The sequence below is a fragment of the Ictidomys tridecemlineatus genome, chromosome 8, assembly GCF_052094955.1.
Source record: "Ictidomys tridecemlineatus isolate mIctTri1 chromosome 8, mIctTri1.hap1, whole genome shotgun sequence".
Taxonomy (NCBI): domain Eukaryota; kingdom Metazoa; phylum Chordata; class Mammalia; order Rodentia; family Sciuridae; genus Ictidomys; species Ictidomys tridecemlineatus.
In genome coordinates, this window is record NC_135484.1 from 117,076,182 (window position 1) to 117,142,480 (window position 66,299).

The window sequence follows — 66,299 nt, forward strand, 5'->3', positions numbered from 1 at the left end:
TCCAGTGATGGGGGGAGGAGAACTTTCAGAGTTTTTAATTCCTCCACTTTGCTTGATTTCAAAGTTGTCCTCATTCTATAGTCAAGAGAGTGAGGCTTGAGACTGGTTTAACAGCTCGCTGGAGGGCTCACCAGTACATTTTCCCTCACTAGGGATTAAACCCAGAGGAGTTCTACCACTGAGCTATCCCCAACCACCCCCTCAACTGCCACCATTTTTTAACTTTTTATTTTGAGACAGAGTCTCACTAAGTTGTGCAGAAGTTGCCCTGGCTGGGTGGCTTCGAAACTTCTTAACTCACCTTCCATAGTCGCTGGGATTATAGGCGTGACCACTGTGTCAGGATCCACCACTACTATATTTTTTTTTCCCACACACTAGGCAAGTGCTCTACCACTGAGCTATATATATCCTCAGTCACCCCTCCCCACTACTTTTTTTTTTTTTAAGTACCAGAGATTGAACTCAGGGGTGCTTAAAATGGGACTGGGGCACTAGCATACCCCCAACCCCTTTTTAATATTTTAAATTGAGACAGTTTTCATTGAGTTGCTTAGGGCCTCATTAAGTTGCTGAGGCAGGCTTTGAACTCTTGACCCTCCTGCCTCAGCCTCCGGAGCTGCTGGGATTATAGGCGAGCCCCGCCACACGCAGCCCTTTACTACTACTTTAAACCTGGTTATTTAGCCCTGGTTTTCTGTTTCTGAATCCTGTGTTCTTGCCACATTTCTTCCATGCTGCCCTCTGAAGCCGAAAGGGCACCAAAACGTTAAAGGAGTTGAGGGACTCAGGTAAGGTAGGAGGTCTGGGAGGAAGGCGGGGCTGTGAAGCCAGATAATGACAGGAAATATGGAGAAAGTAATGGTGTCAAGGAAATGGCCCGTGGGACTCCTGAGCTGCAGCTCCTGGAGCGGGTATCGGTGACCTCCATCTATCCCCTCTGAAGTCCTTAACTATCTAGTCCTCTGCCCGCAGTGTTTGGGAATGTCCAGTGCTAGGTCTAGGGAAGGGAAGAGTGAGCATGCGCAGTCCTACCCCTGCCCTCAGGGAGCTTACATTCTATGGGTAGAAAAACAACAATCAAATATTAGCCTACTAATGTAGAACTGCAGCTGTACCATAGGCCTCCAAGGAAAGGTACACCTTGGTGTGAGAGTTCTTAAGAGGGGAACTTGACCCTGAAAGAGAGGGCAGGTGGAGTGGGGTGGGGGCGGGGTAGAGGCCAAGGGGTGGTGACAATGGAGGGGTGGGTCCATACCTCCCACGGCCTTAGAGGCCAGGTTAAGGACCTGGGTCTTTAGCCTAAGATCAAAGGAAAACCATTGAATGTGTTAAAGGAAAGCGACTAAAACAATCCGATTTGTATTTTGAAAGCTCTCTCTTCCTCGTGTGCTGCTGCATGTATCAGGGACGGCCATTCCCAGCCTCTGTGGCTATTGCATGATGCAGAAGAGAGCCAAATGGTCCAGATGGTGGCTGGGTAAGGGAGGCAGAGGGATGGGGGGTGGACAGACTTGACATATATAATAGCACATAAAATTGGTAGGACCAGATGCTAGGCTCAATATGGAGATGCTTACACCAGACACCCCTACGTGCAAGCTTTGAAAGGCAGGGGTCACATCTATGTCTGTTTGCAATATGCATGTTCCAGTACAGTCTTTGACATGTGGTAGACACACTTCCTGGAACAGTGAAACTGATTAGTGGTCTTTCAAGTGATCTTTTTTTTTTTTTTTTAATCTCTAAGTAAAAAGTAATAGTGTAGATTCTTTTTTGCATTTTTCAATTATCAACCTCTCTGATAAGAAGAAATCTTGCCAAGTTCTAGAGTACATTTGGGGGCAAGTTAATACAAGAATTAAGGTTTCACTTATCCTATAACAGGAACAGTAACAATAAACTTGCTGCAAATGTTGTCCAAGCCAAGTAACTCTGCTAAAAGAACTTTTTACAAGGGTCAATGATGATAGTTCTTTCTTCAGTGCCAGGCTGAGTTGATGGGGGCTAATGTGGAGGGGACACTCCTGGGAATTACTGGCTGAGTCTTTGTCCAAAGCAGTTTCCCACAATGTGAAGAGGACATCAAATAAACAGTGTTGTGCCAGGCACAGTGGCACACAACTGTAATTCCAGTGACTCAGGAAGCTGAGACAGGAGGATCACAAGTTTGAGGTCAGCCTTAGCAAGACCCTGTGTAGAAAAGAAAAACTAATAAAAGGGGGATGCTGGGAATGTGGCTCAGTGGTAGAAAGCCCCTGGGTTTAATCCCCAGGAACGAACATACACACATACACACACACACACACACACACACACACACACACACACACACATCAAAAACAAGCAAATGGAAGGACATGTAGTGCTTGTGGAGGCAACTTAGTACCTTAGTAGCAGTAGGAAAGGACATAAATTGAAGAAGAAAAAAGTGCCACCCCACCCCAGGGACGGTCCTCTCCATTTTTTTTTCTTTTGTTCTTAAAATTTTTTTTTTGTACCAGATATTGGAACCAAGGGCACTTAACCACTGAGCCACATTCCCATATTCCCTTTTTATTTTGAGACAGGGTCTCATTAAGTTGCTTAGCTGGCCTCAAACTTGTGATCCTCCTGCTTCAGACTCCAGAATTGCTGAGATTATAGGTGTGCATCACAATACCCAGCATCTCTCTGTTTCTTTCTTGTTTTAAAATTTAATTTTTAGGGGTTGGGGATGTGGCTCAAGTGGTAGCGTGCTCGCCTGGCATGCGTGCGGCCCAGGTTCGATCCTCAGCACCACATACCAACACAGATGTTGTGTCTGCCGAGAACTAAAAAATAAATATTAAAAATTCTCTCTCTCTCTCTCTCTCCTCTCTCACTCTATCTTTAAAAAAATTAATTTTTAGTTGTAGATAGACACAATACCTTCATTTTATTTATTTTTATGTGGTGCTAAGGATCAAACCCAGTGCCTCATACATGCTAGGCAAGTGCTCTACCACTGAGCTACAGCCCCAGCCCACATCTCTCTGTTTCTGAGATGGATCTGTGTATTGTCTCACGTAGCCCTGACCTCTTTTCTCCACTTTCTCCACCGACTTCCCTTGGCTTCTTCATCTCTGTCTACTCCACTTTCTTGCCTTTTCCTTTACTTGATTTTTTACCTTTCATTAAGATGTCATCTGTGTAATTGGAAAGAGCAGCCTCCCCCTGGGTTTTATTCCTAGAGTTAAGTGCAACAAGTATTTTAGAAAGTTTAGGGCCTGGTGAAGCCAGGATTGGACACAGGGAGACGATATCATCAGACAGGGGTGCTGGATGTATCTTCAGCCCCTGAGGCAAGAAGGAAGCAATAGTCTCTGAGGGAAGTGATGGAATGGGGTGGGATTAATAGGGAAACTAGAATTTGGTGGTGGGGTTATCACGGAGAACTTTGGGGATGCAGTATCTCTTTAAACTGACCCTGTCAGGGAAATCTCAGGGAATCTGATCCATTCATCACAACAGCAGCAAGGGATTGGCTAAATTTCTTAGCTACAGACAGGAGATGGGAGTTTAAACTGAGAAGGACGAATTTCTAAGAAATAGGGAAAGCTCTGGCATCCCAGCTTCCAGTAGTCCCAGGGAGAGTCTCTGGCTGACCCTCTCTCCTATCATTGCTCTGAAAGTCACTCTGGCTGAGGGTAGGATACAGGGAGGGAGTCTGTCCCCAAGGTTGCTCTTCTGCCCTCCTAGAGTGCTGCAGGTTGGGTGGGGGTGTGTGGGGAAGGTCAGTACTGCCACAGGGAGTGGCCCAGAGGTTGTGCTGACAGTCTTGCCCCCAGGGCTGATGGGTGCTACACTAGCCCTGAGCTCCATCTGAAACCCTGACACAGTGATCACAGTGATGGGGCCCCTCCCCTCATGGTTCTGATGCTGGTGTTGCAGGTTGGCATTCGGCCACAGCTCCTGCCACACTGGGGCAGAGGAAAGGCATCTCATCGCATGCTGGGCTGTGCAGTAGTGGGCCACCACCAGCCCCAGGGAAAGAGCAGACCAGAATCCTAGCAGGTGTGGACTGGCAGGGACAGTAGAACTGAGTGATGGACCCTCTGGTGGACCATGAATCAAGGGTCTTAGCAGAAGCCACAGTCATAGCCACTGCCCTGGTTGAGTGTCTCCCCATGGGCATGGGTCTGGTTGGCATCTTGGTGATATAATTGCCACATTCAGAGCAGAGGAAGGGATGCTTCCTATGAAAGCCTTCCTCTGGTGGGTGAAGCTAGGTTCCACCTCACAGGTAGGACATGTGTAGGGCTGCTCACCTGTGTGTCCAGTGACGTGCTGCAATAGGATGGAGCTCAGGGGAGCAGCCCATGCCACCCTGGTTGCAGTGACAGGGGGACTCTGACAGGGTGGGAGCAGGTGTGTGCTGTGGCAGGAGCTATGGCTATACTCTCTGCAGGAGTAGGGCCTGCCACAAGTGTGGGAGTATAGGGATAGAGTCAGGGAGCTCCTTGGGTGAAGCACTTCCCACATTGGGACCGGGAAAGGGCCTCTCACCCAGGCTGTGCTGGGAGGGATGGGAGGAGGAGGCTCCACTTTCCAAGCAGGAAGGAGGCTTTGTATGGGTCAGGGGGACCCTATTAGGTAAGGTGTGAAGGGTCAGAGTGACAGCTGAGAAGGATGCTAGAGTAGGGAGCTGGGGGTCTTCCCTGCCCTCTCCTCCTCCTTTTTGTTCTTGGCCTGAGGTGACAGCAGCACTGGGAAGGGGGAAGCAGAGGAGACAGAGGTGGGAGATAAGAAGCTAAGTTTCCCCAATTAAAGGGGATTGTAGCCTGGATTCAAGCCTCAGCTGAGGGTAACTGGGGGTCCTGGGACACAGTGGTGCATGCCTGTAATCCCAGCAGCTTGGGAGGCTGAGGTAGGAAGATCTTGAGTTCAAAGCAATTTAGTGAGGCCCTAAGAAACTCAGTGAGACTGTCTCAAAATAAAATGTAAAAAAGGGCTGGAGATGTGGCTCAGTGGTTGAGTGCCCCTGGGTTCAATCGAAAGAAAGAAAAGAAAAGAAAAGAAAAAAAGAAAGAAAGAAAGAAAGAAAGAAAGAAAGAAAGAAAGAAAGAAAGAAAGAAAGGAGTAACTGGGGTGTTGGTGACCCCTCCCTTCTTCCCAAGCTATACTGCTATACTGTGGGGTTGACGAAAGAACCTGGAGCATGACTTTTCCTGTGAACAGTTTACAAAGGAGCTAAAAAGGCTGCCAGGCAAGGACAGGACTGAATAAGGCCTTCCATGGGCAGGGGTTCAGACACAGGACCCACTGCATAGGACCTGGTTTGGGGTCTGAGAAACCTGAGAGAGTAAAATGGAGGTGGGCTTAAGGGAGAGAGAAGTTCCCCACCATTTTCCCGCCCTAGGCAGGAAGTCTTCTCTTCCCCTCCAAGGCCCAGTGCCATCTCTTGATCACATACCACCCATAGCTATGCCCCTGCTCTGGAGAGAAAGGAGCTCAGCTGGGGGTGTAGCCTGGATTCAAGCCTCAGCACTGTGTGTGTGTGTGTGTGTGTGTGTGTGTGTGTGTGTGTGTGTCTGTGTGAAGGAGCCAACCTTTCACTGAGCACACTCTGCAGTGGTTCTCAGCCTGTTGTGCACATCAGAATCACAGGGGGCTTGTTAAAGCAAAACTGCTGCCCTCATTTCCAGAGATGCTTTTTTCGCTTTCTCTCTCTCTCTCTCTCTCTCTCTCTCTGTACTGGGAATTGAACACAGGAGCATTTTAATACTGAGCTACATACCCAGTGTTTTTAGTCTTTCTTTTCTTCTCTTTCTCTCTTTCTTTCCTTTCTTTCTTTCGTCTTAATAAATTTCCCAGGTGGTCTCAACCTTGCAGTCCTCCTGCCTTAGCTTGCCAGGTTGCTGGGATTATACCAGTGCACTCAGCTACTTCCAGAGTTCCCATGCAGCTGATTTGGGCCCAAGTGTTTGCATTTCTAACAAGTTCCCAGGTGCCCATGAAGCTTCTGGTCGGTCATCCACACAGGAAGGACTCGTCTGTCAGGTATGTCATTCTACTTGTATTATCTCACTAAATCCTTACAGCAACCTGTTAGTCTGCCCTATTTTGTGGGTGAGAACACTGAAGTAAGATTTAGTGGCTTGTGCAAGATGGAGTGGAGATTTGAACCCAGGATGGTCTGACAATAGAGTTCACCTTTCTCTTTACCCTGCACCTTCATTGTTAGCTTTTCTCCTAGTATGTCTTATTCCTCAACAAAATAGCAAAGTTCCATTTTGTATACTTTGTATCTTTCACCTTGCCTACCTCAGTAATGCAGAACAGACTGGGAAGGACTGAAGGATTTGGGAAGGAAATATCCCAGAAGAGCCAAGGGTGGGACAGACTTGGAGTCACCCATTACCCAGAGAAACGTTCTACTAGGTCTCCCACATGATGTCATCTAAATACATAGCCATATTTGCAAAGTTCACAGTCACACGCAGGCAGGAGAGGGTGGGAAAGCATCCTAGCAGAGGAAACATGAGACATGGTGAGAAGAGAATGAGCCAATGGTGGTGACTGGGGAGCTGAGATAGAGGGACCAAGAGGGTGACGGACTGTTCTACAGTGAAACAAGAGCGAGGGACAACAGATACAGTGGAGGAGCCTGCGGGGGACCGGTTAGGGAAAAAAGAGGAGGGGGTGGAGACACTTCCACTCCCAGCAAACCCTGGGAGCCCGGTTAGTTTGGATTCCCACCTTGGTATCTCACCAGGCTGCTTCCCACCTTGGAGCTTCTCTATCTTGGAGCTCGGAACAAGGCCCACCTGCGTATGACAACATGCCACACCCTGGACACTTGGGTCGGAGAGAAGGGGATTTCATATCAAGGGTTCCAGAGAGGCGGTGTGGAGGGGCTGCTACTAAGTGGCAGTGGGTGTTGTCCACTGGGCCGCACTGGGGCTCTAGATCTGCGGTACTTGCTGGGAGTTGGAGGGTGCCCACCTGCGTCCGTCCACCTTATTTGAAAGTGCCAAGGACAAGGGGGAACAAATGAGAACTCCCAAGGGAGAAGCAGGGTGCCCTCCGGTCAGAGCATGGCGGGGCGTGGGGCTGGGTGGCCCAGTGGGCTTTCTCTGCACAGCTGGACGCTTTGCCAGCGACACAAAACTGAGTGGGGAAACTGGGGGCAGACCGAGGCGAGGAGCACTGTAAACAGGAAGCGAGGGGCAAAGGGGCTGGGTGGAGGGTGCGGTAGTGCCTCCTGCAGAGGGAAACTCTTCCCCGGCCCCCCCCCCCCCCCCCCCCCCCCCCCGCGCTGACCTGGACTGCGCCATTTCCCCAGCCCCGGGTTTGGACTGTCCCATCCAACCCGCAGAACTCGCGGCCTGGAGGCTGCTGAGGCTTTTTTCGATGCCCCCACCGCTCTGCAACTTTGCCGCTTCAGCCCCTGCCCGGACAAGTACTGAACTACAACTCCCGGGTGCCCCTCCCGCCGCAGCCCCGCCGGCTGGCACAGGCTGTGCGCTCCTAGGAACTGTGGTCTGCAGTTCTGCCCACCCTGCCTCGGGACTCCCAGGTGGCAGGGACATCCACTATGGGTTTTTTCTTCTTTATTTTTGTACTGGGAATCGAACTCAGGGGTGCTCTATCATGAGCCACATCCCAGCCCTTAAGTTGCTTAGGGCACTGCTAAATTGCTGAGGCTGTCCTCAAGCTTCTGATCCTCCTGCCTCAGCCTTCGTAGTCCCTGGGATTACTGGCATGCACCACCATACCACGGAGTTTTCTTTTCACGGTCCTCCCATCTCCCTCCCTCTTTTTCTTCCCAGCTAAGGAAACCAGCTGGTGAGAAAGAATATCACCCTCCTGTCCTGTGGGCACCTACAAATATGCTTTACTCTAGAGCCACCTTCCTGCTTTCCCTTTGGCATGGAAACTGGGTTTCCACCTGGGTGATTCAGGTTTTAGGGAGCAAGTCTGGAATCTGACTTCACACCTCCCCACTCTTCATTGTCTCTTTTCCAGACTCACAGATGGCTCCTTCCTATTTTTATGTACATATTTTCTAATTTGGAGTTCAGAAAAATGGGACTTAAACTCTGGAGAACCATTAGATATCTCCAAGGCTGATTCTCCATGATCTCTAGGCTTCCCTCCCCAGTCTTCTTCCTTGTATACACCTGATAAACACACACACAACTGCAGGTTTCAAAGAGGAAAAAAAGCAAATTTGTTGTTGGTAGGCGAGTGTGAAGGGGAGGCCTCTTCACCTTCCCTATCATCTGGGAGAGATGGGAGGCTGGGGGCAATAGAAAAGGCAGTAAGTGGGGACGCACGCCCCACTCTGTACAATATAGAAGAATCTGATATAGATACTTTGTATAAAAGCCACTTGTCCTCATTTGTGTCCTTTTGCTGGCTGGCTGGGCTGGGGAACAATGGGAGATGAAGAAGCTGGGGTGGTAGGCCAGGACACAGGGACAGCCCATAGTCCCCATTTTCTGGCTGTCCCCTTGCGGGGTCACTTTGGATCCTTAGTGGGGGCATAGCAGAGCTCTAGTGGTCGGGACACCTTCCAGAACTTCTCATTCACCAGCTCCAGGGTCAGTGAGCCATTCAGCGTCTATGGAGGGGGTGAGAGACGGGGAGGAGAGAACAAAGTTGGGGAAGATGGCAAAGGAAATGAACGAGAGAAAAAAGCGACCAAGGGAGGAAAAAGAAAGCAGAAGCAAAGCAGGAGCACGTGGAGCAATGGGAGAGGACAGGGAGGGAGATGAAGGAGCAGGGGTGAGAAGAGGGGTCAGGCTCATGGCTGTGTGAAGGGGAGGGTTCTTCACCTTCCCTCCCATGCCCTCTATACCAGTGCTGTCAGAGGCTCTCACCGTGAATGCTCCACCTCCAGGTGCGATGTAGATGGTGTACTGCTTTTCACTGACACCCTCCAGGCTGGGCAAAGCAGGCTCCTCAGGACCATCACCTCCTCCGGTACCCCCACCTTCCCCACCACCCCCATCAGGTCCCCCAGTGTCAGAGGCACCCCCTCCAGGCCCTCCTGGCTCGCCCGCCTCTTGCTGCTGCCTCCGCTCAAGGGCAATGCGCAGGGCCAAGTACTTGGAGAGATGGTCCACTGTGGCATTCCCAGTTGTCTTCACATACCTGGGGTGGGAGAGAGGGCAGGTTCAGGGCTTAGGAGGCGGCAAATGGGGATGGGAAGGAGGGGACTTTCCCAAAGGGTCTCTGGGTTTGGGTTGCTTCAGGGATTGGGTGACCCTGCTTCTGAATGGAACTCTGTGAGCTTTGATTACACAGTGGTCTGGGGAAAGCCAGGGCTCCTCACCTAGTCTGGCAGTATTCTCCCTTCTCCACGAGCAGGGGGTGGGGCCGGAACACGAGCTCAATTTCTCCACCTGGCTCCGGGGGACTGGGGGCCCCAGGAGGGCTTGGGGGGCCCAGGGTTCCCCCTCCCAGCGTGCCTCCCCTGTCACCAGAGTCTTCTGAACCAGCACCTCCACCCACCCCCCCAGTACCCCCTCCCCCTGTCCCTACACTGCTGCCCCCTGCGCCCCCTCCACGGGGTCGCTTGGGAGCAGGGCCTGGGGCAGAGTCAGGGGCTGAATCTGAGCTCACATCTTCTCCATCCCCCTCTCCCTCCCCAGGCTCTCCTTCCCCCCCACTCATCGTTGTGGTCTGATCTGACCCAGGCATCGGTCGCCTCACACGCTGGGCCCTGTAGAAGCAAGTGGTTAAGATTAGAAAGCACCAAGGATAAGGGGCTTAGACTTTAAACTTCAGAGAATTAAGAGATCATGGAAATCCTAATGATGTACCTGATATTTATTAACACTAACAATATGCCAAGCGCCCTGAGTATTTAATCTCCATTTTATGGCTGAGGAAACAAGCTTAGAAATGTTAAGCAACTTGAGATCACAGGTCCTCACCCTCAAAATGTGGTCAAAGGACCAGCTGCACAGGCATCACCAGTGAGCTTGCAGAATGCAGATCCGATCACCTGAATCGGAGTTTGCATTTTTAACAAGACCCAAAGGTAATATGGATACACATTACAGAGAAGGAGGCGTAGGAGGTGATTTACTCCCCAGCATGAACTCAGAGCTTATGCTTGAAATCAATCTACTGTTCTAACTTCTAAAAAGTTACAGGATGAGCTATTTTCTTTCTAAGAATAGCACTGCCTGTTGTTTACTAAGGCTGTAATTTACATCCATGATTTCCAGGCCCAACAGTAAGGCTGTGGTCAGCTCTTAGGATACTGAGGCTTAGATGCTAGCAGACAGCAAAGATAGTCTAAGGACTTTAACCATGGGACCCACTCTACCACCCTGTTGTGGCCCTTCTCCTGACTCCTCACCTGTGCATGGCCTGCATGCGCAGCCCCTCCTCAATGCTGGAGCTCAGCGCCTGCTGGTTGTGCAGGCGGCTGAGGCGGATGAGCACTCGGTCTTGATGGGCCTCATATTCCTCCCGGCTGGGATAGATCTTAGAGATCAGGGCGTCAAAGTTGGGGTCTGGTCGTAGGGATCGCTTGGATACCAGCTTTTTTCTGCAGGTAGGACACTCCTTGTTCCTGGGACAGGAGAAAAGAAGCCTGAAGTCTAGGCTGAACTAGGACCAGAGAGAGGACACCAACTCGAGGCCCCTTCACCCAATCTCAGAACAAGTCCCTCCTGTTACCCGCTTCGCAGGGCTGTGACAATGCAGTCAGAGCAGAACCGATGGAGGCACTCCTTGGTTGTCATTGTATTCTTTAGCATGTCCAGGCAGATGGGGCACATGAGTTCTGAATGCAGTGACCGAGGGGAAACTGCAATCTCTGTGCCATCCATGATGGCTTCCTGGAAGCATCAGTGAATGAAGGGTGATGGTGGGTTACCAGGAAAGGGATTTTCAAAACAAGCAATCATAAGAAAGGAATGTTGAGAAATACAGTGAGATGGCAGGATCTGGTTATCATGTTGGCTACCTGAGGAAGATTGGAATTCTGAGATGGAGAAGGACTACTAATTTGGAGAGAATGGATAACGGAAAGGATTAGGGTCCATAAACTAAGAGGAGTTTTGGAATAGGAGAATCTGAGGTTTGGGGGTGAGGGTGGGGGTGGGGCCATAGATCTATGGTTTGAAGAAGACTCAGTCAACAGTTTTTTTTTTTTACAATGTGGTTCTGGTACTATCTACATCATAATTCCCTAGGGTGCCTGTTATAAATGCAGATTCTGAGGGTCCACTGCACTACTGAAACAGAATGTGGGTGGCGGGGACCTGTGAAGTTCCATTTTAAATAAACTTCCAAGGTGAGTCCTGTATACACTGATCTGACACTGAACTGGGGAACAGAGAAGGTAATTTTGGTGTCTGTTTATTATCTTTCAAATGTAGATAGTAATATTTGCTCTAACTCTCTGACAGGGCTGTTTTGAGGATTAAATTAAATGTAAAAGTGCTTTAAAAAGGTGATTCAAAGGTAGGTCCAGGGAGTCTGTGAAATCAGGCAGGGTCAGCAGAATAGGGGGAAAAATGGAAAACAAGCTGTGTGACGGGTCTGTTTATCAGGGATTTGAGGGGAAGGGGTAAACCAGGACGGGAAGAGTCCCTGTCACCTGCGGGGTCCGGTGCAGCTCATACAGACTCAGTTCCCACGTTTTGCTGGCATTCTGGGCATTCGCCGGCGTCGTCATGGTGACCGGGCACAGACCCCCCACCAGGGCTCCGCGGCCGAGAAGGCGAGGAAGGCTAGGGAGGGGGGAAGGGGAGGCGGTGTTAGGGGGGCCGACCCTCGCGCAGACCCCGCCCCTCTAGCGACTCCCCTCTGCTCCCCCGCCCCCGCGTCGGCGCTGCCCCTCACCCGACTCCACAGTCCGCGCTCCAGCCGCCGCCGCGCCTCTCCCTAGGCCCTGACTCCGGGGCCGAGTTCGCTCGTCCGCAGTCGCTGCTCAGACAGCAGCTCCCGCCGCCGCCGCCGCCATGGCCCGGGCGCTGGGGCCCTACGTCACTTCCGCCTATCCCTCCACTCCACCCCCCCGCTGGCAGACGTCACCCGCCACTCGCGGCGCGGGTGGGACGCGACGTGGACGCCGGGGTTCCCCCGCCCACGAGACGCGCCCGCCCCGCGCGAGGAGCAGGCGTCCCGGGAGTCCCGCGCCACGTGGGGACCTCTGTCTCCTCCCCTGGCCCAGCACGGTTGCGCGGCCAACCTTAGCCACTGTTCCCTACCCGGGTTTCCCCACCCGGGGCCTCTGCTCCGGAGGGCGGGGCCTGGGATCGCTGGGACCCCAGGAAGGACCGAGGGCTCGGGAAGGGGGCCACCTCCCCCACTCCGCATCCCCTTGTGGCCCTGGGGATCTCTCCCGCCCCCTGCATACAACTTCTTCGTAACCCACAGCCTGGGATCCCGGGGGCGGGGGGGGGGGAGGTGCAAAAGAGACTCTGTCGCCTTAGCCAAGTCCTGTGAATGCAACTAGGTCCCAAAGTACTCGGGATTCCCCTAAACCCTGGGGATTTGCTCCACCCTCCGCTTTGCCTCTCCCTAGACCCTCCGACCCGCTCTCCCCCTCGAGGTTTGGGGGCAGCGGCTCAGGACGTCCAGACTCAACTCTCGGCCGGAGCTATAGACTCGAGAATTGCGTTTGGACAATCAAGAGCCGCGGCCCGGGGCGGGGGAGGGAGGCGCACAGGAGGAACAGGGGAATGGAGACACCACGCGGAAGCAGGGACACACACACACACATAAGATGGGTCCCCATTGGGGAGGGGGGTGTGCGCGTGTGGGTGGGGGACACAAGGGACAGAATGTCTGGAGTGGGAAGTGGGCAGAAGCCTTTTCCAGGACTCTAAAAGAAGGGAACCGAGAGGAGAGGCAAGAGGAAAGAGCAGAGCGATCCCCATTGAGGGCAGGGAATGAGAAGGATATGGGGGAAAAAAGACCGTGACGGGTTTTTCCCCCCCCGCCAGTCTATGCAGGGGTTCCCGGACTTGGGCAGAGGCTGCCAGGGGATGGCCTGTCTCTGGGACAAGTCAGCAGTGGGTTCCCTCGACCCCCCACCCCAGTTGCCCCCTACTTCCCTGTCCTCTCCTTCAGTCCGTGGCCAGTCCTTATGTGGGCGCCAGAGTCGATTAGCGCGGACCCCCTCCCCTTCCTCCTCCTTCTCTTCCCAACCCCCTCCCTTCTGCTCTCCTCCAGCCCCTTTCATCGGCTGGTCCATTCCCCTAATCCTGGCCCCCTCCCCTAATCCCCCCCATCCGACCCCAAGCCGGCTGCAGCTATTGTAAGGTGGAGAGAAAGGGGAGGGGGGACTGAGAGAAAGGAGAGGGGTGGGGGAGGGCCACCTGTTCCAAGACCCCCTTCCAAGGCCAGACTGGACACCAGGATGGGGCCAAGAACAAATCACCCTTGGGGACCATAAGGACTCAGGGAGTTGGGGTGGGGGGAGGGGACTGGCACTGCAGAACCAGCCAAAGGGGGTAGGGCAGAAACCCCTCCCTCCAAAAAGACCCAGAGTGTCACGCATACACAGTGACATACACTCTTTCCTCTCACACCCGGCGGCGGGGGTTGCCCTGGGAGACCAGGCAGTGAAAGGGAACAATCCTTCGGGAAAGGGAAGAGGGGGAGGTGGGGAAGGGTCTGAGGGCTTGGACACAAGAAGAACCGGAGGTGGCAGGGAAGAGGATTTGGAATTTATTAGGGTCACAAGCACCCCTGCCTCCCGTATTCAGCATTCCTGGGCCATACACTGCCACCTCTTTTGTAGCCTGGGAACTTTGAGTCCTCATCAGCAGGAGACCCGGCAGAGTGGTGGGGGAGTGAGAAGAGTCCAGGGTCCTTGAGGCAGTTACATGAAAAGACCTCCTGGGAGGGGCAAAAACATTTGGACAGATGCATGGGTGGAGAGATAAATGGGCTGGGGGTACCCATTTCTGTTCTTGGCCTTGGAAGCCTCTGCCCTTCCCACAGTAGCTCCAGGCTTCCCTCATTTTCTCATATGGTTTGAGTTCCACTTCTGTGCCCTCTCTTTCCCCATGCTGGCATCATACCAGTGACTTCCACTGAGGCCCCTGTGATGTAGCCACTGTCTTCAGATGCCAAGAATGCAACCACATCTGCCACATCTATAGGAATGGTGGGGAAAGGGCACAATCCCATTCACTTCCATAGATTCAAAGTAGCCATGATCTCTAGCACCCCCTCACCCCCACCCCAACTACAAATACTGGTGAGACCCTCCCCAAAATACAAATCTTGTTTTTTTTTTTTTTTTATTCAGGTTCCCTCCTCTCCACTCAGTGCTCACCCTCAGGGTTCCCCCAGTGTCCCATTGGGATCATTCCGATCACCTGGAAGAAAACACTCATATATGGGTGGTGAAAGTTTCTTTTATGGATTTGTTTTGAAGGCCGAGTCCATGATTTTTTTCTTTTGTCTCCATCCCTCATACATTTTTTGAATACTTACTGTTTGCCAGGCACTGGGCCCAGCATTCTCTCTCTGAAACCCAGAGATGTTGGGTCTCTGACTGATTGTGTCCTCCACTGATGGCCTCCTACCTTATCCTTCACTTTCTGTGGCATTTTCTCTGTCATGGGTGTTGCAATGAACCCTGGGAGGACAGAGTTACAGCGGATCCCATGTCTGTGGAAGGGAGAGTGGCTGCTGAACTCTAGACCGATTGCTGACCCTTCCCTCACGGCACTACATGCCTCAGTGAAGTCCCCTGCACCCGAGGTGGCTGACCAACCGTCCAAGCTCTCGGGCTGCAGTCTGGGTGAGCCCAATCACTCCAGCCTTGGATGCAGCATAGTTTATCTGCCCGATGTTCCCCACCTACAGGTGAGTCAGAGATCTAAGGTGAGTAAGGAATCTCAAGGAGGGGCCCTTCTCTCTGTGCCCACTTGGCTGGCTGACCTTGTCCCAACCCAACCTGACCTTTCCAACGATGCTACTGATATTGATAATGGAGCCGTGACAACCACTGGACACCAAGGCTTGAGCTGCAGCCTGAGTAACTAGGAAAATGCCCTGGCAGAAGAGGGTAGTAAGGTGAGATCAGCTGGGGTGACAGTCCTCCTCCAATTCCCTCTCCTGGCTTGGGGGATCAGAGGTCACAGGTTCAGAGGTCACCACCTTGAGGTTGACGTCTATGACTTGGTCCCAGTCATCCTCAGACATGTGGAGCAGAAACTCATCCCGAGTGATGCCCGCACAAGACACAACGACAGATGGCGGGCGAGAAAAGCTGGCCTACAGGAGGGGGGAGGTTACACATCAAAACACCACAAAGACCCAGGGGCAGTGGGGACAATGTTAGAGCTTTAACTGTGTGCGTGCAAGGGCAAGGCTGCCTGGAGTTCACCTGCACTTTTTCCAGCAGGCGCCTGGTGGCCCTGGCCTCAGACACATCAGCCTGGAAGGCAGCGTGGTTCCCGCCCGGCGCCCCTTCCTCACTCCTCGACCCGTCTAGCAGCCGCACCGTCTCCTGAGCTGCTGTCCCGTCCACGTCGCAGGCGGCTACGGTAGCCCCCTCTCTGGCCAGGCGCGCACTAACCGCCCGGCCGATGCCGCTACCCGCACCTGAGATGGGAAAAAGTATGCGGAGAAGGGAAGGAGAGAGGAGAGGCCGGGCCAGAAGTCACAGGGCGCAAAGTTAGTAAAATTCAAACAAGGTGCCAAAGGTCACTGGGGCCGTGGGGCTTGAGAGTGCTCCCCTTAATATAACTCGGGCACCCCAACCCGCCCTAAGACCCTCTGAACCTGTGACCAAGGCCAGCGCAGAACGGAGCCGAAGCTGAGACGCCATGGCGGGCGGCGGGTGGGCGGGCACCCAAGCCACGAGCCAATCCAAGCACAGTGGGGGCGTGGTAAGGCCCCAGCGAAGCCCTACCAGCCACAGGCCATCTGCGGCCCTGAGCGCCGGCCGACCTCCCACCGCGGGGGCGTGTCCAGACGACACCGAAAGGGGGCCTGGGGAGTGGGGGAGACAAGGGGCCCCATTCCCCCCCAAAAGACAAAGACTGCATGTGGGGCGGAAGATCCAAGGTCTTTATTTCCGGTCACCACCCCTCCCCCTCGATTCAAACACAATGATATAAAATGAATAGAAACGAAACAAAAATTAGGCTATGAGATTACCAACTAATCTTCTCCCACCCCCTAATCCTCTGATCACTCCCAAATCAGAACACACGATTGATGTTTACCCCCAACTCCTCCTGTCACCCCCTCAGTCCGGGATTCAGGTCTTCCCTGAAGCCTCCACCAACAGATGAGAAAGACCTTGGAGAAATGTTTGGCAGCTTGGTCCTCAGAGAACAAGTAGGTAGGGTACACCAGGTAGGCTGCCATCCTTTTTCTTGCAGTTTTCTTCATGGCCCCATTTTTCCCTCCAAAATCTACAATATAGCTGGGCAGTGCCCAACATTTTGGTCCCTCTGGCCTCTTATTCTCACCTCTATGACCTCTGTAAGACTACCAAAACTTGAAGGTCCTAATACCAAAGTCACTGTTTTTTCTGGGCTACAAGTCCTTCCTCTGGCAGACGTCCATGGCCAGGGCCCCTAGCTACCATAGACCCCTGACTTGGAGTTAGGGGTAGACGTTTGGGGCAGGGGTGGGGGTGGTTTATCCCACCTCACTCGAGGTGGGCAATCAGCACCATCATGACAACTCCTGCCAGCAGCCCCAGCACTTCCAGGAGTGACTGTAATGGTGACGCCTCCCTCAACAGCTCTGGCAACACAGACACTGTTGCTACGTATATAAAACCACCTGCAGTGAATGGCAGAACCCAGCCAGGACCTGCACCACCTGCAACTTCACTGCCCACTACTCCTCCTTCAGTGAGAAGGGCACAGGCTGTGCCTGCCAGTGCTCCTACTGCTGTCAGTAGTTGTAGACGCATCGCCTGGTGGGCAGAAAAGAGAAAAAGGTACTCATCAATAGCTAAAGACTATCAACGATCTATTTATTTATCTATCTATCTATTTATTTATGGTGCTGGGGAGAACCAGGGCCTGTGCATGTGAGGCAAGCACTCTACCAATGAGCTATATCCCCAGCCCCAAGACTATCAGTGATTTAGATGTGATTAGTGAAGAATAGGTGTGTAGGTGTTGGGTACACGTCTTCAGAAACTAAAAAGCCAGGTTTAAAAAGATGGGAAGGTTGTTCCAGACTACATATTTTCTGAAGAAAAAAAATTGTATATATATATATATTGCAGTCCTGGAGATTGAACCAGCGGCACTCTACCACTGAGCTACATCCGTACCCAGCCCTTTTTATTTTTTATTTTGAGACAGGGTCTTGCTAAGTTGCCAAGGCTGGCCTTGAACTTTTTTTTCTTGGTACTGTGGATTGAACCCAGGGTCATTTGACAACTGAACCACATCCCCACCCCTTTTTATGTTTTACTTAAGAGACAGGGTCTCACTAAGTTGCTTAGGGCCTTGCTGAGTAGCTGAGGCTGGCTTTGAACTTGTCATCTTCCTGCCTCAGCCTCCTGAGCCTCTGGGATTATAGGCATGCACCAGCATGCTGCCCTTGGCTTCGAACTTTTGATCCTCTTGCCTCAGCCTCCCAAATTGATGGGATTATAGTATGCCATTGCACTTGATAGAAAAATTTGAGCATAGGTCCTTCCCATGGACCTTGTAGTCCAGTGTATAACATTACCCATAAAATAATCAGATCACTTATAGACTTGCAATTCAAGAAATACTGAATTAAAGGACAAAGAAAACAAAACTTCTTCATCCTCATTTCTAAATTTGTTGTCCATGTTTAGAACTAATGAGAGGCAGTCCTGGGTTTTGAGTGAGTGAGCAGGAACAAAGGGTTTGAAGTAATTATGCTTGGTGGGCATCATTACTAACCTGCTTTTTGCTGCAGCCAGACTGGACCAAGATGGCAAAGTCCCCGACCTCATGGGGCACTTCATGAAGTAGGACAGTCATTGTGGTCAGTATTCCCAGCCCTCGGCCCCCTCGAAAGGAAGCACCAATAGCTAGACCATCTGTGAAGTTGTGTGCCAAATCAGCAGCCAGATTCAGGTACCCGGACACACGCAGGTCTTGTGTAGCACAGAGAAAGAAAATGATCAGAGGCATCTATCATCCCCAGTTCCAGTCCTCGTCAGCCATTCTCATATCTCCTCTCAGAGATCATCTCACACATAATCCCTCAGTGTTTCCCAGACACATAGCAATATCCACAACATATATTCTGTGTGATTCACAATGGTGCCCCTTGCCCAAGCTTATCATCAACCCTGGCCCTTACCTGAGCCTGTTTTTTCTTCTTCAGGGTTCTGAGGTCTTACTGGCCCATCTTTGGGCCCGATGCTCCCTCCTCTCCTCTTCCGCAACCCTCTTGCTTCCTTTTCTTCTTCCTCTGAGCTGGACTTCTCCTTTGAAGGATGCTCTGAGGGAACAAAGGAGTTGGTCAGATTGAGAGCAGACATCTTCTGACACATCCTCAAAGGGAAGTCTGTTCCACCTGACAGCCACAGGATGAAGGGATTTTGAGGCACACAAGGTGGTTTTCAGCAGAGTGGTTTCTGGGCTCACCCTGTCTTCGGTGACTTCCATGTGTGGGACCATGTCCATGCCCATGACTGTGTCCATGTCCTCCTTTTACATGTCTCACAAATTTCTCCACCACAAGGAAGGCGACAATTCCACTGAGAACCCACAGCCCCACAGACAGAATGGGGCCCTGGCCTGGGAATGGAGGCATTGAGAGGTTATGGGAGATGTGGATTATAGGCTCCTCCTCAAGTGCAGGAGGTGAAGAACAGGAAGACACAGATTTTTCCCAGCATCCCAACAGCTGTACCCATATATCTCTTCCTCACCACTGTGGGAGTGTCCATGTCCAGGCTGTGCCAGAGTGTTGTGAGAATGAGGCTCTGCAGGAAGAAAGAAAAAAATGTAGATGAGGAAAACATGTCCTAAAGGACGTGTATGTGATAAATATTAGAATGTCAGGAATCACAAAGGAGAAATAACCCTTTTTTCCCTAAAGAATAAGATAGTAGTTTATACTTTGAGGCAGGATTAGATACTTACCCAGGGCATGAGGGATAAGATGCAGGAAGGCATCTCCCAGGAGCCCTCCAGAAGCAAAACTTAGCAAAATCTGGAGCAGAGAGCGGTGTCTGGGGGAGTTTGACTCCACTGGGATAAGGAAGAGGACAAAAAATGGAGCTGCAGAGATCAGCACCGTGGCTCCCAGTGCCTAGTGAGGAGAGTCAGGGGTCAAGTTTTGTGAAGTTTTCCAACAATCCAGAAATAGTCCCTCTCTACCCCATCCCCTGGGAACTCACATAAGCCCAGAGTGTGACAGTGTCCAGGTTGTGCTTGATGCTTGGAGCTCCAGACTCCCCATAGCCTCCATGATGTTCACGGTCATGTCCATGTCCTTTGTGATAAAGGCTTTCATGGGAGTGGCCATGGTGCAGATCCTCATGTGAATGTCCGTGATCATGACCATGGGTATGCCCATGCCAGATGCTCTCGTGAGTGTGGCCATGGCCATGAGCATGGCTGTGTCCATGGTGGAAATCCTCATGTGTGTGCCTGTGGCTGTGGCCATGGAAGTCCTCTTGCATGTCCTCGTGAGGGTCACCATGACCCCCGTGTACGGCAATCAGCAGCCCCAAAGACGCCCAGGTCAGCAGTCCTACGGCCACCCAGTGGGGGGCCCGCAGGCCCCTGGCCATCACGCTGACCAGAGGGACAGAGACAATGACTCTACTTGACCCTCAATTCTACACGGGGTCTGCTTTACTCAGCTTGCGCCCTCGGACCACATCCACGGGACGCTCCCCCATTTCATTCAGTCCCCTCCCACATTGTTCCTAAGACTCGTTCTCTTTATCCCGAACCCCTTCCTGGATTTAGGCCCCCCCCCAAGACACCACTCTAGCCTTTAATCAAGACACTTTACAGGCTCTCTGGTCCCTCGTCTCTATGACACACTAGATGGGAAAAGGCCTGAAAAGGACAGAAGGGAAGCAGGGAATTCTCACCGGCTCCGGGATCCTCTCCGTTCCCGTTTTGCTCGGACGTGGCAGTCACGCCTCTAGCTCCCGCGAGAACAGGAAATTTCGTTCTACCTTTTCCCTAATACCTTTACCAATATGGCGGCACTCTAGTAGCAGAGAGGCCATTCTACAGTGGCACGCATGCGCGGAAGTGGAGGTTATTTAAGGGGAGGGTGGGCGAGGCTGACTAATAGGCTGGAGGAGACCGCCTCCTTCATTTTCAACTAGGCGAGGGGGCGGGAACTAGCGACGAGACTTCCCGTCTGTACAAAGATGGCTGCCACTTAGGCGCTGTCATTTTGGTACAGAGCTGAGCGAGCCTCTTAATTCGACTCGATCCAGGCCACCGGCTTTTTCTCTGGGGCTTCCTCGTGGTCAGCTAGTCCCCCGGTCAATCCTTGGGAACCCCTGGCACCTCTTCGGTATCCCTACACTCAACCAGAAATCATGTCTTGGGCCGCCCGCCCGCCCTTCCTCCCCCAGCGGCATGCCGCAGGGCAGTGTGGGCCGGTGGGGGTGCGAAAAGAAATGCATTGTGGGGTCGCGTCCCGGTGGCGGCGGCGACGGCCCTGGCTGGATCCCGCGGCGGCGGCGGCGGCGGCAGCCGGAGAACAACAAACCCCGGAGCCGGAGCCGGGGGAGGCTGGACGGGACGGGATGGGAGACAGCGGGCGGGGTGAGTGTCCTAGCGGACGGGCTGGAGAGCAAGTGACCGCGCTATCTGCACCCCTCCCCCATGCTCTCCCCCAGCGCTCTTTCCTTGGCGCTCCCGCCCCCTTGTTTGTAAACACGCGTCTTCTACCTCCCGAGGGCCTTAGCGCCTTCCTCCCCCACCCCCCGGGGCGGGGCGGGGAGGGGGAGTTTCCGCCCTCCCTGTGGTGGCCTCTGAAATCCCTGCACCCGAGGTCCTGGGTGTGAGAATGACACGATTCCCCTTGAACTTGAGGACTCTGGACGTTTGAAGGCAGACCCTGCGTCCTGGGGGGGGGGGCTCTGGCTGCCTGGTTATAATGGAGGGGGGTTGGCTGGTCCAGCCCACGTGCTGCCCCACCCAGGGGACACCTATACTCCCGGTGACCTGGTATTCATTGAGATGCTTTGGTTGTAATTTTTTCTCACCTGAATTATCTTCCCTCTCTTTTGTCAACCCCCTCCTTTCACCATAATTAGGAGTTAAACTGTTTGACAGCAGGGTATTTCTGTACTTGGGGATGAGTGGAGTGGGGTGGGGTGGGGGCTTGGAAAATTAAAGTCTTCAGGTGGATGACTGGGAGACTCATTTTCTCTTTTTGTCTCTTCTGTCTCTGTGTGTCTCTGTGCTGTATGTACCCTTCCCCCCAGATTCCCGAAGCCCAGACAGCTCTTCTCCAAATCCTCTTGCCCAGGGGGTTCCTCCCCCTTCTCCTCCTGGGCCACCTCTTCCCCCTTCAGCAGCCCCATCCCTTGGAGGCTCTGGGGCTCCACCCCCACCTCCAATGCCACCACCCCCGCTGGGCTCCCCCTTCCCAGTCATCAGTTCTTCCATGGGGTCCCCTGGTCTGCCCCCTCCAGCTCCCCCAGGATTCTCCGGGCCTGTCAGCAGCCCCCAGGTGAGAGGTTGTGACATACTTACTGCCTCTCCACTTTCATTTCCTTGTAACCCCAGATCCTTGTTTGAACTTCCCATTATCCACTGACCTTCCAAGACCTCTAGCAGGCCTGTGGTCCTTAGCCCTTCCTGAGGCGACTGATTTCCATTGCATGTTTGATCCCTAACTCTATTAAATAAAATAGCCCTATTAAATAATCTTGATGTCCCCTTCACCTGCCAATGAGTTTCCACCCATCTTGTCCCACCTGCCATTCCAAGACACATGCCCTTCAGGGCCACTGTGTTTCACAATTTCAAGGGACAACTGTTATTCTCTTTGGGGTTGTGCTCCAGGGATGACCCTTCTCATAGACTTGAGTGTAGCTAATGCTCTCTGCGATGTGCAATGCAGGGCCCTGCCTAATGATAGGGAATGATTTCCATTACCTCCAAGAGATTCTGCTTCCCAATGAGTCTCCCTGTGACTTCCCTATTTCCCCTATCCCAGATTAATTCAACAGTGTCGCTCCCTGGGGGTGGGTCTGGCCCCCCTGAAGATGTGAAGCCACCAGTCTTAGGGGTCCGGGGCCTGCACTGTCCACCCCCTCCAGGTGGCCCTGGGGCTGGCAAACGGCTTTGTGCAATCTGCGGGGACCGCAGCTCAGGTATGGGGCTCAGAGCACAGAGGAGGAAACAATCCTGGTGCTTCTTGGGTTGGGTCAGAGCAAGTAAGCTGGAGGAGGCTGAGGAACCTGAAGCTCAGATGTGGGATGGAGTGTGTGGGGTTGGCTGAGGGAAAAGCCAGCTTTTGTAGGGCTTCTGAACAGTGAAGAGGGTGGGAATGGATTATCCCTTAACTTCCTGGTTCATCTACACTGGACAAATGTTAGGAGAACTTTGACTAAGTTTTGCTTAGGGGAAATTTGTAAGAATTAATGGTGATGAGGTCTCCATGCAGCCTTAATGTTGCTATCCCCCTCCCCTTGTAGGCAAACACTATGGAGTTTACAGCTGTGAGGGCTGCAAGGGCTTCTTCAAGCGCACCATCCGCAAGGACCTGACCTACTCATGCCGGGACAACAAAGACTGTACAGTGGACAAGCGCCAGCGGAACCGCTGTCAGTACTGTCGCTATCAGAAGTGCCTGGCCACTGGCATGAAGAGGGAAGGTAAGGAACTTCTCTACTTAAACTTTGCAGTCCACGGGTCCTTCCTTTCCCATCCTGCTGGTGGGAGAGCAGGGAGGAAGTAGAGGGAAGACTGAAGGAAACCACAGCCTGTGTATCTGTCAGGAATGTGGGACTATTCTCTCTGTCCTCCAGGGGGCGATGTTTGTCTTCCCTCTCCCTCTCATCTGCTCTTCTTGGTACTCTGTTCCATCTTAATGGTTCTGTCTGTAGTCTGCACTATGACCCCTCCCCAGCCCAGACTGGTTCTAGGGTAGGATAACCTTTCCTTACCTATCATGGTCTCCTCTGTCTCCTCTAACTTGAGCAATCACTCCTCTCTTTGATCCCAGCTCTCCTCTGGTCTCCATCTCTCTGTTCTCTGTGGTATTTTCTCCCACCACTGAGACTCTACCCTCTCAAGCTGTAGACTTTAATGAAAGGCCTTGCCTTCCCTTTTTTACGTTTCCATCTTGTCTTCTTTTTTAAAAATTTATTTATTTTATTTTTTTAAATTGTAGATGGACACAATACTTTTATTTATTTCTTTGTGGTGCTGAGAATCGAACCCAGCGCTAGGCGAGTGCTCTATCCCTGAGCCACAACCCCAGCCCCTCTATCTTGTTTTCTTAAGTCTGGTTCCTGGAATTCTGAGAGAGACTCTTCAGAAAGTTTCTTGGTCAAATCCCTTCTTTAGAAAAGACGAGCTGGGGGCCTGGCTTTCCCAAGGTCATGCAACAAAAGAGTAATAGGGCCAGGATCAGAGTGCTAATTCTGAAGATGCAGGCCAGTGCTCATTTTACTGCCTGTTAAATTGAGTCAGAGGGACACAAGATTTGTATCAGGCATGCTTGGTTTCAAGTATAGAATCTGCCATGTAGTATGTGAACATGGGCAATTTATTTAGTCTCTGTCTCTCTCTCTTTTTTTTTTTTTTTTTTTTCGTGTTACTGGGAATTGAACCCAGGGACAGTTAACCACTGAGCCATATATCCTCAGCCCTTTTTTATATTTTATGTCGAGATAGGGTCTTACTGAATTGCTTTGGACCTCGCTAAATTGCTGAGGCTGGCTTTGAACTTGGTGATCCTCTTGCCTCAGTCTCCCAAGACGCTGGGATTACAGGCGTGTGCCACCTGTCTGGCTACTATGTAGCCTCTTTAAACCCAAGTTCTTCACCTTTAAAAGTGGGAACAAGAGTCCCCAGGGTCCTTTTGATACTTGAGTGAATAGTCAATATGTTTCTTAGCACTAGTTTAGCTTAAGCTTAGCACTGTTTAAATATCAGCTTCCTTCCTAATTCCTTTACCCTCCTCTTTCTTTTTAACTTATTAATCTGCCCTTTAATTAAACTGCTGCTTTCAGAGTGTCCCAGTCTGCCTTTTCTAGTGATTTCCCCAATTGTTATAAACATTTCCCAAGAGACATTAGACTTTTTTAAAACATATTTTTAAGCTATAGATGGACATAATATTTTTTAAAGTTTTATTTGTTTATTTTTATATGGTGCTGAGGTTCGAACCCAGTGCCTCACATGTGCTAGGCAAGTGCTCTACCACTGAGCCACAACTCCAGCCTCAAGACATCAGACTTTGATAAGGTTCTAAGGATGTTTCAGGACTCCCTCTTGGCTGGCTGCTGACCTTTCACTTTTTTCTCCCCACCCCCTGCAGCTGTACAGGAGGAGCGTCAGCGGGGAAAGGACAAGGACGGGGATGGGGAAGGGGCAGGGGGAGCCCCCGAGGAGATGCCCGTGGACAGGATCCTGGAGGCAGAGCTTGCTGTGGAGCAGAAGAGTGACCAGGGCGTTGAGGGTCCTGGGGGAACCGGGGGTAGCGGCAGCAGTGTGAGTGATGGGATCAATCCCTCTCCTTTGTGATGGGGGGGGCGGTGCTGGGGAGGGAGTCTAGGTCTGTTCTTTCTGCCCTTCCCTTCCCCTCAATGTTCCTCACACTTCCTGGGACTGGGAATGCTGCCAAAACAAAGCCTCTCAAAACATTTCAGGTGGGTGTGTTAGCTCCCTCCATCTGCAGGACCACAAGCAAATAACTAATCCTTTACACGAGTGCCAGTCAAGAAGCCTGGTTTACAGAGATTGGTCTAAATGAAGAAAGATTATATAGAGAAAGGGGATGTTAGATCTCTTACAAGGGGGGCTCCCAGTGTACCTCCAGATCGTCCATAAATCTTACCCCCCTGTCCCCTGCAGCCAAATGACCCCGTGACTAACATCTGTCAGGCAGCTGACAAACAGCTATTCACACTTGTTGAGTGGGCGAAGAGGATCCCACACTTTTCCTCCTTACCTCTGGATGACCAGGTCATATTGCTACGGGCAGGTCAGTGACCTTGAATCCCTTTGACCTCTTGACATTTGACTCTTCTTTGGCTTCCTGACCTTCAGTGACCTAGTGGCCTTACCTTGCATACGCAAGGGAGCCAAGCTTGTCGACCTTGCCACCTCTTCTTCTCTTCCCCTGATGTGCTTTGAATCCCATGAGCTGAGCTCTGGCTCCTGACCCTTGCTGCCCTGCCCTCCGCAGGCTGGAATGAGCTCCTCATCGCCTCCTTCTCCCACCGGTCCATTGATGTCCGAGACGGCATCCTCCTGGCCACAGGTCTCCACGTGCACCGTAACTCAGCCCATTCTGCAGGCGTGGGAGCCATCTTTGATCGGTCAGTGGCCCTCGGCTGGGCTAGCCTGTAGGTAGAGGAGGGTGGGGCTATAGGCTGGTCCGTGTCCAAGGCTGGCTGAGCTGTGACCTTTGAGTGACCTGCAGGTCCCTCTCCAGGGTGCTGACAGAGCTAGTGTCCAAAATGCGTGACATGAGGATGGACAAGACAGAGCTTGGCTGCCTGCGGGCAATCATTCTGTTTAATCCAGGTAAGGGGAGGATTACCCCCGTCTCTCAAGAGCAAGGCTACCTTGGAGCCTCCTCTTCTCTGGAGACTCCTAAGTTACCCAGCTATCCCCTTCAGTAAGACCCTCAATCTGGAAATCTCCCAACTGACTGAGGAAAAAGCTACTTCCTCTGATACATTCCCTTTCTGACCCCCATCCCACAAACCCAGCAGGCCCTGCTTCCCTTGCTTGACATCTGGCAAAGGGCAAGTAGGTGGAGCCCTAAAGGGGTATCCTGTGGGCCATACCTGCATATCTGTCCTGATTTGATTTGCCTGCCTTCCTCTTCCTTCTCTCTTCCTGCCATCCCAGATGCTAAGGGCCTCTCCAACCCCAGTGAGGTGGAGGTCCTGCGGGAGAAAGTGTATGCATCATTGGAGACCTACTGCAAACAGAAGTACCCTGAGCAGCAGGGACGGTGAGATAGGGCTTTGGGGACTGAGGCCCCCAGCAGGGTGGGGAGGTGTATGTTTCTGGGCCTGTGTGCTTCTAGCTCTTATGTCCCTTCTCTGTCTTCCACCTCAGGTTTGCCAAGCTGCTGCTACGTCTTCCTGCCCTCCGGTCCATCGGCCTTAAGTGTCTAGAGCATCTGTTTTTCTTTAAGCTCATTGGTGACACCCCCATCGACACCTTCCTTATGGAGATGCTTGAGGCTCCCCACCAGCTGGCCTGAGCCCTTGCCAATGCCAACATGTGGTGCTCCTCATGGTTGAGGGGTGCTGTCTAAGAAGACTCAGCCTGGGACAGGGTGGGAGGGACTGTGTTCCCAGAGAGGAGTACGGAGCAGAACCAAGACCTCCAAGGGATTTGTCAGCTCTCTAGTGGGTTTGCTTGGTACCCCAAGTCAGGGGGGGACCCAAATCCCTATGAGGACTGGACATCTCTCTTCATTGTCCTTGAGTCTCTGAATTTGTTGGGGTCTCCCATGATTTGGGTGATTTCTTACCCCTTGTTCCTCTCCCAGCACAAAGCACTGGCCCTGCTCCTGGGATCCTGCTTCCTTCCCATCCTGACTTACTCCCATTTAAGAGTGGAAGTGGGAAAATCCCCCAGAGATGGATGTTGGGGGGCAGGCCCCTCAAACTGATGGGCATGGAAGAAGGTCTCTGACAGGCCTTCTTTCTCCCAAACCTGACAGATGGGGACCTCTGGAAGAGGGAGGAGGTCCTGTCACTGTCTCCTATCCAGAGTCCCCTTTTACACTTCACCTTCTGCAGTCAGACTGAAAAATAAAAAAAAAAAAAAAAAGGGCGGTGGTGGTTTAAGGGGCTGGTGGAGAAGTAGGAACTGATCTGCTATTTTTAATTTCCTCTGAGGATAGAGACTTGCAGTTAGACTCAAAGAAGTACTGTACTTTCCCAGGTTGACTAAGAAATGCCAGTGTGGAGGTATTTGGGCAAGGCGGGTCCCTGAGATGGTCTGTCCCTGGGCGCCTCCAAGCACTGGCCTTCCCAACCCACTCTCTCCCCTTCTTCCTGTCTAGTTTGGGGCAGGGGTCTGGGCTGTGATGATGCCCTGGCTGGCTGGTTTGGTGAGTGTAGTCCCTGGGTCCTTTCACAGTTCTCCCACAGCCCTAAGCACCAGGTGTAGGCTGGGGACATAGGATCCTTCCTGGCTTGAGAATTGAGGGGAGGTGGCTAACCTGCAGAGATGGAGTGCTGGGGCTGCATGATTTTTTTGCCCTGCATCTCTTCTCTTTGGGGTCCTTTCCTCTCTCTTTACTCGCACATAAAATCGCTTTCAAATTAAAATCACAGTTTTCTGGACTGAGGTGAATATATATATGGGGGTGGGCAGCGCCGCACGGGCCTGGTATGGGGGTACCCTTATCTGGTTGGGAGCTCTGGATGCACTCCCTAGAGGCAGCCCGGGCCGAGGTTCCCTGGGGCCTGAGAGGTTGGCGCAGGGTGGGGGACACAAGGCGCGCTTTGTCGGGGAGGGGGGAAGAGGGTGTGCCAGGCTGGGGGCGGGGCCGGGCGGAGGAGGAAGGGGGGGCAGCTGGTTCTCAAAGGCGCCTTGTTCACTTATGCCCTCCCAGCGCCAGCGGGCGGCGGCGCCTAGGCTTGCTTCGGCAGGCCTTCTCTCCGGCCGCGCCGCGGGCTCCGGGCAGACCCGGCGCGGTGCCCGTTAGTGGGGGCGCGCCGGGCGCCGAGTGCAGCAGCCTCTCCAGGCATTGCCGGTCTGGAGGCGGCCCACGTCCCTGAGTGACCCCATTTCCCGGACCCTACCAGCTTATCGACTACACGCTTATCCCATCACTGGGTTCCTTTTCACCTGGGCTCTCCCTGACATAGTCCCTTTTCCGTCTCCTGGGACTTGGTTAACCTGTGTTTGTTCGTCTCTGGCCTCGCTTTATTCCAAAGCCGGCTTCCTCCGTTCCTCAAAGGAACCCCTCCCCTCTGCTCCCCACCACCAGTTAGTCGCTATCTATAGCCTTGTCTATAAATACCCCAGCCCGGTGCTGGCTCTGTAATTACTTGGGGCGGGGCGAGGGAGGTAATTATGGAGACCTGATTACGGGTGGGCGTGGGGGTGGCGACCCTGGGCCCGCCTCTCTCCTCCCACTGTGTCCTGAATCCCTCCCAGGACTCTCCGAAAGGGGGTCTGGACCCCCAAGGGGGAGGTAACCCAGGAGTGTGTGTGACTGGACGTTTGGATCCTAGAAAAGGAAGGGGCTGGGGAAGACAGTATGCTCCCTAAAAGGCGATCTTGGGGTACTGGCCACTGAATCCCTGCATGGGGCAGGACGGTGCAGATCGAGGGTCTGCAACAGAGGGAGGTTTCCCATCCCTAACCCCCACCCAGGCCCAGGTGGGGAGATTGAGGGTGGGGTTTCCCCTCGGTGGCTGTGGGCGGGCGGCTGGAGGCGGGGGCCGGACCGGGGGGCGGGGGCGGGGTGGGGGCTCTGGGCCGCTGGGGTGGCCGGGGACACAGAGGAGCGGCGGCCACCGAGGAGGGAGCAGCATCGGAGCCCCGACGGCATCTCGCTATATGGAACGGGGCCGTTGAAAGCTGTCGCTGCGGACAGCCTCCGACCTCTCCTGAATCCCGGGTTCGGAGACTCACAGCCTGCTTGCTGTCTCCTGTCAGCCTCCAGGCGTACCTGGGTCCCTGGGACCTGGCGCTCTGGTCGTCCAGTCATGGAGCGGTGCAGCCGCTGCCATCGCCTCCTCCTGCTCCTACCTCTGGTGCTGGGGCTCAGCGCTGCCCCGGGCTGGGCAGGTAAGAGGAATTCTGAAGCCTGGTCGTCTGAGTCTGCTGGAGCTCTAAGTATCCCCCGGGAGGGGAGCACTGATACCTGGGGCAGTAGATTCTAAGTCTAAGGAAGGGATTTGGGGTCTTCAGGGTTTAGGCAGGAAGGCAGGATACTTGGGTTCTTTGGAAAGAGAGTAGGGATCTCTCTCTCTTTGAAGTGACTGGAAGAGGCAGGTAAAGCGGAAAGGATGAGAGTCACCATAGACAGTCCTGAGTGCTTTTGTTGGTTCCTCAGGATGGCTAGGGCCAGTCTGGTCCAGGCTTTGCTGATGTTGGGATGGTAGATACCAGTGTTGATGGGTGAGGGATGAGGGATGAACATCTTGGGGCAGAGCAGAGGCTAGTATGCTGAGAAAGAAGGGATGCCTCCACTATCTGTCCCATTGGTCTCCCCCGGCAATGTCCCCCACCCCCTCCCTGTGCCCTCGATGCTGCCACGCGGCTGGCTCTGGGGAGCACTAGGGCTGGCTGCCAACAGGACGGCCGCTGGACAGGCCAGGATCAGGTGTCTGAGGCTGGAGCCAACTCTTTGCATTCCTGCTCCACCCCTCCCCCTCTGGCCATTTGGGATCCCCTGGGACCCTGGTGTCCACAACCCCAGCCTTTCCTTTTTTTCCCCCAGGACACAGAAGTTCTGGCTCCTAGAAAGGGGGATTTGATATCAGAACAGGAGGCTGGGAGCACTGGGCAGGCTGGAGTTCAGTTTCTCCCAAAAAACAGGGGGACTGATTTGTTTATAACTTGACTGTTCATTTCTTTGCTCTGGAGAGAAAATGGTCAGAATGGCAGCATAACGAATTTAGACTAGATTATAGAAAGAACTTCCAAGCTCTGAGGAGTGAGGCTCAGGGACAGGATATTGATGTGTATGTGTATACAGGGTTTAGGAGTTTTTCTTAGGGGGAAAGGAACTCTTTGGCATGAAGGCAGGGGCTAGTCATGATGACTGTGTTCTCTTTGGGGGCTGAGTGGGTGGAGGTGGGACTCTAGGGAGATGGGTTACTGTGGCAGTCCTGAGATTAGAGAATAGGGCATTTGGGGATTCAGAGGTTGAGGGTGATGGGATACCAGTAGGGAGTTGTGGGCAGATGAGACAGTGGGGCGAATGTGGCTTGAGGTGGGAAGAAGGTGGGCGGGCCGGTGGATACTTGTGCATAGGATCCAACTGTACTCTTCTGGGCTCTGGAGGAGGGTGGGGGCCTCCAAGGTCTCCTTGGCCTGGGGTCTCTGTGAGTCTCTGTGTTTCATTCACCTTCATCTCTCAAAGCGGCCCTTGTGTGTTGGTGTTTGCGGAGCTGCCACACGCGGGGGCCAGGCTCAGGCAGGGGCGGGGGGAAGGCCGTGGTTTCCCGGCTCCTGGACTCAAAGGGCCTTTTCTCTCCTGCCTGCCCCACCTCACCCACCCCACCCAGCTCTGCTCTCCCAACTGCTCTGGCCTCTGCCCTGGCCCACACTTCTTTGAACATTTTGCTGAAACTTTTTTGGGATTTTTTTTTTTTCCAATCTGGAGCTGACAGTGTGAGAAGTGTGTATGCTGGGGAACAAGCCAGGGAGAGGTGACCTTTGTCTTCCAGGGAGTTTGGGCTCTAGGAAGCTGAGGTCTGGATGGACCAAGCTGGAGCCTGTGATTTGAATCTTTGGATCACAGGTGGTGGGAGTGGCAGGGCAGGATGAAGGTTCCAGGTGTGGGGAGCTTGCCCGGGTTTTGGGCAAGAACTCTGATGGGATCTACAGATGTGTGGCTTGGGGCCCTGGATCTGCTTCTGCTCTGCGTGGCAGCTTCAGCCATCCCCTCCACCCCGAGTCTGTCTTGCAAGCCAGGGGGCACAGGCTCTGGGGATAGCTCTTTCTTGTATCTCTTGTTATTTCTTGTATCTCCTCAGGATGGGCAGAGTTGTCCCCACCTCTCTAAGCCCAGATCTGTAGCAGCTCAAATTCCTCTCCCATAGAGTTGCCTCTCTGCTCTTTTCCTGGTGGCCCCCCTGCCCCTCCCGTGCCCAGAATGATCGATTGACCAGATGTTGTTTGTGCTGGAAATGGGACAGATGCCAGAGAGCCAGAGACTGGGAGATATGGAAAGGGAGGGAGAGAGGGAGGAAAAACAGGGAAAGAAAAGGATGGAGAGAATGTGAAGGAAATGGAGAAGGAAGAGATGCAGAGAAAGACCAGCAGGTGCACAGGCAGAGAATCAGATAGAGTGAGAGAAGAGACAGATGGCAAGTTGAGAAAGAGCTTAAGAGATACTAATGGAGATAGGTTTTGGGGCTGAGAGACAGAGATAGGGAGGTAGTAAGAAAGACAGATGTTGAAAGTCGAGTTCGGGGCCAAGCTGCCTTCCCCCTCCAGGTAACTTTGTGCTTTTTATCCATATGGACCCCATTCAGAAGAAAGCAAAGGACAAGTGATCTTTGCCTTCCAGGGAGTTTGAGCCCTAGGATGCTGAGTTTTAGACCTCGATGTCCCCTATCTAGGCCCTCCTGAGGGCAGACTCCTTTTCTTGACCCTCGTGGACTCTCCTAGGTGCACCCTCTGTGGATGTGCTCCGGGCCCTGAGGTTTCCCTCCCTTCCTGATGGTGTCCGGAAGGCAAGGGGCATCTGTCCATCTCATGTGGCCTACAGAGTGTCGCGACCTGATCAGCTTAGTGCACCCACCCGCCAGCTCTTCCCAGGTACGTGTGACAAGATCAGGGAAGGAGAGCTGGGAGAGGCCAGAGGGTGGATGGAGTCTGGGATCAGATGGCAGGAGGGAAGGGGTTGTGTCTGTCTCTCATTCCATCTCTGTGTATCTTTCTCCCACACCAGGAGGTTTTCCCAAAGATTTCTCTCTGCTGACTGTTGTCCGGACCCGTCCTGGCCTCCAGGCTCCCCTCCTGACTCTCTACAGTGCCCAGGGTGTCCAACAGCTGGGTCTGGAGCTTGGACGACCTGTTCGCTTTCTATATGAAGACCAGACTGGACGGCCGCAACCCCCGGCCCAACCAGTCTTCCGAGGCCTCAGTCTGGCTGATGGCAAGTGAGTCAATTTCCCCAGTGGCCTTTCAGGAGAATGTGCCCCAGGACCCCTGTTCCCTTAACTGAGAAATCCTGCCAACCCTTTTGACCACACAACATTTACCCACTGCCCAAATGCCAGTCACTTCCAGACCAGAGTTTTTGGCTTTAGAATCTCTATCTTTGCTCTGCCTGTAGTACTAGCCTGTTCCTTGGGCAATTTAACTTTTTTTTGAACATAAATTTTTATATCTGTAAGAGAGATCGATTAAGAAAACCATCGCACCTAGCCTGCGCATGGTTAGCACTCAGTAAACGATAGCTATTGTGACCACTACTTTTATTGTTGCCTCCAACACGTCTATCAGCTGCTCCCCAACCTGTTGGCCTCCCTGCTTTCAGTCAGTCATTCATTCATTCACCTGAACCTCTTTCTGCATGACCAGGTGGCACCGTGTGGCTGTGGCAGTGAAAGGCCAGTCTGTCACCCTCATTGTTGACTGCAAGAAGCGAGTCACCCGGCCCCTTCCCCGAAGTGCTCGTCCTGTGTTGGACACCCGTGGGGTGGTGATCTTTGGTGCCCGTATCCTGGATGAAGAAGTCTTTGAGGTCAGCAGGGCAGTTTGAGAAAAGAGTGATTTCTGCTCCCCTATTTTGTGCCCACTCCCCTTCTGGCTCCATTACCCCATCTTCCTTTTCCCTAGGCCTTTATTTTTTCCCCTTAGGAATTTCTATTTTCATTTCCCATCTTTAGGCCTAATTTTTTCTGTTAGAAATAAGATACCCACTTATATGGATGGACAGCTCACAGACACTAATTCTGTCTTCAGTTTTCATCTATTCACCTAATCTATCTATTCGTCCACCTGCCCATTCACCCAGTCACCCATTGACCCACATATGCAGCCATCACCCACTTATTTACCCACTCATCCATTCACACATTTACCTACCTTTTCATGCATTTAGGCTTGGATCTCCCCACTCACTCATCCTGCCCAACTGCTTCCTTCTTCAAACCACCCACCCATCCATCCATCCATCTATTCACTCATCCATCCATTACCCCCACATCTACCTATGCATATGAGGTTGTGTGCACACATACATGTGCACATCCATTCACCTACTTATCTAACCATCTGTCCTTCTACCAATTCAGCCGCTCTCCTTCAGTACATTTACCCACCCATCTCCTCACCCATCCACTCCCCATGTGGTCATTTATTTAATCACATGTTAAATTCTATCCATCTATTTACCCACAAATCTGTATTCATCTACTACTCTGTGCCTCTCTCACCCGTCAATCCACTGATGCATTTATTCATTCATTTATCATCCATCAACATTCCCATTCAGTTGTGGCTGAGAGTCCCTATTCACTTATCCAATCATCTGTCCATTCATCCACCTACCCAGTTCATAAACATTTTATGGATACCTGTCTCTGAATCCCAAGGAGCTCCCAATTTAGCACTGGAGATGATACAGTAGCCCAAACTATGCGTAAGGCTGGGTTTCTAAATAACATGTGTGGGTGCAATTAAATGACTTTGGCATTCAGAAGAAAGTTCCCCTCCCCAATTTCTAGAGGTCCTAAAATTTCTCATCATCACTGCCATTATAAAGCCAAGGCGACAGCCTAGACCTCTGTCTCAAGAAGCCATTGTGAATGGCTCATTTGTTATCACAAAGGGCAGGGAGTAGGCAATATGTGTTGAACTTGAAGTTGGAAGTCCTGTGTTCTAGTCTTGATTCTGCTGCTCTGAGGGAGTGACCATGGAAGGGAGTCATCGCCCTCCCCTCCACTCCCTGGTTCTGGGGATTGAAACCGGGGACACTCTACCACTGAGCTACATTCCAGCCTTTTAAAATTTTTTTTTCTATTTGAGACAACATTTCACTATGTTGTTCAGTCTGGTCTTGAACTTTTAATCCTTTTGCCTCAGCCCTGAGTTGTTGGGATTACAGGTGTGTGCCATTGAGGCTTTTTGAGCTATTTGGAATGTAATGTATCTGAAAAATGGGCATAAGGATTCTTGTCCTACTGACTTTCCCAGTTGTTTTAAAGGTCCTGTGAGGTCCTTTGAAAACTAAAAAGGGCTGTGTACATGGGAGGCTGGTAACAACCTTCTCCCATTATGTAGCTTTACCTAGGATTGGCCTCCTACCCCTTATCCCATATTTTTCCCTGTTTCTCTCTGAATCTCTCTGCACCTCTCTCTGAGGATGTTCCTTTCTCATATCTTTGCAGGGTGATGTCCAGGAGCTTCTCATTGTTCCAGGAGTCCAAGCCGCCTACCAATCCTGTGAACAGAAGGATCTGGAATGTGAAGGGAGCCAGAGGGAGAGACCTCAGAACCAGCAGTCTCACAGAGCCCAGAGATCTCCAAAGCAGCAACCATCAAGACTTCATAGGCCACAAAACCAGGAACCCCAGCGGCAGGTGAGGGAGTGGGGCCAATCCACAACTGCAACACACTCCAGGGAGGGATGACCCCCAGGCAACTCCCCAGGGAGAAGCCCCCAGTGTTCCAGGGCTCTCCATCCCTTTTGGGCTCACTTTCTCCTCTCCGTAGCTCCCTTACTCAGCTGTACCTGCCCATTCCCATCACCCTTCCCCTCCCAGTCCACATTCATCAACCTTTTTATTTTCATTTAAAAATAAAAAGAGTCATTATGAAGAATTCATGGCTGGGAGCTGTGTTCCCTGCTTGTGTCTCATCCTCTGCCAGTCTACCTGGAACTGTGTTCTTGGGTTTCCATCCCTTTCTTGAATTAAGAGATTGGAGGCTGGGTGTGGTGGTGCACACATCACCCAGCTCCCCAGGAAGCTGAGGCAGGAGGACCACAAGTTGGAGGCCAGCCCTGTCAACTTTGTGAGACTCTGTCTCAAAATAAAGGGCTGAGGGTGTAGCTCAGTGGCAGGGCACCCCTGGATTCCATTTCCCCATATTGAGAAAAATAAAAATAAATTGGGAGATAGTGGGGGAGGGGCAAGCCTTGGGGTAGAAGGTGGGAGACCAGAGTAGGGGAGACAGAAATAGGAAGAAAAAAAGCTGGATGCTTAGTAAGACCAAGGAAGAGAAACTGGAATGGGTAGGAATGGAGGGAGTCCTAAAGAAGTGGTGATCTGTGGAAATGTGGGGGTGGGGAGCCCCATTTCTAGTCTCTCAAACATAGAGATGCAGGATAGGGGCTGTGGTGGGGAAAGGGAAGGAAACTGGATTGGGTGGGGTCTGGGTGGTTAGGGTGACAGATATGATCTGAGTCAGTGGTCTGAAGACTGAAGGAACAATCTCTTAATCATGTCTGCTTCTGTCCCACATGTGGGGCCCACTCCTTTCCCACCTCTCCCCATCTCTCTCCTGACCCCCTCCTCTCTTTTTATCCTCACCTATTTCCTAACTCCTTGTCTCCTGTTTCCCACCTCCCAAACCATCTCCTTATCTGCCCCTCCCCACCCTTCCTGCCTGCAATGACCCCATCTCCTTCCTCTCCCTACCCCGACCTCCCACCCCCTTCCCTTATCCCAGCCCACTGAGTCTCTCTACTATGACTACGAGCCCCCCTATTCTGATGTGATGACTACTGGGACGACCCCTGATTATCAGGTAAACTGGAGGGACCCTACATTTCTCCCCTTATTCTCAGCACCCCTTGTAAACACCTCCTGGACCATTTTCCTCCCCTCCCTAGTTTCTGGGGAGAGACACCATATATTTAGATTATGAAGGTTGACTTACTCGCTGCCCCTCCCCTGTCTCTCTGCTGCAGCGATCTCAGAGCCCCAACCACAGGGCTCCCCCTTCCCCTAGGGGGCGTCGGACCCCTCCCCGAAAGTCTAACCCACCTGCCAAGCGTTCAGCGGCCCGGCAGGCGTCCCCCTCACCAGGCCGGAGGCCCTCTCGAGCTGGAGGCTCTGGTCCAGCAGGTGGCCATCCTTCCCCCTCTCGACGCCCAGCTCGTCGGGCGGCTCCCCCCACTGCCCGGGCCCCTCCCAGGACCAGAGGCAGCGGTTACCGGCAGGTAGAGCCGGGGCATCCAGATCTCTGCCCCCAAACCTCTAGACCTCGGGAATTTACTCTCCCCAGTGTCTGCTCTCCAAAGGGGCTGCAAGATCTGAGATTTCCCCCATCCCCCAGCACAGAATCGCACTGCCCTGGGGCGGGACAGGTGCTGCTTTGCCTCCCTGTGTGCTCTAACCTCCTCTTGCCTTCCCCCTCCCCTTCTCCGCTACTCTCCTCCCCCTCCCCTTGGGGTTAGGACCCCACCCCAGGTGAAGAGGAAGAAGTCCTGGAGTCCAGCCCCTTACCACTCCCAGAGGAGGTAACTCCACCCCCACCCTCATCCCAGCTGGGGCCAGTGGGCTTCTGGGACCCACTCCCCTGGCCCTGCATCTCTTGATGAACCAGCCCTGGCCGGAGGGCTCTTTGTCATATCCCTGTGTGGCTCTGTCTTCTGGTCACTCCAGACCTATTGGTCTGCTTGTCTAAGTGCAGCCCTTTTCTTTGATGTCCATGCCTCTTTCTGTTATCCTTTGGTTCCAGAATAGGATCCTCTCCATGTTAGTGTCTAGTGGGCTTACTTTCTGTGTCATATTTCCATCCCGAGGATTCATTTTCTGTTCAAGGCTGTCACTTTTGTTTTCTTTGCCTAGTCTCTCTCTGTCTGGTCATTTTCTGGACTCCTTATCTATCATTATGTCCATGGACTGTCCTCCCTGTGTCCCGCCCTCCGGCCACCCTTGTTATCCCCCCTCCGGGCCCATTTTCTGGACATTCCTCCCCAGTTTTGGCCTTGGATGGCTATGCCCTTTCAATTCAGCCACTCCCCTTGCTCTTCCTGCGTAGAAAAGTTCCCAACCCCTTCCTACTTGTTTCTGTCCCCACTGTCGTAATCCCAATCCACTGAGTTTTGTGATCCCTGTGGCCTAGGATCCTTTGGGTTAGAAGCTGTCAAACCCTGGGGCCCAGGGAAAACCTCCTGTTAGCCCTAATGCCCCCGTCTACCCCCTCTCCCTCCCCATCCCCGGGAAGGAGCAGACAGATCTCCAGGTCCCCCCCACAGCTGACAGGTTCCTGGCAGAGGAGTATGGGGAGGGTGGCACAGACCCCCCAGCAGGGCTCTACGATTACACCTATGGCTATGGGGACGATTATCGTGAGGAGACGGAGCTTGGCCCTGCCCTCTCCGCGGAGACAGCCCACTCAGGAGCCGTAAGTGAAAGGAGCTCCTCTTCCATCTTGACCACCAGTGGGCACTGCAAGAATTGCTTCTTTTTGGTTTTGGTCATTGTCTGTTGGCTGTAAGCTGCTTCCCATTGGTGTTTTGCCATTTTCTGTTTACATAAGATGTCTGTGTTGCTTGAAAAAGTTACTTCCTGCCTTCCTTTGCCAGATGTCTTACCCTGTGACTCCTGTGGATCCTTCTACCTGTGGTGATTGGGATTTTTCTTTTTTAAAATCCTATGGCCACTTCCTGTCTTTCTTAGCCACTTCCTGCTTATATCAAGCTGGATTTTATAAAACTTTTGGTCAGTAAACAATTACCTTGTGTCCACTTTTAGTCTGTCTCCATCATTCCGTCTAGGTCAATACAGTTTCTTGTTCATGTTGCTGTCAAAACAATCCAACTTCCTATGTCATATTTTCTAAGCCACAGGCTACTTCTTATGTGTCTCTTCCTGTCTTCTCTAGCTATGGCATCCATCTTGGTGACAGTGTATGGTTGGATTAAAAAGGATCTATTATTTGTGTCCTGATTCTAATTTTTCATGCTGTCTCATGACAATTTCCTTTGATAATAACCTACTTCCTGTGAGTCTCAGGTTATAAAATCATAAAGTTTCCATTGTGGACCTAGCTATTTATCCTAGCAACTTTTTATGTGTCCTAACTTTGATATTTGTGTTTTTCTGGAAGAATTACCTTTCACTGTTATTATTCCCTTGGCAGGAATCGCTTTCTATTTATTTTGTGAATTTCTTTTCTCCCTGGTTCATGGTAGCCATGTTTTTGTTGAAGGTCCACTTCCTGGATCCTCTTTTCTTGGCTTCTTCCTGTCCAACCACTTCCTGTTTGTCCAGTTTGTTTTCTAGCCATCTTGGCCATGTTTAATTTTTCTTGGCCCTGGCATCATTCTTGCTTCCAAGTGTTTGTCTCTTTGTTTTGTCTTCTTTAGTGGTTTCCTATGTCTTCAAACACTCCCTGTCAGTTGGGATATTTCCTGTCTACTCCATTTCATCTTTTGCCTGCCTTGTAGTTATGGCTGCCTCTGTATCCCGCTGCCTCATCCCACACCTCCCTTCTCTAATATTGCCACCCTTGACCCTCTGCTGCTTTTCCCTTGTGCTGCATTCTGGGTAATTGGGATTGATCTGGGATTTGGGAGAGTTGGGAACTGATCATTGCCATTTGTTCAGGATTGGGGGGGGCATTCTGAAGATCTTTGAGAGGTGGTGATGGTAGTAAATATCCTCCATTCTCCCTGTTCTTATTTTGGTTCTGATCTTAGAATTTGGAGTATTCATCTGAGTGGAAGTGTGGAAGGGATGGAACTGGTGGGTTTGGAGTGTAAATGAAGGCCAGGGAAAGGGTGTTGCATCCTTGCTAGGATAGGAACTGGGAGGATTTGGGGAGCCCACTGTGAGGCTTGGATAACTGAGCCCAAAAACCAGGTATGACTTTTGAGTTTGAGCTATTGTGGAGTCTGCTCTCCAAATCTACTTAACATTTATATGCTTGGGCTGGGATTGTGGCTCAGTGGTAGAGTGCTTGCCTAGCATGTGTGAGGCACTGAGTTCAATTCTCAGCACTGCATATAAATAAATAATTTTTAAAAAGTCTATTGATAACTAAAAAAGAATTGTATGCTTAACACTGGGGAACTTTTAAACTTGTGAACCACTTGAAATTCTAAGTAAAATTTTATGCATAAGCGCATATTTTCTGGTGAAAGACTCATAGCTTTCATCAGATTCTCATATGAATCCATGTCCTATCCCAACCCCCAAATGAAAAATCTATCCATAATCTTAGATTCTTTTTTGATGGACTGGAGTAAGGCTGAGAAAATGGGTGATTTCTTAAGGTTCTAAGGATTCCTGGGGTCAAAGAGAGTTTTGGGAGATAGAGTGAGGTCCTCCAGAAGAGGGTTTGGGAATGGTTGAGGGTTTCAAATCTCAGAAAGAGAAAGAGGTTCTCGGGGAGATGGAGATGTTGCATTTGCTGAGGTGGGACTGGGAACTGGAGGGTGTGGGGAGCCCTAAGGTCTTCTTGGTAGACTTGGGAGGTCTGTGAAGAGGGAGTTTGAGGGAGGAAAACTGAGAAATTTGGAGGCAGGGTTAGGGAGGTCTCCAGGGAACCTGAAAATGAAGGTTGGAGTTGGGATGGGCAGTCCTGGTATCCTGGCTGCTCACAGGCCCCACTGGGGGTTACATGTGTGTCTCCCTCAGGCTGCCCTTGGACCCCGGGGGCTGAAGGGAGAAAAGGGTGAGCCTGCAGTGCTGGAACCTGTAAGTTACACTGGTTACTGAGCTGAGGGAGGTGGGAAGTAGAAAGGGAAGCAGAGGTGGGGGTTCTGGCCCTTTAGTCTCTGACTTTTAACTTTTGACTCCACAGGGTATGTTTGTGGAGGGACCCCCTGGCCCAGAAGGCCCTGCGGTGAGTGTTGCTGAGACATTAGCCTCTGTTCTCTTTTCAGAGATGTTTCCTACAAGCTCATCCATGCCCTTGCCGGCACCCAGGTCTCCTTCTTAGAACTCTGGAGAGTCCTTCCAATGAAGGCTTCCAGATTCCCAGACCTCTTTTGTAGAGACCTTCCTTCAGGCACACGACTCTCTTCTGTCTGATGCCTACATCTGACCTTCTCCTCTTTGGTTCCTCAGGGATTGGCTGGACCTCCTGGCATCCAGGGGAACCCAGGCCCAGTTGGAGACCCTGGAGAGAGGGTAAGGGCGTGTTCTGCTGTGGAGGGTGGGGAGCTGCCTTTGTACTCAGTGTGTGTACGGAGAATCTTCAATATTCTTTATTAGGTAACTGTTTGAAGGGGTAGTTGAGTGTCACATGACCCAGGAAGGAGGGCATATTCTGGTTGGGGAGGGGAGTAATCTGGTGTCTCACCCACATTTTTCTCCACAGGGGTGGGGAACTCTGGAACGATCTAGGGAAGTCAACATTTATTCTATTGAGGAAGGTTTCAAAATGATGTCCAGGCCCCAACATCTTCTTACTTGTCTCCCTATCTTTCTCATTTTTTCCCAGGGGCCTCCTGGCCGAGCAGGACTTCCTGGATCTGATGGGGCCCCTGGCCCTCCTGGCACATCCCTCATGCTCCCAGTGAGTAGTCTTCTGGGCTTTGGAGTGGGATTCTGGGGAGTACAGGGGAATTGTGGTATGTCATCATGAACCAAAAGGTGGTAAAAGCCATGAGGAGTCTCTAAAGACCATTAATTCAAAGACATGGATCTTTGGTGAGGGGATTGGGGCCTTATTAGATGATTTAGAATTGAACATGGGTCTTCTAGAAGTAAACTTGGATTATCTAGAACTGGGCAGGAAATCTTCTATTTCAGAGGCCTAGAACCAAAGGAGAAGCTGGGGAGGAAGAGACCAGAGAATGGGGAGAAGGGCAGGAGATGAGTTTCTGAAAACTTCTAAGTGTTGATCCAGAACCCACAGGAGATGCTGGAGGAGGGCACAGGGGTGTCCCAGAACCTGGGGATGGGGCAGAAATGTTGGATGAAACCTCTGGCTGGAAAGGCCACATGGATTTCCTGGAAGATAACTTGGACCTTCTGTCCTTGCCCTTTAGTTCCGGTTTGGTAGTGGTGGAGGTGACAAGGGCCCTGTGGTGGCAGCCCAAGAAGCTCAGGCCCAGGCGATTCTGCAGCAGGCACGGGTAAGGAGGGTTGGGGGATGGGGGGTTCCTAATGAAGTTTGATGGGAAAGGGGAAATAGTAGAAGGGGGATGAAAATTTAGGTTGGGGCAAAAGGAAAACTGGGAATGTCTGGATTGGTTTGGGTTGGGAAGAATATAGAGCAAAGGGTGAGGATTAGGAACAGAAAGGCAAATTTGAAAGGTTGGGGTTCTCCAGCTGCCTCCTCCTCAGCTCTGCTGTTGCTCCTGCTCCCCTAGCTGGCGCTCCGTGGACCCCCTGGCCCCATGGGATACACAGGCCGTCCTGGACCCCTGGTGAGTGAATGGAGTATTGTGGAAGAGGTTCCTTTATTTGCATGTGTGGGTATGAATGGTCCTGGAAAAGAACCAGGTTGGCAGTTGTTTTGCTTCTTTTGTGGGGGGTGCTTTGAGGTCACTGTTGGGTGTGTCCTTCAACATATCCATCCTCTCTTCTCTCTTACAGGGACAGCCTGGGAGCCCTGGCCTAAAAGGAGAATCTGGAGACCTAGGACCTCAGGTAACAGCTCTCATATTTGATTCCTAGCCCAGTGTCTCCCTCCACCCCATCTAGGTCATTAACCCTGCCTCTGTTCCTTCTTCACCAGGGGCCTAGAGGACCTCAGGGTCTCACAGGCCCTCCTGGCAAGGCTGGGCGAAGGGTGAGTACCCCAGGGGTGGGATGAGTGTTAGTGGGAGATGGGGCTTGGACGGGGGAGGACTGCCTCTGCTTGCTCTGACACTTCCCTTGTATCTCCAGGGACGAGCAGGTGCTGACGGAGCCCGAGGGATGCCTGGAGAACCTGGAGTGAAGGTAAAAGGCGTGGGACCCTCTGTGATGCCTATAACTTCCAGCCCCATTAGTGCTCAGGTATCCCCAGGTTACAGTCTCTCCCCACTCAGGACACAGTGAGGAGGGGTAGGTTGGGAAAGTGAATGGGCCTTCACTCTAAGTGTCCCTCTTCATTTTAGGGTGACCGAGGTTTTGATGGACTCCCAGGACTACCTGGGGAGAAAGGCCATAGGGTGAGTATATTAGGGGCTTGGCTTTTGTGATGAGGGCAGATCTTCTGTGGAGGGGAGTAGGGATCTCCAGGCAAAGAAGGGTGGCGGGGAGCTCAGCAGGAGCTCAGTGAATGTGATTGGTTGGGTAATTGGGGAGGATCAATGTCTGTCTCTGGTGGGGACTCTGAGACCCCTCTTAGCTGTAACTCCATTTTCCAGGGTGATACTGGTGCCCAGGGCCTTCCTGGGCCCCCTGGTGAAGATGGAGATCGGGTAAGTATTGTGACAAGGACAGGGTTTGGGTGCAGGAGAAATGTAGAAGTCAAGGCTGCTTTACTCACTGTGTTCTCCTCCTCTAGGGAGATGATGGGGAGATTGGGCCTCGGGGGCTGCCTGGAGAGTCGGTGAGTATCCCAAGGGGTCAGGCTGGAGGCAGGTTCTAGGGACAGGGGTACATAAAGGACATGTGTTCTCTCACCCAATCATGCTATCTCCTTCCCCAATCTTGAATGCAGGGACCCCGAGGACTTCTTGGTCCCAAAGGCCCCCCTGGTATTCCTGGGCCCCCGGTAAGTGACTGCCTGACTTCTAACCCTGACCTTACATTTTGACCTCTCCAATGCTTTATCTTTCCAAACTGACTCCCTTCTCCCTTTCCCTGTCCTTCCCTGCTCCACCTTCCTGTGAGCTTTCCTACCCCTGGCCGCCCATCCCTGCTCCAGCCTTCACCCCGAGAAGCACTTGGAGGGCCATATGGCACAGTGCACCAAAAGCCCCGAGTGCAGCCAAAATGAAATAAAAATACTCAAGAAAAACAAAACAGAAACCCTCTAACCCACAGACCCAAGGCCTGCGGATCTGGGATGGCTGGGATGGCTTAGGTTTGGAATGAATTGGTGGTTTGACCGATGAGCGTCTGCTCAGTCCACCCTCTGCAAATGACCAGGCCTCTCAGAAACCACAGGTCCCTGCAGGCCTGGCCCCACATTCCAGCCTGCTCACACCGCTCTCATATTTCAGGGAGTCCGAGGCATGGATGGTCCCCACGGCCCCAAAGGGAGCTTGGTAAGTGATGGGCATGGAGACCTGGCAATAGTGGCATGTTCACTGCCATTTAACCCCCTATCTGTTCCTGGCTCCTACCCTCTTGGATGGCCCTGCAGCTCTCTGTCATGTTTGTTCTGTCACCATCTCCTTCTGACTCCTGCCTGGCCACATGTTTCTAGGGACCCCAGGGAGAGCCAGGACCTCCTGGACAACAGGGCACTCCTGGGACCCAGGTAAGTGGCCCTACCCACACTGTCCTCCTTTAGTGACTTCCCCTGGGCTTCACAAGGGGTCAGACTCTGGATGGGACAGAAGATAAAGGGTTGCAGTCACTCGCTGCTCATGCTCTGAATGGGAATGCGGAGGGTGGCTTAAGAGAATGGCCCACCCTGTGAGGTCCCTGTGATTTCTCTCTCCCTGTGTGTAGGGTCTCCCTGGGCCTCAGGGTGCCATCGGCCCTCATGGAGAGAAGGTGAGTGGCTAAGTGATTTGGGGGAGAGGGTGTTTAGGGAGGGCTTGGAATATCTACTGGAGCTTTACCTATGTTATTCCTGACCCCTCTAGTGACCCTGATCTTCCTCATCTTCCTATAGGGTCCTCGAGGGAAACCAGGGCTCCCTGGCATGCCTGGCTCAGATGGACCCCCGGTAAGTGTGTCCCCATCTCTTAACCCAAATTTCCCCTGGTCCTTTCCCCAGTGCATCACTCCCAAGCTCATTTAGCAACCATCCACACAGTGTGTCCCTTGCACTGAAAGGTCACTGCTGGTGTCTGTCCACAGTCAGTTAGATTTTGTTAGGTCATAGAGGGAATTGGGGTTGGAAGAAGTTTAGGGAGGGGTGAAGGGAAGGTGACAGGAGCCAGAAGTCACATTCTACATCTTCTACCTCCAGGGTCACCCTGGGAAGGAAGGTCCCCCTGGAACCAAAGGAAACCAGGTGAGATCCTCCATGCCTCCTTTTACCTTCTAAAAGTCTCCACCAAGACTCTGAGGCTTCAAAGTCCTTGGGATTTCCTTGTCTCACTATTCACATGGCTCTGACAATATTTTCAGTCCCCACACCCTGGAACCCTATCCAGACTCAAGTGTCTTACTGTACTTCCATTTCTTCCACTCCCTGAGGTCTCCACAGTGATACCCTAAGTTCTCTTTATCAATGCCTCTCTTTCTTCTTCTAGGGTCCTTCTGGACCTCAGGGTCCTCTAGGTTACCCAGGACCTCGAGGTGTCAAGGTAACTGACCACAGGGGAGCCACATAGGGGTCTTAGGAGCTTGGTCCTTCCAACTCAGCCTCCATCCTCTGATCCCTGTCTATCCTCCATCTGATTTTAGGGTGTGGATGGAATTCGGGGTCTGAAGGGCCATAAGGGTGAAAAGGTGAGCACTGGCCCCCAACTTCCCAGCACCTTCGCCCTCACCACCTCTTTCCTTTAGTCTGTTCCATCTTGTTCCCCACCTCGTGAAACCCACCCTCCACCTGTATTCCCTGCCATCTGCATTCCATTTTAACTCTCCCAACCCTCCATCATCTGTGGTGTCCTTTCGCCTCCATTTTTCTCAGGGTGAGGACGGCTTTCCTGGGTTCAAAGGTGACATAGGTGTGAAAGGTGACAGGGTGAGTAAAAGCCCCCCACGCGGGTCCCTCAACTCCATGCCCTAATGATCCTTCACTTTGGAGTCCCCAATTGCCAGCTTATTCCTTAAGACTATTCCTCCCCAATTCCAGTGTCTTGGCCCCTTTAGAATCTGAGCCCACTGGGATGACAGCCCCATGGCAGGTGCCACACTGGGCTTCCAATCACACTCACCCTGCCCTGTGGGGCTTCTTGACCCACAGTAGCTTCTGGGACCCATCCCAACTCCACTTACCCTCACTGCTGTTCACCTCTCTTCTTGGGGCCCAGACCTTCCTCCAGTTCTCCATACTCACCTCCCCAACCTCTCACTCAGGGTGAAGTTGGAGTCCCTGGTTCCAGGGGAGAAGATGGCCCCGAAGGGCCGAAGGGACGCACTGGACCTACTGGAGACCCTGGGCCCCCTGGTCTCATGGGCGAAAAGGTGACAGGGATGAGAGTCTGGGCCTGGGTCCTCTGGGGATGTGGTGGCCCCACAGGGGTGCTGGAGCAGAGTTTTTATGGGGGCTGCCAACAGTGGGAGTCAGTCTAAGATGGCAAAGCATTAATTATGCCCCTCTGTGTACATAGTTCCTTCTGGTCACTATTGAGCAGAGTGGGAATATATATAAAATCCAGAAAAAGTCCTCGTTATGACAAATTTGGTTTAGAGAAGGCATTGAGAGGCATTTCCACCTGCAAGGCAGAGTGAAAATGTCTCCAGACTCAGAGAAGTAGGCTTTGTGAGAGAGTCAAAGAGGAGGCGAGAGTTGTGGCCTGGTGCTGTGCTAATTCATCCTGTTGGTCCCGTGAGGTAGGCATGACAGTCCTGTTTTGCAGGACTGAGCCTGGGCAGGCTGGCTACAGAATCCCTGCTCCTTGGGATTGCCTTGGCAGGATGAAACCTAGAGCATCAAGAGGAAAGGGGTACATGGGGAGGAGTTGGGGTGGTGCACTGCCTGAGCAAGCACAGGGGTTATAAGAGGACTGACTGGCCTTGGTGGAGTAACCTTGGTGGAGTAGCAGTAGGTGCTGGGAAAGATGGAACTGAGGTTGACAGGTAAGCAGTGGCCAGATCACAGTGACTCTGAAGGACTTGATGTAGCTGCAGATTTTAGTTAGAAGACATGTGGGAGGCAAGATTCTAGCACTGGAATTGGGGAAAATCTACTTTGGGAAGAGTCTACAAAAGTCAGGCAATTCATGGGGCAGGGGACCAGGGGCTGGGGAGTGTTGCTGGGAGCTGGCTCTCATCTCTGCAGGTTGGGGTCTCCAGGGTGGAGTAGTATCTATTCCTCCTTCCATTCCTAATTGCTCGCTGTCCCTCCACAGGGCAAGCTGGGTGTTCCTGGTCTTCCTGGCTACCCTGGACGACAGGGTCCCAAGGTGATATGATGTTGCATTTGTGCCCCTCCTTTTCCCTGCCTCTCTTGGATTCCAGGAAGCAGAGCAGCAGGGAACCCTAGACAGAATTTAGCCAACCTTCATTCTACAGATTTAAAAAGAGGCCCAGGGAGCAGCAGGGGTTTGTCCAGAGCTATCTAGTTATTGGCAAGGCCCAGGTCGCCCCAAATGCTGTCTTCATGGCCTCTCCTGACCCCCTTTGGCCCTTGTGGAACGTGTCACCTTTCATGACTCCTCAATTTTCTCCCTTCTCCATCCTTCCAGGGATCTCTGGGATTTCCTGGTTTTCCTGGAGCCAGTGGAGAGAAGGGAGCCCGGGTAAGCTGGGAGAAGGAAGTGGATGCAGATGGAAGAGCTGGAGGGGACGCGGGGGCTCTGTGGGGAGTCATCCCCCGGGTGATATTCTATTTCATTCCACCAGGGCCTGTCTGGAAAATCAGGACCTCGGGGAGAGCGGGGACCCACGGTGAGTTCAGAAGGGAGAAAAACAGGTGATTCAAAATCCAAATTGATGCATTGGGGCATTTCTGACAACTCTCCTCCTTTCCCTAGGGTCCACGGGGTCAGCGGGGGCCCCGAGGTGCCACTGGGAAGTCTGGAGCTAAGGTTAGTGGTCTCTGCGAGGCTCTAACTGCCCTCTGCCGGCTGAACCTCCACTCTCCCTCAGTCTTCCTACCCTGGGGGTAGTTGGGAAGCAGCTTCTCCCACCCCCTGACTCTGTTTTCCCCATAGGGAACATCAGGTGGTGATGGCCCCCATGGCCCCCCTGGAGAGAGGGTGAGTGTGGCTTGAGGGTCCTATTTCCCAGAGAGGAAGCTGTGTGCCACTGGCCAGCACCCTTGCCCTTCTCTTCATTGAGCCTATCTCTGTCTCTAGGGTCTCCCTGGACCGCAGGGCCCAAATGGATTTCCTGGCCCCAAAGGCCCCCCAGTAAGTTGACTGTTGATCTCTGACCCACCTTAGTTCTCAGGGTCCTTCTACCTTATCCCCCTTCCCAGCTAGAGTTCACCTGACATCTGAACTCCTTCCAGGGCCCCCCTGGGAAAGATGGGCTGCCAGGACATCCAGGCCAGAGAGGAGAAGTGGTAAGTGATGGCCCTTAGTCATTCATTCATTCTTTTTTTTTTGTACCAGGGATTGAATCCAAAGCCACTTAACCACTGAGCTACATTCCCAGCCTTTTTGTTTCTGAGACAGGGTCTTGCTAAGTTGCTCAGGGCTTTGCTAAGTTTCTGAGGCTAGTTTTGAACTCATGATCCTCCTGCCTCAGCCTCCCAAGTCACTGAGATTACAGGCATGTGTCACTGCACCCAACTCTGGTCATTCGTTCAGACCCTCAAACCCCAGAGCTGTCTGGAAGGCCCAAGGGAGGTCCTCCTGGCAGAATGAATGCGCCCTAGTGCTGCTCAAACCCAGCCCAGAGTTTGGTGTGACCTTTTCCTTCCCTGGGAGCCTGGGATTTGCCCCCCTATCCCCACCTGCTCTGACTGCTCTCTTCTGTCTTCCTCTCTCAGGGTTTCCAAGGGAAGACGGGCCCACCTGGCCCTCCTGGAGTGGTGGGACCTCAGGTAGGTCTGCCTCCAGGAACAATGGAATCCAGACCTGAAGTTAATGCCTGTGACCCTCTTCTCCCAGTCACATAGCCCTGTCCCTTCATTGCCTGGCTGACCCTGGGGGCTGGGATTTGGGGCAGGGGTTCCGAATCTTAGTTTCTGGGATAGTTCCCTCCTGTAGGAGAAGAGGCAGTTCCCCAACAGGGATGCCAGGTGGTGCAGGTACTCTATACTGGGAAAGGCCAAGCCCAGCAGTGCCTGGGGAGTCCATGGAAGTTGGGGCAGGGATAGAAGGGCTCTAGGAGGTGGCCAGAGTGATTGCTTTGTACAGACAGTGGGACGAAGGGGCTGAATGTGGGATTATGCCTTTCCTCAGGGAGCAGCAGGAGAAAGCGGCCCCATGGGTGAGAGGGGTCACCCAGGCCCCCCAGGGCCTCCTGGAGAGCAGGGACTGCCTGGCACAGCTGGGAAAGAAGGCACAAAGGTCAGTGAGGGGCTGGTGGAGGGGACCTTGGGGACTGGGACTTGGGGTGCTGAAAGGGATGGGTAACAGAATTTAAAGGGCCTGAGATCTCTCTGCCCCATTTGGGAACATGGTGTGGCTCAACATCTCTCTTTTCCTTTTAGGGTGACCCTGGTCCCCCTGGGGCTCCAGGGAAAGATGGTCCTGCTGGACTAAGGGGCTTCCCAGGAGAGCGAGGCCTCCCGGGCACTGCTGTGAGTGTGACCCCAAAATCAACTGCCTGTAACAAGTCACCTTGCATCCTGACCCTCCTCTGTGTCATTCCCTGCTCCCATCTCTCTCAGCCTGATTCCTCTCCCTGACCCTCATTCTTCCCAGTGTGTGTGAAACCCTTTTCTGTGAAGTCCCACCTTTCCGTCTCACCTATTGCCCCAAATCTGTGTTTCATAGGGTGGACCTGGTTTGAAGGGGAATGAAGGTCCGGCTGGCCCCCCTGGCCCTGCAGTGAGTTGGGGTCCCTGATGGGCAGTGGGAAGGAACAGGGAGAAAGGGTGGATGAGGAAAGATGAGGAAAAGAACTTGGCAGGGGCCATGGGACTGGGCAGAGGGAGTCTAGGGTCAGCTAGGGTGTATGTGACTTTTAGTTCTCCTAGGAACCGTGGTCAGGGTTCTTTGATATGGTGACCTAGAGACTCCTTTCTGAGAGGCCTTACTCCATCTCATCTCTTAGGGCTCCCCTGGGGAGCGAGGTACAGCAGGATCTGGGGGACCCATTGGTCCCCCAGGGCGTCCGGGTCCACAAGGTCCTCCTGGAGCAGCAGGCGAGAAGGGCGTCCCGGTGAGTGTTGGGGGCCTGGGGGGCGGGGTCTGTGAGCAGTGGGGTGATAGCTCTGGGGTGTTTGAGGGTGAGGGTCACATCCTGGCCATGATTCCTTTCTTCATTGTCCACAGGGAGAGAAAGGCCCCATTGGTCCCACTGGCCGTGATGGGATACAGGGTCCTGTGGGGCTTCCTGGTCCTGCTGGACCTCCGGGTGTGGCTGGAGAGGATGGAGACAAGGTAAGGGAACCTACAGATGGGACCAGTCTTCTCTCCAGATGAGATGGCTGATCTGGACATGACCACCTGGTTCCTGTCCTATTATTTGCCCCCTCTGCCCTTCTCCATTCTCAAATGTCTCAACTGTCCTCTCCCAGGGTGAGGTTGGAGACCCGGGTCAGAAGGGCACCAAAGGGAACAAGGGCGAACATGTAAGTGCCCATGATCTTGACTTTTGACCTCCTGGCCTTTAACCTCACCCCCTCCTGGTTTCTCTCCTTGTCTTGATGTTGCTGATTCTCCTTTCTCCTCCAGGGCCCTCCTGGACCCCCTGGGCCCATCGGTCCTGTGGGGCAGCCTGGAGCAGCGGTGAGTGCCCCTTTCCTCTCAGTTAAGGGCCTGAAAGTCTCTGTTCTTCCATGGATTCACCTCTGCCCTTGAGGTTGGGCCTGGAAGTAGGGGCCCTGGATCTGGTGCCCAGCTCTGTGTGGTACCACAGAACACCTGACCCAAGACCTATCTTTGTGTCCTTGTCTTTGTCCCTATTCCTCTTCCAGGGAGCAGATGGGGAGCCTGGAGCTCGGGGGCCCCAGGGACACTTTGGAGCCAAAGGTGATGAAGGAACAAGAGGATTCAATGGGCCCCCAGGACCCATTGGCCTACAGGTGAGTTATGGGTGGGGACAGGGCTGAAAGATGGGGTCAGAATGAGGCTGATGTTTGCCTGAGAGCCCTGCCAGCAGCCTGCTGGTGAGGACTAGGGAGGTGGGGACAGAGGCCTGGGGAGGTCTGTGGAATCTGAGGGGAGGGAACTGTGGGGGCTGCCTGCCTGGGGCTGTGCTTTGAGTGGGTTGGTCACCTGGGTCTGTGCTTTCTGTACCCACACAGGGCTTGCCAGGCCCCTCTGGGGAGAAAGGAGAAACAGGAGACGTGGGTCCTATGGTAAGTGTGACCCCTAGAGACTCCACCCCACCTCTAGTTATCACCACCTGCCCAGCCAACCCCCAGCTTGACACCCCACTGTGACCTTGCTGTCTGCACCCTGTCCCCTGCCCTCTGCCCAGGACCTCTGCTCCCCCAGCCCCCATCCATGCTTGTCCTTTAAGTTCCTGCTCTCACTTCCCCTCCCCATCTCTGGCATATTTGTTTTCCCCCAGGGCCCACCTGGCCCCCCAGGACCTCGAGGCCCAGCTGGACCCAATGGTGCTGACGTAAGTCCTCCCAGCCTTGTCACTTCAGGCCAACATGGTTTGTCCTCTGCCTTCCTTTCCCAGACCATAAACTCTAGTGCCTTCTCAGGTGCCAAGAGAAGCCCCTGACCCTTGGCTCTGGCTACCTTGCTGCTGTGGCTTGGGCCCTCATCCAGACCTCTGCCTCTCCCAGACAATGACTTCTCTTTCTGTTTCTCTCCCAGGGCCCACAAGGTCCTCCGGGAGGTGTTGGGAACCTGGGCCCCCCTGGAGAGAAGGTAACTGGGAAGGGGGGGATGGACCAGTCTTGGGGGTTGGGGATAGGGGTTGGATTTCTGCCGAGTTTGGTTGGGAGAATGAGATGTGGGGAATATCAAGAATCTTTGGGGGTGGGGAGAAAGATTTTGACTCAGTCTCTTTCTAGGGGGAGCCAGGAGAGTCAGGGTCTCCAGGGGTCCAGGGAGAGCCAGGTGTCAAGGTGAGTGACAATTCTAAGGTCCTACTCCCCAATGCCCTTCACCCTCCTACTGTACCTGCACCTTTCTTGTGACCCCTTGGAGCTGGAACTCCTCTGGAGCCCAGCAGTCTCTGCTGCCAGCATGATTCCTGGGCCTGGGTGAGCCCTGCCATCATTTCCTTGAGGGGAAGAGGGGCCAGAGGACTCCCCCAGAGGTCTGACTTTCTGTGTGTCTCACTTTGTCCCCAAGGGGGTTAGGGGAGGCTGAAGGTGTCTTGGAAGTTGGGGTTGCATCCCTGATCTTCAAGATCCCCTCGAGACCCTCTATACCCTCTACTTGTTCTCCAGGGTCCACGTGGGGAACGTGGAGAGAAAGGAGAGTCGGGGCAGCCAGGAGAGGCAGGACCACCAGGGCCTAAAGGCCCCACAGGCGATGATGGCCCCAAAGGGAATCCCGTGAGTTGGGGGAGTGCGAGAGGGCGAGTCGTGCGCATGGGAGACCTGGAAATATGGGCCTGGGGGTGAAGACAATGGAGGGTGGGAGCCCAAGGGGCGGGCGATGCAATGGAGGGGGGCTCTGGGAATAGAGTCTCCTGGGAGTGGTGCATGGGGCCTGGAATGCCAAAGGAAAGTGAGCTTGCCCTCTAGTCAGTCCCTGAAGGCATTAGAAGGCATGCAGGGTGGGAGGTGGGAGGTGGGGAGGAGGGGACGCTGACACCTTCTTCCAAGGGTGCTGCTCATGGGTGCAGCCTGCAGAGATGAAGAGTGTGGTATTGTCCATGCCCTGGGGGTCTGTGCTGGCTCTGGGTGGGTTTAGGGGGCTGTGACTCTGACCCTTGTTTTCCCTTTGGATCAGGGTCCTGTTGGTTTTCCTGGTGACCCTGGCCCCCCTGGGGAAGGTGGCCCTCGGGTGAGTCTTACCCAGGGGAGGGGAAGGGGCAAAGAGAGTGGGGCTTGAATGGAGGGGCTCTGTGAAGCTGATGGGTTTGGGTTTTGGGGAGCTGGGGAGTGGCAGGGAAGGCAGAGAAATGGGAGGATTGGTAGTTTTGGGGTGATGCCAGCCATGTTGGGGTCTCACTTCTGACCTTGATTTATCCTTGCAGGGCCAGGATGGTGCTAAGGGTGACCGAGGAGAAGACGGCGAGCCAGGACAGCCTGTGAGTGACCAGTGACCCCCACCTTCTGCCCCACTGAGCGCAGCTGTCAGAACCTGTACCCATCTTCTCCACTCCTAAGGGGTCCCTGGTCTGGAGGCCACTAACCTCTCTAATTCCTCACTCTCTAGGGATCCCCTGGACCCACTGGGGAGAATGGACCCCCTGGACCACTTGGAAAGCGGGTAAGAGAGGTGGTTGCCTAGGATTTTGGGTGGTAGTCCTTGGGTAGGATGGAGAGAGGCTGGGACAATGGCAGGTGATGGGCCTTGTGTTGGGATTGTTCTTGGGTGTGGTGTGCGTGTGCATAAGCAGTCATTTATCAGGTGCTGTTACCTTGGGTATCTTTGTTCTTGGATTTTGGTCTATCTGTTCTTGCCAGGGGTGATGCTGCTTAGTGACCAATCAGAATGGATGCTGGAAGAGGGGCTGAATTTTCCAGAGACCCCCTGCTAGCCAGGGTTTAACCTCTTAGTTTCTGGAGCAGGAGTGGGCCACTAGGTGGGATGTGGGCTCTTCAAATGTATAGAACTACCAGATTTTTTAACAACTAGCATGGCTGTCCTTGTTCTTAGTTTGTGAATCGGTCCTCTGTGTTTGTGGCTACATCTGTACGTGTGTGTGCACGTGAGTGTTTGTGTACAAGAGGACAGGAGTGGGAATGAGCAGAGCCTAGCTGCCTACTGCCTCATCTTTTTCTCCCTCCTGCCTCCATCCACAGGGTCCTGCTGGCACGCCTGGTCCAGAGGGACGACAAGGAGAGAAGGGAGCCAAGGTGAGGGGGAGGCCGCCCTGCTGGAACATTCCCTCCGTCTTCCCCATCTCAGATCCCTGTGTTCAGATGCCTCCCCATGTCCACCTTGCTCATGTAGAGCCTTGTGGGGATAGTGGCTCTGGACTTGTTCTTGCCCCAGGAACTCCGGAGGTTTCAGCTCTTCCTAAGAAGAGCTCACCCCTTCCATTTTGGACCCCTGGACCTCCTGCATCCCTCCTTCTGCCCTTTAGGACACATTTCTTGTGTGTGTTTCAGGGAGATCCTGGTGCTGTGGGTGCCCCCGGGAAGACAGGCTCTGTGGGTCCTGCAGGCCCAGCAGGCAAGCCTGGCCCTGATGGTCTGAGGGGGCTCCCAGGTGCAGTGGTGAGTAATGAGGGGGATGGGCAGTGGGAAAGGTGCTGTGTGGGATGCTTCTACTGACCTCCCGGGTTCTCTCCAATCTGTAGGGTCAACAAGGGCGTCCTGGAGCCACAGGCCAGGCTGGGCCCCCAGGTCCTGTGGTGAGTGACAGGACTGGGCTGGGCGTGTGGGAAGGGTGGGTGCCCCTGGGCAGTGGTCACTGAGCTGAATCTCTAGAGGAAGTAGGAGGTGGGAGAGGGGAGAACTTGGTTGCATCTCTCCCTAGAGTGAATGACTTCGTACCTCCCCACAGGGACCCCCAGGGCTTCCTGGCCTCCGAGGTGATGCTGGAGCCAAGGGAGAGAAGGTGAGTGGCAGACAGACATCGGCCGGGTGTCTCTCCTATCGCCCTCACCCCTTGAGACCTATGGGGATATGAGTGTCTACCATTGTGATTCAGGTCTCCAGAACCCAGGTCTTGGGCATCTTTATTCAGTGGGGCCATTCACAGCTGCTGCTCTTGTCCCCAGACCCTGTACCCATTTCTCCCTTTATGTCTTGGCCCTTCTTCCCAATGCATGTGATTTCTTTATGCATCCCCAAGACCGCCTGTCCCCTTCTCTAGGGTCACCCAGGTCTCATTGGACTGATCGGGCCCCCTGGAGAGCAAGGAGAGAAGGGTGATCGAGGACTTCCTGGCCCTCAGGGCTCCCCTGGACAGAAGGGAGAGACGGTGGGTCCTGAAGGTCTTGGGAGTTTGGGTGGGAATCATGATGGAGGTGGGAGAGTGAGGTTGGGGACTCCACCATGGGGTGAGGGAATAGATACTGGGGGGGGGGTGACTGGCAGAGGGAACTAGTTGAACAAGCCCTCTCTTCTTCCTAGGGCATCCCAGGAGCGTCTGGTCCCATTGGTCCTGGAGGGCCCCCTGGTCTCCCTGTGAGTACCCTCTGTTCTTTCTCTAAATCCCTACACCTCACCTCCAAGACCTCCCAGTGGCTTTTCATGGCACCAGGCTAACCGTCCTGAGTGTCCCCAGCATTTCCTCCTCCAGGAATGTTTCTGTGTTCCCACCTGGCTGCCCCTCCTGTAATAACCTAGGGTCCTGTGGACTTGTGACCTGGACCTGTCCATTTCTCCATGACCTGTCCTTCTCTGTGGTGACCATTTATTTTTGTCCTCATTTCATAGGGACCTGCTGGCCCCAAAGGAGCCAAAGGAGCCACAGTGAGTGACCCTGCTGCTCTGACCTTTGCTCCCCCAGCTTTCTTACCCCTTACCCCGTGGATCCCCTCATTCCAACTGGGGAATGATTTAACCCTTCTGTGACCTTGATCCTATGCTTGACCTCTCCTTGACCCCATTAATTCTGTTGTCAGGGCCCAGCTGGACCCAAGGGAGAGAAGGGCGTCCAGGGTCCTCCAGGACACCCGGTAAGCTATGGGCAGGGCCTGTGCCTCTGACTGTCCTCCATTGCGGAGTCTCCTCTGCTTTATCATCATGCTGACCTCATATCTCCCCTCTCCATCTCTCTCCCCAGGGCCCTCCGGGTGAGGTGATCCAACCGCTGCCCATCCAGATGCCCAAGAAGACTCGACGCTCAGTGGATGGAGGCCGCCTGATGCAGGAAGACGAGGCCATGCCAACAGGGGGTGCCCCAGGCAGTCCTAGGGGGCTGGAGGAGATCTTTGGCTCACTTGACTCCCTGAGGGAGGAGATTGAGCAGATGAGGAGACCAACAGGGACCCAGGACAGCCCTGCTCGCACCTGCCAGGACCTGAAGCTGTGCCATCCCGAGCTGCCTGATGGTCAGCACCAGCCTCAGGGCAACAGCCTTGAGCAGGCAGAGTCCATGTTGGGAGGGTCTTAGGGAAGGTGCTGGGCTGGGATGAGGGGCTTGGAACAGGGCTTTTAGCCACCCAGGTCAGAAGTACTTCAGTGTTTTAGCAGCTGCTACGGTCCTACCAAGCTCATGGCAGCAAGTGTCCATGGGAGTAGCTAAACACACACACACTTGCGTGTACACAGATGGGTACACGAGTACCTACAGTATACTTTGTACGCATTGCAAGAATGTCATACTTTTCCACTCTGAGGAGCCTGGGGTCACTGTTGGGGGTAGGGGTCGAGTGGAGGTGATGAAGGAAACTGAAGTGCGGGGGAGAAGGACTGGCAAACTGCACATGGTTTCTGACACCTTGGACCCCTGCACCCCCAACACCCCCAGCCCTCCCCACAATGCTCTCAGTTGATGGGTAGGAGGAATGTGGGGTGGACCTTGGTGGCCCAACCTCTCCTGTCCTTTACCCAATAGGAGAGTACTGGGTGGACCCCAACCAGGGCTGTGCTCGGGATGCTTTCCGGGTTTTCTGCAACTTTACCGCAGGAGGGGAGACGTGTGTGACACCCAGGGACGACGTCACACAGGTTCGAGCGAGATCCCTTGACTACTCCTCCCTTGCCCTAGCAAGACCCCCTCAGAGCCTAGTGTTTTCTGGGTTCATGTGACAAGTTCCTTGGCTCTTGCTGTCCTCGGCCCCCTGCCCCCCAGCTTGCTGACCCTCCTCCACTCCTGACTCCCTTCTTTCCTTCTCACCTGTCCTTGGAAGCTGTGTCTCCCTCCCTTGAAACCCAAAGCAGAAGTGTGCCTTTCACTTAGGCCCAGCCCCCTGATTCCCTCCCTGGCCCTCACTCTGCCAGCCCCATCCCCCTATCCCTGCCCTGCGCATGACCCTGGCTCAGTAGATGCTCCTTAGACCCTACTGTGTCTCCCTCTGACCCTTCTCTCCTTCCAGTTCTCTTACGTGGACTCAGAGGGCTCCCTGGTAGGTGTGGTCCAGCTTACCTTCCTGCGCCTGCTCAGTGTCTCGGCCCATCAGGACGTCTCTTATCCCTGCTCTGGAGCATCGCGTGAAGGTCCCCTGAGGCTCCGGGGGGCCAATGAGGATGAGCTAAGCCCAGAGACCAGCCCCTATGTCAAAGAATTCCGAGACGGCTGTCAGGTGGGAACCAGGAAAGCTGGGTGGGGTGTGGACCCCAGCTCAGGCTGCAGGAAGGAGGTGGGACACTCTTTGGGCAGGGCAGTCAGGGACAGCCAGATTGCTGGTGTCACCAATGCCTGAGGGAGCTTAAACAGGAGGCAAGGAGGGTGGGAAGGATGGGAACCATCCTTACATGAGCTGTCCAGGTGGGGCTCAGTGTGTGCGTACACAGGTGTCACATGGGGTGTCATGCAGGCTCATACATGCAAATACATGCACTCATGGAATCACAGGTGGGCTTCTTACATCCCCAGTCTGTACATCCTGAGTCACTGGATGGCCTCAAGATGCTTAGAGGAGAGACAAACCTGGGACTGGGGTTGAGGGACCAGGGGAAGTGGGGGTCTCCACCTTGCTTACGCCTCCTCTCCATCTCCCTCTCAAGACACAGCAAGGCCGGACGGTGCTGGAAGTGCGCACGCCTGTGCTGGAGCAGCTGCCGGTGCTGGACGCCTCCTTCTCAGACCTGGGGGCCCCCCCGAGGCGGGGAGGGGTGCTGCTGGGGCCTGTCTGCTTCATGGGCTAGGACCATCTCTGTCTGACCCTGCCCTTCAGAACCAGGCCCACCTGGAATCACAGCATCAGCTCTGGGCCACCTCCCACGAGGACTCCTGACCATCTAGGGGGTCTTGGACCAGGGCACTGAGAGCCCCTAGTCAGGGGCGGTCAGGGGAGGGGTGAATGGGGGGCAGCTGGGGCACCCCAGTGGCAAGGGGGCATCTGGGACTCCTAGCCCTCCCACCTGGAGCCTGTGACCCATTAGAGAACTGGGACCCTTATTTAAAACTCACCTCTCAATCAAGAGGAAGAAGAGGAAGGACACTGTGTATTTTGTATTTAAAAATAATTATATTAATTATTTAAAGAGTGGAAAACAAAACAACAAAAAAGATAAAGAGAGAAATGCCAACAAAACCAGATGTTGGAGACAGGCTCTACAAGGGGGGCCTGGTACCCCATCCTTGCCTCAGGGCTTTCCTCAGTGACTATGGGGGATTTCTGGGCTGAACCCCACCTCCCTAACATCCCACGCATAGTACCCACTGTGAATGCTGGAATATATGGTCTCCTTTGCCTCAGGGCTCTGACTTCTCCTCCCCAGGTGGGGTTCCCTCATCTCTACTACCAGCTGTTGGCTCCTGACCCACAAATCTGCTGTCCTCTTTCACTTGGTCTGGGTCTGGTAGGAGCTGCCTGCTACTTGAGGACCAAGTTAAGCCCCCAGGGAAGAAACGGAATATTGAGGGGCTATGCAGAGTCTGGGCTCAGAAAACGTTAAAATACTGAAATTCTTCCATATTGACTGGCAAATTGCCATGGCCCTTAGCCCCCTGAATATCTCATGGCCATCCTGTCCTCTCCTGGCACCTCTTTGCCTTCCCTGATCCTCAATTAAAGGGTTAATGTCTGGCCTATGGATGGAAGGGACTCCCAGGACCCCATCTAACCCAGTGTCCATTCTGACTGACGGTTAAATAATGTGATTGTCTCCTCCTGGGTGTGTGTGTTGGTACTTGTGTTGTTATTTCAGTCTCCCCCAAACCTCACCCAATGCTCCTTCTTTCCAGCTGAGCTGGACCGATATAGATGGCTGAATCCCTTAAATCTGGAGGACTGGACCAGCTGAGCTGTCAGGGCCCAGAGTTTACAAAGCCTGTGACCAGTGTGAAATCTCAGATTGCCCTAGTGACATCACACGGGGACTAAGTCCTGACCTGGGGTTCTGACACTAAGTGCAGGATTGTTTCTGGATGTGTGTGTCTGCCATCCCTGATTTCACTTCAAACACAGCCCCTAATCCCCCACCCCCATGTTTAGAGACTGCAGGGCTAGAAGGAGTCTTAGATGGTCCCGTCCAAACTCCTTGCAAATGGGGAGACTGAGGCTCACTTCCAAGAAAACGTTTACTGCACCGCTGATCTAATTACCTGATCCCCCAGACCTGCGACATCCTGTCATAATGAGTTAGGGATGTTGCCAGGCTGTCCACACTCCCGGGTATTCGTGCCTGCATCCTTCGAGGTTTGGGACTATGTTGGAACTCTCAGTCCGGTTCCGCCTCCTCCCACTCGAGACTGCTCCCCCCCCCCCCCCCCCGTCTCCTTCCTTCCCAAGCTGCCCCACTCCGGGCATATTCAGTAGCTCTAGGATCTTTTGGTCAGGTGTTTGGGTCAGCCCCTCTGTCCTGGGCGGGACGTGGCTACCGGGCATGCGTACTTGGCTTCCAATCCTCATTTAATGGCTTGATTCCCTCCAGTCCTGGTGGTGGTAAACTTATTCCCGGGGCTCATCGCAAGTGGGACGCCCCTTTCTCGTCGGACGCCCTGCTGCAGAGGCGATTGAGGGACGGGTGAGCACGCCTGTGCCCGCGGGCGTCTGCGTTCACATCTGCAATCCCAGGGGCGGTCCCGGCCGATTGCCTTGCACTCCTGACACCGAGATAGCGTCTCTGTCCCTCTTCCTCGTACTTCCTTCCTGAGAATCCCCGACCACAATCCTTGACTGTCTCTGTCCTCAACGACGAAATCAGGAAGTCTCGGAACCCTCTCATTCTTTATCTCAGGAAACCCCAGAGCAGGTGGGAACCCAAAGCAGGTGGACAGCCCTGCTCCGCGCTCCGGCGCCTCCGGCTGGGCTCATCTCCCCGCCTCTGCTGCCCCCTGCTGCCAGCACCGAGACCTCCTCCCGTCGCAGGTCAAGGAAACTCGTACCCATTCCCAGCCCAACTGGGTCCAGCTGAGGTTTCTCTGGCACGCTTTCTGCAGTTGGTGCCAAACCACAGAGGTCGCCCCAAAAGCACAAAGGGAAGTGTCCCCAAAGATCACTTTTGGTCAGATGCTCTGAGCCCAGAAGGCTTTTCTCCATGGAAACAAATGCTATAACAGTTATATACAGCGGTTAGGTCCCCAGGCTGATCCACAAAAGCCCATTTAATTAGTGTGCCAAGCAACCCCATCTAACAATTTTATGAATGATTCTGGGCCAAGAAGCAGCTGGGGATGCCAGGAGCACGGCCCTCTTCTTGCGGCTGCCTTCTCCTAGCCTGTCGGAAAGCTGTGCCTAGTTCTAAGGAAAGATGAGAGGAGTTTAAGGGCAGAACTCCAGAGTGGGGTTTTGGGGTGGGACTGGGTGTGGGTTGTGCTGGTGCGCTTCTGGATGGGGTGGGAGGAGATAAAGGAGCAATAGGCAGCAAAAATAAAACAACAGGATGGGGCAGGGAAAGGAGAGAGACCCAGAAGCTTGGGAACTGTTTTGGGTTGGATCCAGGACAGAACATATGAACCCTTGTTGGAAGGGCTAACTTATGAAAAGTTTTGACTGCTTCTCAAAAAAGTTTAGCTTGAACCTCCAAATAAGAAGGAGTCATTGATGGCGTTTGGAAAGGGTGTGATAGAATTGTGTGCCGGCAAGGCCAGTCCTGATTGGTTAGAGCCTGTGTAGAGCCACACAGTCAGCTTTTGTCCTAGGGGTTGAGGAGAGGGGGACTTGGGAAGGCAATGAAATCACAGCAGGAAGGTCCTTTAACCTGTTACAATCTTGGAGGTGTTTCTTGGCTTTGGGCTGCTATTTTTGGCACCCTTAACTTATGGTTAAGAAAAAGGAAAAGCTTGTAAAATATGGACCACTCTGGAGGGTGAGGCAGGAGGATCTCAAGTCCCAGGACAGCCCCAGAAATTTAGTGAGCCTCTAAGCAACTTAGTGAAACTTGTCTCAAAAGAAAAAAGAAAAGATTGGTGCCCCTAGGTTCAATCCCCAGCACCAAAAACAACAAAACAAAAACACACAAAACAACAACAAAACTCACTTAGTCCACCTTCCTTGGGAGCGCTGCATATCCCAGGAGTCCATGTGCTCCAGATTTGTTCGCTCCCTTGCTTGGCTCTTGCATGCTGGGATTTGTAGTTTTGAATTGACTGGGAAGGTGGGGGTGGAAAGGAGAGAGGGAAAGGAAGGTCAGAACAAGGTGTAGCTGCTTCAGAAAGAAGTTCTTGTGTGGTAGTGTGTGGAGACCCAGGTTGTGGTGTGTAGTCCCTGAGAGGTTGGGATGGTCAACAAGGACTGCCGGGTTCACGTTTGAACTTTGTCCTTGTCTGCTTTACAGTGTTAAGAGTCTTAAAGTGAGCAGAGGTCACCTCTGGGTGCTTGCAATTGGCCTTCTGTTATCTTTCATCTCCAGGGTAGTTTTGTGTGAACTGCCATCGGCAGCAGACTGCCATCTTAGTAGAGAAGATCTGTCCCATTAGTCCTTGAGTGAAGAATAGGGATATCTATGGGGACACCTCCTGTAGGGTCATCCCCAAACAGCTGGACAGTAGAATGTTTGCAATTCTTAGCCTCAGTGAGAGCCAGGACAATATCTGCCTTGTGTGGGTTGGTGGGAGCATGTCGGTCCATTTTGTTTATTCTCATTGTATTAGTATCATCTTAATTCCAGGCCAAAGGCCTTTCAGTTCCTAAGACGTGGGTGGATAATTTTCCAGAGTAGAACAGATGAAGGCCATGTTGGATTCTGGCAGCTCTCTTAAAGGCTGGGTTCCTGTAGAGGGCTCAGACTCCACAGAGTAGGGTCAAAGTGTGTGGTTCTTGGTGACACGTTCCTGTGCTGTGTTCACATCTCCCCAGGGTCTGGGTCATATTGCTGGATCAGGTAGAGGGGGAAATCTCCTCACTAAATTAGGTTTATTTCTATTACTAGTTGGGTAGGGAGTTCTTATAACTCTGTAACTTTCCAGGGCCATTTTAATTAACACTGTAGGTTTTTGCTTTTCAGAACTGCAAATCTGTAGAAACAAACAAAACAAAACAAACAATACTCCAAGCCAACAAACATGTTCCAGAGAGATCAGACTCAGGGAGGAGATGGAAAATGGCACTGGGTTTAATGGGGGCCCTGGGGACAGAAGGTCTCAGATAAAACTTTGAAAAGCAAGTGGTCTAGGTTTGGGTGGGATGGAGTTGACTTAAGGCTAAGGATGGTACCAGTTAGCTGTCAGGTGGCCTCTTGATGTTTCTAACAATGTTTTTCCTTCATATAACTTTTAGGATATATAATGGTTGTATATTTAACTCTTGTATCAGTTTCCTCACAGCAAAGTGGGATGACACTTGCTCTGTGAGGGAATGATCCGCCCTTTAATGGCAGCCTTTGCACTACAGAGGGCAGGGGAACTGGCCATGCTCCCTTGGTTCCATCTGCTTGTCTTGGTTATTGGTGATACACTGGTGTCTGGGGCATCCTGCTTTGCACTTCTGATCTTACTTCTGTCAAGACTCTACACTTCTTAATTAATTTGGTTACAAATAGCCTGTGGAGAGCCACTCTCACACGTGACTGGGCAACTCCCGGTTTGGGTCTGAGGCGCTCTGGCTAACTGTGTCGGAGCTTTCCCGGCCCTCTCCAGATGAGAGAGCCCATCCGCGTGGGGGTGTGACTGACCACTGACCCGGGGGGCCAATCACTGACCCTGACCTTGGAGTGCAGCCCCCCTCAAACTTCATTGGATGGAATTCTCTCCTGAATTTCTTGTTCCCCAATAAAAGGCTACTCCCTGGCGTGCTTTCTCTCTCTCTCTCCTGCTAGCCCTGAGTAAGCCTTGCTGCCCTACCGGGTGGTTCGAGGTGGGAGTCAGAGGGAGAGCCGTCTCGGACCTGGTCATAGAAAAAGGTAACTGAGTCTGTTTTATTTCGATCTCGCTAGCTAACTTTTATGCCAAGAACCTCATTAATGAAACCAATGCGCTGGTCGCATGGTGGAAATAGCCAAACTGAATTCAGAACAGCTTAAGTCCCAAAGAGAATTTATCATAAAAATATTGGTGTTTCTTAGAATTTGAAAGAAGGGTTGACCCACTAGGGAAGAGCCAGGGAAGTTCTGGGGACCTCAGGGATTCATGGACTTTGTTCCTGGATTGTGACCATCAATGCCACTCAGCAGGGATGTTCTCAGCCTCTGTGTCTCTGAGTCCATGGTTTGGATTCCTGGAGAGGCAATCTGGCTGGCCCGTCTTAGGTCATCTGTCTCCTTGAGAATGAGTTTTCTGTGGCTTTGGGGACCAGAGCAACAATAAACAAATAGGTAGAAACTTACTGGTATAGGTGGAGGGTGTTGGGGACACTGTTTCTAGAAAATGCAGAGTTATTGAGACACCCCAGGAGGTGTCTCCTGTCTTTTCCTCCATGGCTTCCCTCTAAATGCGTGCTTTTGCATTATAACAGCAGGTCCAGTCAGCCCTCAGGAGCTCCCCCCCCCCCAATGGCAACCCAGAGTCACTCCAGCCATGTGGCAGTGATATCATGAGCTCTCTAACTGCACAGCTCAGCATCTCTGCCAGTTCATGAGCATTTCACCCAGGGCTGTGTTGTGACTCCTGTGAGCAGAAGGCACTTTTGCCTTTCTGGATCCTTCCAAAAAATTTCAAAATTCTATTTATGACTGTATTGGTATAGAGGTAGGTGTTTTTTTAAAAAAATATTCATTTATTTTTTTTGTTTTAGGTGGACACAGTGTTACCCCTCGCTCTTCATGCTTGTAACTTCCTGGCCTCAAAGTGGCCGCTACAACTCCAGATATCATTTCAACACTCAAGGCAGAAGAGGTAAGTCATAGCGCCAGCCATATCTGTCCCTTCAGCAGACAACAACTTCTCCTTCTCTTGGTGCTGGGGATAGAAGCCAGGGCCTTTTACATGGATTTGACCATCAAGCCAATGAAGTACAGCTCCTCAGACAGAATTGGTACAAATTTTCTTTGGTTAAATCATAAGCACATTTTTTTGGTTGTTGTTACAGCTATTGTCCTGTTTATGTCATTGTCAAATAGGACTTTAGCCAAGAAAGAAAAATGTTACACAGACCCAACACCACTCAGCTGTAGAAATGCCCGGCTCACTTTGCTGTGTCATTTTATGGTTATTGCAAATGCTTTGAAGGCACTAAGTCTTGTGCCTGGCAGAATCAGATGCAATAAAGGAAATTATTGATTATTATTATTATTTTTTACTAAAAATAAATCTATCCATGTCCTTTCTGAAGTCTTTACTGATGATCTGTTAGGGTCTGTAAACAAGTCAGGATGGCGCCTGGCATTTTGCCAGAGGGAGTGGTTTGTGAAGTAACGCCAGCGAGCCATTAAGTGTGGAGATTCCTTATTGGTTGACTGCTGTATCTAGGTTATGTTAATTAAGATAAGCTGTGTGGAATGTATATATACCCCTCCTGTCCTACAATAAACGGCTCCCACTCCTGCTGTATCAATCTACACAAGTTGTCGTGTCTTCCCCCCCCCCCCATTATTTTGCTGCAGCGGGACTGCGGCAATGATCCTAAACTCAGTAAATGCCTTAATGACATGCTTACCGACATGGCTTGACCGAGATAGATGTTTACTTTTTCCTTTGCATAGAGCCCCAGGTCTGGGATAGTGTTCAACAGGGTTAGGGATTTAGGCTCTTTCTATCTCATTCTGCCTGTTTCAATGCAGCTCTTCCGTCTCAGTTCTAATATGACCATCAGAGTTCCAGCTTTCATGTCTGCATTCCAGACAGGAAAAAACAGGAAACAAGGATGAAACCCATTGTATAAGAAGTTGCACAACAGCTCTGCTTACATAACTGAAAAGAGGATGGGAAATTAGTACTTAGTCTGGAAGGCCATATGTCGAATTGAAATGGAAAATTCTATTAAAGAATTTGGGATTGCATGCACTGGGGACCAGCTAGCATTGAGTCATACCGTGTGTCTTAGTCCATTTTGTGTACCTCTAACAGAGTACAACAGACCAGGTAATTTATAATGAAGAGAAATTTATGATTTTGGAGCTTGGGAAGTCCAAAATTGAGGGGCTGCCTCTGGAGAGGGTCTTCTTGCTACATCATCTCATGGTGGAAGATGCCACATGGGTGGGAGAGAGAGAGGTAGGAGGTAGGAGAAGCTAATCATCCTTTTATCAGGAACCCACTGCAGCCATTATGGCATCCATTTCCTCATGAGGTCTCTATGACCTAATCAGCTCTTAAAACTTCCATCTCTCAGGATTAAATTTCCCACATTCGACTTTGGGGTACACATTCAAACCATAGCACTGTGCTTCCAAACATTTCTTGAGTAAGATACAAAAAGAGGGATTGTATAGTGATTACTTTTACCAATAAAATAGTACTACAATTTGCATAAAAATTAATTGTGTAAAAACAATTTTCTTTTTTTATGCTTAACTAGGAGGTGTTTTTAATGTATTGACTTATCTGTGGTGGCCTGGAGGCAATACCTCCAGGGAGAGCATCCTAGCAGGAGTATAGAACAAATATGCTATTTGTTTTTTCTTGCTGGCAAACATCCCACCAGGGATATCCCAAAGTATTTGGAGGGTGTCATAGGCCCTGGAGTTTGTGCCTTGACCATAGCAACCCTGTTTCTTCATGTCGCCACAATTAGTTGCCTCTGGTTCTCTGAGAGGTCCAGATGTTTAAGAAGGTCATTGGCTTTGTAAGAGCACCACTAGGACAGTTATGACATGTGTCACTGCAATACAGTTTTAATTTGTTAGAAATGTTAGTCAATTGAATCCACAGAGGCTCATGCTGTATAATTTTGTATTCAGTGCTCACATCATTTAATTCCAATGTTCTATACATAGTAATGTATTGCATGAAGATCTTTTGGTCCCTGGAGCACCACGTATACAAAGGTGGTCCCATAAGATCCTATCACTTGGTGACATCATAGCCCTCTTAGTTTGGGTAAGCACATTCCATGATATTCACACCAGGTAAACATCCACTAACACAGTTCTCAGCGTGTATCCCTTTTTTTAAATGACCCGGGACTGCAGTTTGGCCTCTAAGGCAGTGCTTGCTGCATGGTAGAACTTCCTGTGGTGATGGAAATGCTTAACATCTATGCAATCCAGTATGGTGGTGATTGAGCACTTGAGATGTGGCCAGTGCAGAGATTAATTTTTTTAATTTTATTTAATTCTACTTAATTTTAATAGCCAAGTGTAGCTAGTGTCTACCATGTGAGCACAGTTCTAAGGCATCTTGCTGTGTGAAGACCCACATTCACAGGGATTTGTTTTTAATTTGATTCATTTTAATACAGCGGTGGGGTTCAAACATCCTAATTAATTTCTGTTCTTTTTCGGATAGAGAGTTTCGAGGACAAAGCATTCTGCTTGGTTATGAGCAGAATTTTTCTTCTTAAAAATTTTACTGTTTTTATGGTCCATTCCTTTTCAGTCATAAAGAATCAATGCGAGGTCAGAGATTTTGAGTGTGGCTGCTTTTCTTTGTTTTTAACCAGGTTTACTGAGATATAATTTAGGTGCACTTAAAATTTATCACTCTTAGCTGCATAGTCATGAGTTTTTGCAAACATATTCATCATGTAATTAATTACTGCTATAATCAAGATAAAGGACATCTCTTCTCTTCCTCCCTTTTTTCTTTCCTTTCCTTTCCTTCTTTTCCCCTCTGTCTTTCTTTTTAGCACTGGGGATTAAACCACTTTACTACTGAGCCACATCCCCAACCCTTTTTAGTTTTTAGTTTGAGACAGGGTCTTGCTAAATTGCTGAGGCTGGCCTTGAACTTACAGCCTCCTGAGTAGCTGGAACTATAGGTGTGTGCCATCACACCTGATGATCAAAGACACTTTTATCCTGGGAAGTTTCCTCATGTGTTTAATTTTTTTCAAGTTACCACCCTGGTTAATGTGTCATGAGGGTAAGAAACAATTTTAATACTTAATTTGATTTAGGATTATCTGTTTAAATTCTGCTTATTGGATTATGCCTCAGGGTGGGAGAATGCACTATGGCAATATAGTAAAGGGAACTTCCATGACTGCCAAGTGCAGCAAACTGGTAGTGAGTAGAACTAACTGGTATCGAGAATACCTCATACTGGAGAGAAATACTGACTGAACCTTGTATGAATTTATAATTCTGAATCCTAGGAAAAATATAGGGGCAGAAAAAAAGAAAAGAATACATTAGCCAGACGAACGCAGGTGTGAGATTGATTAGATGCAGTGATAACTACATTTTTTAAAAAAAATAAAATATATTTTTTAGTTGCAGATGGACATAATACTTTTATTTTATTTTTATGTGGTACTGAGTATTGAACCCAATGCCCTCTACATTCGAGGTGAGCACTCTATCACTGAGCCACAACCCCAGCCTTACATTTTATTTAACAATTAAATGAGTTAAATATGTAGAAAATACTTAGAACAGTTGCTGGCATTTATTAAGAACTATTTTTTTGGGGGGAGTGTGGTAACTGGGAATTTAACCCAGGGGAAACTTACCACTCCAGCACTTTTTTATTTTTTATTTTGAGACAGGGTCTTGCTGAGTTGTTTGGGGACTTGCTAGGTTGCTGAGGCTGGCTTTGAACTTGTAATCCTC

General features: G+C 52.1%; 5 protein-coding genes across 17 annotated transcripts; 2 read left to right on the forward strand and 3 right to left on the reverse strand.

Moving 5' to 3' along the window:
* Positions 1-8,170: 8,170 nt before the first annotated feature.
* Positions 8,171-11,990, reverse strand: Ring1 (ring finger protein 1). Its single transcript, XM_005318826.5, has 7 exons — positions 11,830-11,990; positions 11,585-11,717; positions 10,660-10,820; positions 10,337-10,552; positions 9,302-9,691; positions 8,847-9,120; positions 8,171-8,587 (listed from the first exon to the last, which is right to left on the reverse strand). Exons 2-7 carry the CDS (start codon positions 11,660-11,662, stop codon positions 8,486-8,488), a joined length of 1,221 nt encoding a protein of 406 aa, XP_005318883.1. The 5' UTR covers positions 11,663-11,717; positions 11,830-11,990; the 3' UTR covers positions 8,171-8,485.
* A 1,649-nt stretch (positions 11,991-13,639) lies between these two features.
* On the reverse strand, positions 13,640-15,881 carry Hsd17b8 (hydroxysteroid 17-beta dehydrogenase 8). Of its 2 annotated transcripts, XM_005318827.4 has the most exons (9): positions 15,733-15,881; positions 15,335-15,552; positions 15,106-15,222; positions 14,908-15,000; positions 14,720-14,805; positions 14,529-14,613; positions 14,276-14,318; positions 14,019-14,093; positions 13,640-13,833 (listed from the first exon to the last, which is right to left on the reverse strand). In XM_005318827.4, exons 1-9 carry the CDS (start codon positions 15,776-15,778, stop codon positions 13,817-13,819), a joined length of 780 nt encoding a protein of 259 aa, XP_005318884.1. In that variant the 5' UTR covers positions 15,779-15,881; the 3' UTR covers positions 13,640-13,816. The 2 variants fall into 2 exon arrangements, with proteins under 2 accessions (XP_005318884.1, XP_013222034.2); XM_013366580.4 differs by lacking the exon at positions 14,276-14,318.
* A 118-nt stretch (positions 15,882-15,999) lies between these two features.
* Slc39a7 (solute carrier family 39 member 7) lies at positions 16,000-20,165 on the reverse strand. Of its 2 annotated transcripts, XM_005318828.4 has the most exons (8): positions 20,009-20,165; positions 19,304-19,703; positions 19,047-19,215; positions 18,833-18,886; positions 18,546-18,698; positions 18,259-18,399; positions 17,853-18,049; positions 16,000-16,882 (listed from the first exon to the last, which is right to left on the reverse strand). In XM_005318828.4, exons 2-8 carry the CDS (start codon positions 19,697-19,699, stop codon positions 16,610-16,612), a joined length of 1,383 nt encoding a protein of 460 aa, XP_005318885.2. In that variant the 5' UTR covers positions 19,700-19,703; positions 20,009-20,165; the 3' UTR covers positions 16,000-16,609. The 2 variants fall into 2 exon arrangements, with proteins under 2 accessions (XP_005318885.2, XP_040138383.2); XM_040282449.2 differs by lacking the exon at positions 18,546-18,698.
* Positions 20,166-20,277: 112 nt separating this feature from the next.
* Rxrb (retinoid X receptor beta) lies at positions 20,278-27,427 on the forward strand. 4 transcript variants are annotated; one of them, XM_005318829.5, is made up of 10 exons: positions 20,278-20,699; positions 21,365-21,612; positions 22,102-22,258; positions 22,583-22,762; positions 24,433-24,605; positions 24,969-25,098; positions 25,303-25,435; positions 25,540-25,643; positions 25,974-26,079; positions 26,187-27,427. In XM_005318829.5, exons 1-10 carry the CDS (start codon positions 20,471-20,473, stop codon positions 26,332-26,334), a joined length of 1,608 nt encoding a protein of 535 aa, XP_005318886.2. In that variant the 5' UTR covers positions 20,278-20,470; the 3' UTR covers positions 26,335-27,427. The 4 variants fall into 4 exon arrangements, with proteins under 4 accessions (XP_005318886.2, XP_005318887.2, XP_077876346.1 ...); XM_005318830.5 differs by having other exon boundaries at positions 25,552-25,643; XM_078020220.1 differs by lacking the exon at positions 21,365-21,612.
* A 774-nt stretch (positions 27,428-28,201) lies between these two features.
* Positions 28,202-57,382, forward strand: Col11a2 (collagen type XI alpha 2 chain). 8 transcript variants are annotated; one of them, XM_040282445.2, is made up of 67 exons: positions 28,202-28,284; positions 28,752-28,883; positions 31,437-31,586; positions 31,720-31,930; positions 32,355-32,517; positions 34,166-34,357; positions 35,448-35,525; positions 36,178-36,240; positions 36,951-37,130; positions 39,368-39,427; positions 39,534-39,575; positions 39,800-39,862; positions 40,176-40,250; positions 40,726-40,812; positions 41,050-41,106; positions 41,276-41,329; positions 41,418-41,471; positions 41,570-41,623; positions 41,782-41,835; positions 42,034-42,087; positions 42,174-42,218; positions 42,330-42,383; positions 42,835-42,879; positions 43,041-43,094; positions 43,289-43,333; positions 43,455-43,508; positions 43,755-43,799; positions 44,041-44,094; positions 44,195-44,239; positions 44,424-44,477; positions 44,813-44,920; positions 45,808-45,861; positions 46,144-46,197; positions 46,301-46,345; positions 46,432-46,485; positions 46,612-46,656; positions 46,756-46,809; positions 46,911-46,964; positions 47,394-47,447; positions 47,809-47,916; positions 48,060-48,149; positions 48,346-48,399; positions 48,626-48,733; positions 48,847-48,954; positions 49,092-49,145; positions 49,249-49,302; positions 49,491-49,598; positions 49,821-49,874; positions 50,090-50,143; positions 50,347-50,400; positions 50,547-50,600; positions 50,928-51,035; positions 51,436-51,489; positions 51,683-51,736; positions 51,865-51,918; positions 52,455-52,508; positions 52,764-52,871; positions 52,955-53,008; positions 53,161-53,214; positions 53,473-53,580; positions 53,733-53,786; positions 54,039-54,074; positions 54,227-54,280; positions 54,388-54,655; positions 55,162-55,274; positions 55,643-55,849; positions 56,274-57,382. In XM_040282445.2, exons 2-67 carry the CDS (start codon positions 28,802-28,804, stop codon positions 56,412-56,414), a joined length of 5,211 nt encoding a protein of 1,736 aa, XP_040138379.2. In that variant the 5' UTR covers positions 28,202-28,284; positions 28,752-28,801; the 3' UTR covers positions 56,415-57,382. The 8 variants fall into 8 exon arrangements, 6 of the variants coding, with proteins under 6 accessions (XP_040138379.2, XP_077876348.1, XP_040138380.2 ...); XM_078020222.1 differs by having other exon boundaries at positions 28,263-28,375; XM_021722030.3 differs by lacking the exon at positions 28,202-28,284 and adding an exon at positions 28,387-28,472.
* The last annotated feature ends 8,917 nt before the right edge of the window (positions 57,383-66,299 follow it).

What these genes read in the sequence shown, in the direction of transcription:
- Rxrb (XM_005318829.5), top strand. Translation starts at nt 20,471, where the DNA reads ATGTCTTGGGCCGCCCGCCCGCCCTTCCTCCCCCAGCGGCATGCCGCA. An exon ending in GTGGGAGCCATCTTTGATCG is followed by an intron (nt 25,436 to 25,539) that starts GTCAGTGGCCCT and finishes AGTGACCTGCAG; the next exon opens with GTCCCTCTCCAGGGTGCTGA. An exon ending in AATCATTCTGTTTAATCCAG is followed by an intron (nt 25,644 to 25,973) that starts GTAAGGGGAGGA and finishes CTGCCATCCCAG; the next exon opens with ATGCTAAGGGCCTCTCCAAC.
- Col11a2 (XM_078020222.1), top strand. Translation starts at nt 28,351, where the DNA reads ATGCTCCCTAAAAGGCGATCTTGGG. An exon ending in CTGGCCCAGAAGGCCCTGCG is followed by an intron (nt 39,576 to 39,799) that starts GTGAGTGTTGCT and finishes TTGGTTCCTCAG; the next exon opens with GGATTGGCTGGACCTCCTGG. An exon ending in CTGGAGCCAAGGGAGAGAAG is followed by an intron (nt 53,215 to 53,472) that starts GTGAGTGGCAGA and finishes CCCCTTCTCTAG; the next exon opens with GGTCACCCAGGTCTCATTGG.
- Slc39a7 (XM_005318828.4), bottom strand. Translation starts at nt 19,699, where the DNA reads ATGGCCAGGGGCCTGCGGGCCCCCCACTGGGTGGCCGTAGGACTGCTG. An exon ending in ACATGGACACTCCCACAGTG is followed by an intron (nt 18,699 to 18,832) that starts GTGAGGAAGAGA and finishes CTCCATTCCCAG; the next exon opens with GCCAGGGCCCCATTCTGTCT. An exon ending in TGGAAGTCACCGAAGACAGG is followed by an intron (nt 18,400 to 18,545) that starts GTGAGCCCAGAA and finishes TTGTTCCCTCAG; the next exon opens with AGCATCCTTCAAAGGAGAAG.
- Hsd17b8 (XM_013366580.4), bottom strand. Translation starts at nt 15,778, where the DNA reads ATGGCGTCTCAGCTTCGGCTCCGTTCTGCGCTGGCCTTGGTCACAG. An exon ending in CACAGAAAGTGAAGGATAAG is followed by an intron (nt 14,094 to 14,528) that starts GTAGGAGGCCAT and finishes CCATTCCTATAG; the next exon opens with ATGTGGCAGATGTGGTTGCA. An exon ending in GGCCTCAGTGGAAGTCACTG is followed by an intron (nt 13,834 to 14,018) that starts GTATGATGCCAG and finishes TGCCCCTCCCAG; the next exon opens with GAGGTCTTTTCATGTAACTG.
- Ring1 (XM_005318826.5), bottom strand. Translation starts at nt 11,662, where the DNA reads ATGACGACGCCGGCGAATGCCCAGAATGCCAGCAAAACGTGGGAACTG. An exon ending in GTCACAGCCCTGCGAAGCGG is followed by an intron (nt 10,553 to 10,659) that starts GTAACAGGAGGG and finishes CTCCTGTCCCAG; the next exon opens with GAACAAGGAGTGTCCTACCT. An exon ending in CTGGAGGTGGAGCATTCACG is followed by an intron (nt 8,588 to 8,846) that starts GTGAGAGCCTCT and finishes CCCCCTCCATAG; the next exon opens with ACGCTGAATGGCTCACTGAC.